General features: G+C 37.4%; 2 protein-coding genes across 3 annotated transcripts; one reads left to right on the top strand and one right to left on the bottom strand.

Annotated features, from left to right (window-relative positions):
* The first annotated feature begins 4686 nt into the window (after positions 1-4686).
* On the top strand, positions 4687-10059 carry LOC141592185 (zinc finger protein JACKDAW-like). Of its 2 annotated transcripts, none has more exons than XM_074412775.1 (4): positions 4687-5376; positions 6302-6698; positions 7710-7969; positions 8763-10059. In XM_074412775.1, exons 1-4 carry the CDS (start codon positions 5184-5186, stop codon positions 9590-9592), a joined length of 1680 nt encoding a protein of 559 aa, XP_074268876.1. In that variant the 5' UTR covers positions 4687-5183; the 3' UTR covers positions 9593-10059. The 2 variants fall into 2 exon arrangements, with proteins under 2 accessions (XP_074268876.1, XP_074268877.1); XM_074412776.1 differs by having other exon boundaries at positions 4780-5367.
* A 23490-nt stretch (positions 10060-33549) lies between these two features.
* On the bottom strand, positions 33550-36588 carry LOC141590117 (uncharacterized). The gene is made up of 5 exons (XM_074410728.1): positions 35820-36588; positions 35501-35724; positions 34168-35273; positions 33939-33996; positions 33550-33747 (listed from the first exon to the last, which is right to left on the bottom strand). Exons 1-5 carry the CDS (start codon positions 36586-36588, stop codon positions 33550-33552), a joined length of 2355 nt encoding a protein of 784 aa, XP_074266829.1.
* Positions 36589-72089: the final 35501 nt, after the last annotated feature.

Here is a 72089-nt window from a genome sequence, read left to right as displayed (position 1 = left end):
TTGGTTTATATATGGATACGGGAGCAACATATCATATGACGTCAGATGCTGGCAAACTCTCTTCTTATACTAATTCGAGCGTTCAAAATTCTATTTTAGTTAGAAATGGCTATTTTATACCGATGAATGGTACTCGACACACTACCCTTCCTAAACCGTCTCCACCCATCGTCATTAACAATGTCGTACATGCTCCAAAAATTGTCAAAAACATTGTATCAGTTAGAAAGTTCACTACTAACAACTCCGTTTCTGTCGAATTTGACCCTTACGAACCACAACAAAGTCGAGTCTCCTGCAACCTTTGCTGCTATTTAGTCTTCCTTGTGGCATGATCGTCCTGGCCATCCTGGAGTCCCTATTTCTAATTCTCTTCGTTTTAATAAACTGATCAATTGTACTCCTGTTTCTCGGAAAACAATTTGTCATTCTTGCTCCTTGGGTAAACATCGACGACAACCTTTTGTTCCTTCTAATTCAAGAACTTTTTCGCCGTTCGACATTGTTCACACTGATCTTTGGACCTCACCCGTCCCTAGTTCTAGTGGTCACCATTATTATTTATTGCTTTTAGACGATTACACAAATAATTTATGGACCTTTCCTATTACCAAAAAATCCGAAGTCTATAAAATATTTGTTAATTTCGCAATTATATAAAAACGCAATTTGAATGTGATATTAAGACTTTACAATGTGACAACGGAAAAGAATTTTACAACGGTCCCCTTTGGGAATTTTGTGCGCAACACGGTTTTTCTTTCAGATTTTCATGTCCGGCAACGAAAAATTCGTTCTATTAACAACATCATCCGCACTTTACTTCATCACGCTTCAATTCCTTTGTCGTTTTGGCATCATGCTCTTCCAATGGCTACCTATTTGTCCAACATTTTACCTAGCAAAATATTATCCTTAGAGTCTCCGGTTAATATGTTATACCATAAGCAACCTTCTTATGCTCATATACGTGTTTTTGGGTACTTGTGTTATCCCTTGATACCGTCCACCTCAATTAATAAACTCCAAGCTCGATCGACACCATGTGTTTTTCTTGGTTTCTCGTCAAACCACCGCGGGTATAAATGTTTTGACATGAAAACTAATAAAATGATCCTTAGTCGCCATGTGCTATTTGATGAAACACAATTACCGTTCGCCAAATTGCACACCCCTACCTCTCGCGTCTATCATTGTTTAGATAGTGATCCATCTCCATATATGGTCTGTCATGTCACACATCACCCGCTACCCCAAGACAACACCTCTATCGATGCTGTCAACACCTCTCCTAGCTCTCCTACACCCACGACCTCCCCTCAGCCCTCCCAAACGCCCCTGCCTCCCCTGACTCTCCTGCTTGATCTCCTACTTACTCGTCACCATAACCACAAATAACACAACCATAAGCCTGTTCATCAATTGACCATCCTTTTCCGATAGCCTCTAAAGCCGTGACACGCGGGGACCATGGAATTCGTAAGCCTAAACCTATATTTAATCTAAATACTATCGTCGTTGCTTCACCTCTTCCTCGTAACCCCGTGTCCGCACTTAAAGACTATAATTGAAAAATGGCTATGGATGATGAATTTAACGCTTTAATTAGTAATAAGACTTGGGAGCATGTCCCGCGTGTCCGGCTAATATGAATGTTATTCGCTCTATGTGGATTTTTAGACATAAGTTTAAATCTGACGGTTCTTTTGAAAGGCATAAAGCTCGTCTTCTAGGTGACGGAAAAACTTAGCAGGCCGGTGTGGATTGTGGAGATAGTTTCAGTCCGGTTATGAAACAGGCAACAAATCGCACGGTTCTATCACTCGCCATTTCGCATAATTGGTCCATTCGTCAATTGGATGTAAATAATGCGTTTCTTCATGGCGAATTTAAAAAAAACGTGTACATGTATCAATCCCTTGGTTATCTTGACAAACGTTTTCCTGATCATGTGTGTCTCCTCCAGAAATCGCTCTATGGCCTCAAGCAAGCCCCGCGGGTGTGGTACACAACTACACATGGTTTGCAGTTTTTGTGAAGTCCATCGAGTTTGCCCATACTAAATGTGATCTAATATAAAATAACCACGAGTTTTACCAAATTGATGTAAAACTAGTACAATTTTTATTGTTAGTTTTAATTTAATGAAAATGCAGCAGAATTAAAGTATTATTTTTGGTTTTTTATATGTGAATAACGAAAATAACAAGATATGAAGTGAATTGCTCGCCTTCCTCGCAAGAAATTAGAAACAACACACAACTAACACTCAACCTCGCAAGGAAGAATGGTAACTATGTCACCCTCGCAAGAATGAAATAATAATCTTATAACTCGCAAGCTATAAAACACACAAGTATAAAACTTGAATTAATTATCTCATTCGATTTTGATTGAATAAATCTTATAACAAAGACCCTTATTTATAGTGCTCACTATTACCATAAACTAACAAGACAATAATTTGGAAATAAAACAACAACTACCTTAACTAGGATTAGGAAAGTAATTGTTAGAAAATTAAAACAACTTGACTCGAATTAGAAAACTAATAATTTAGACTCGATTTAGGAAACTAACTTAAGATCGATTCCAATTGAACTTTCATCTTGTAGTCACGTCAGTTTTGTCACCCATGTAAGAATTGGACAGCTCAACTTAAAACGACCATATTTCCTTCGTTACTTAACCAAATAAAGCGTGTGATCACTCGTTGGAAAGCTAGCATCATGTACTTTCATCTCCAACCAAAATCACAACAAAAATATCCATATTTTCGGAGATATTGAACTTTTAATTCAAATGAACGAATCTAAAAGATAAGAGTGACTTGAACTTGTATTTTGAACTTATACCCATGTCCCTCATGTATCATCATCATTCGTTCTTCATTTACCGCGACGCGAAAGGTAACACAACTTTACTTTTATTATATGCCGATGACATCTTATTGGTTTGCTCCTCGATACAGCTACGAGATTTTCTAATCACTCGTCTTGGAACTGAGTTTGCTATGAAAGATCTTGGACCCATCAGCTACTTCCTTGGCATTCAAGCTACTCGACATTCCACAGGTTTGTTTCTTTCACAGGAAAGTATGCTGGCGAGGTCCTTGAAAGGGCGGGTATGAGCTCGTGTAAGTCTTCTCCTACCCCTGTCGACACAAAGCCTAAACTCAGCTCCTATCCGAGTGTCCTATTTGATGATCTGACGCTATATATAAGTTTAGCTGGTGCTCTCTAGTATCTTACATTTACACGTCCCAATATCTCATATGTTGTGCAACAAATCTGCTTCTTTATGCATAATCCAATGTTGTCATGAATGCTTTAAAACGCATTCTTCGCTACATAAAAGGCACCATTCAACACGTTCTTTGGTAAGGTACGTCTTCTCTCACAAGTCTTACTACGTATACCGATGTTGATTGGGCCTGTCCTGACACTCGACGATCAACCAGTGGGTACTGCGTCTTTTTAGGAGACAATTTAGTTTCTTGGGCATCTAAAAGACAACCCACTATTTCTCGTTCGAGTGCTGAGGCTGAATATCGAGGTGTAGCCAATGTTGTTTCAGAGTCATGTTGGTTACGTAACTTGTTAATGGAGCTTCATCATCCGTTGCACAAAGCTACTTTGGTTTACTGCGACAATATTAGTGCCATATATCTCGCAGGTAATCCCGTCCAGCACCAATGCACGAATAGTATATTGAGCTTGATATTCACTTTGTTCGTGAGAAAGTTTCTTGTGCTGACGTTCGCGTACATCACATCCCATCTCGTTCTCAGGTGGCTGACATCTTCACTAAGGGTCTTCCGTTCGTCCTTTTTGATGATTTTCGAGCCAGTCTCAACACTCGTCCTCTTCCCGTTTCGACTGCGGGGTGTGTTAGAATATGGAATATTTCGATAGAATATTTTGTATATTTCTTATATGATTTAGTTCTTTATTTAGTTTAACTAATTAAGATAGAATCCCTTATAATTAGGCTAGGTTATCGATCTCTCATCTTGTACATATATCGATTGATTTTGTCAATATTATTCAAGCATCATATTCCTTCAATTTGTAGGTACACTGTACTAGACCTGGTCATAGACTTGGTCATGGGCCTGATTATATCCAGGTCCAGCTTGGGCTAGGTCGGGCCAGCTCCTTTAGCCAGCCCGTCTGGAGGTACAAGTTGTAGAGGGTGAGCTAAAGATATCTTGGCTCAAACCCAGCCTGAGAAACATATTTTTTTTTTATCATTTTTGAACCGTCTTAGCGAGCTGAGATAAATTTTCCAAGCCATAGAACCGACCAGCTCAAAGTACAAACTGCACGCGGGTTAGCAAAAAGGTGGTCTGACAACACGAGTGGATCAGGCGAGGTCGTGCTTTTGGCCAGCTCTACACTATTACATCATAAAACAATTGAATATCCTGTAAATACCTCATTTCTAAATCTTCCGCGTACCACACAGTGATGATTGGGCGGCATGTTTGGTACACGGAACGATTTATGACGGCCCATGTCCACATACCCCCGTAGTTGTTAATAGTAAAAAAAAATTAACTAAAAATTTCAAATTTTTCATCGCTAAAACGGACCCTACCCGTCCATAGGGTCCGTTCTTGTTTATCCCCGTTCGGCCCCTGGTGGTGACCCGTCATTAATTTAAAACTATAGTATGTGGCTGACCGACTTTTAGGCCACTTGTGTATAAGAGAGAAGAAGACGACGACATCTAAATAGAGAGAAAATATATACTACTCTACTCAACCTTTTATCATTTAGCTTTGATGGTAGTATTATTTTTTGGTGTTTTCCTTAAGAAGAAGATCAAAACAAAACACTCAGAAGAGTTTCATCATTTTGCTTGGTTAGTTTAGAGAAAGTATCAAAACTATATAGTATAAATAAATAAAGTATGCATTTTTGCTTGGGTTTTGTTGTTCTTTTGGTATAATCCGAGGATTAGAACAGTATACAACCAAAACAAAAACATACCCATTTTAATTCTTTGCTTATTAACTTCTATCTTCTGTTTGTTTCTCAACAAAATTTATACTAGTACTCTTTCTTGTTGCTTTCCTTTCTCATCATATAACTATATTTTTCTTTTTAAGTTTTGGTGTAATATTTTCTTGGAAGCTAGTTGTTTTGAGGAGTTGATATATACCACCAGACATCAAAACAATGAATTTTCAAGGTGAGATTGGAGATGGGTTTTCTATGCCTTCATTAATCAGAGGATTCTCTCATCATCATCAACAACAACAACAAGAAGTCGTCAACCCGAACCCTAACCCTAACCCTAAAACGACCGTCAATGGCAATAATAATAACCCTGCCGCATCAAGGAAGAAGAGAAATCTACCAGGTACACCAGGCAAGTAACTATGATGTATTGCCTTCTTAGAGTTATGTTTTTTTTTTAAAAAAAAAAAAACATTTCTAGAATAAAACAGTCTTAGATACTATGAAACGATCCATTTCTTTAAAAAATCAATCATTTATTGTTATCAATTAAAGAGTGAGTTTTATATAAGTAGAACATCTTACACAATAATTACGGTTTTTTTTTAAGTGAACCAGAAAATTGTTCAAAAGTCTACTATCATGGTGAATCTCAAACAAAAAGTTACTTTTTAGTTAGTGGAAATATATTTGTCGATGACTTTCTATGTATTCATTTCCAATAAAGTTGAAGTTTAGGATATCTAGGATTTATAGTTGACAAATTAAAGTCTTCTAAGCTAGCTAGGCTTCAATCTTTGCTTAAATTAAGCTCTTGATGCTAATGTTTCAAGGTGTACTAATGTATATTGTGCTAATTTCAAAGGGATTATTGTGTTCATTGTTTTTTGTTCATACTTTATCAAAAAGAACTAATTGGCTTCAAATTTGAAGTGTTTTACTAGGAAAAGCTTGATATATATATTTGGTTCAAACGAGTGAATTAGCTATGTTGTGGTTAAGAATCAAACCCCAATCTCACGGTTAGAGAAAGAGAGTTCTTACCACTTGACCGTACTATGAAGATGTCTAAATCATAATCAAACAAGTGGATGATTTAAAATTTTAGCCAAGACAACAGCCATATATGATAGGTTTTCAAATTTTATTTATGAAAATATTTAGCAATTTTCTTATGTGTTACCAAACACAATATCTCTTGCTTGTTGTCGCCTTTATTTCGCTCCGTTTTTTGTATATTTGAAACTTTTAATCTATGGAATACATATAAGAAGTTTTCTGTGTTTTTTTTTGTGAAATTCATCATTTAATCTAATTATCTCGAGAAAAACCATCAGATCCAGATGCAGAAGTCATTGCACTATCGCCAAAGGCGCTCATGGCGACAAATCGATTCATATGCGAGATATGCAACAAGGGATTTCAAAGAGATCAAAATCTTCAACTCCATAGAAGAGGTCACAACTTGCCATGGAAGCTTAAACAAAGAAGCAACAAAGAAGTGAAGAAAAAAGTATACATTTGCCCTGAAAAGACATGTGTACATCATGACCCATCTAGAGCTCTTGGTGATCTAACAGGAATTAAGAAACATTTTAGTAGAAAACATGGAGAAAAAAAGTGGAAATGTGATAAATGTTCCAAAAAATATGCAGTCCAGTCTGATTGGAAAGCTCATTCTAAGACTTGTGGTACTAGAGAGTACAAATGTGACTGTGGCACACTTTTTTCAAGGTATTTTAATTAATTTTATTCTCTTTTCATTTTTGGTTTTATTTTTTGTTTTGGTGCATTTAATGTGAGGAATGTTATAAATGATGTTTAGAAGAAATTTCAGAAAAGTGAATCTTATGTTTGCATTTAATATTGATATAGATAGATTCACATATACTAAATTCCCACATAAATTCTTAATTATTTACAACCACTGCAAATAAGAATAATTTCTAAAACCATTCAAATTAACATCTTTTTTTGGGTGATGGTGCATAGTAGTACTCATTTGTTGTAACTTATAATGGTTGTTACATTTTAACTCGTTATATTTTGCCTTGCTTGCTAGTTTGTCCAGACTTCAGATAGATAGTTACATTTTTATTTTGGATGTCACTTGGTTACTTACATAGTTACAATTACACCCTACTGGTCTACCCCACTTAGACCAATATACCCATGGATCCAATTTGTAGTCTTCTTAAAAATGTTCCAATTGAGATTTGAACTCAATCAACTGAGAGTTATATTAGATTATCGATTTTCTAACCTGTATTGTAAGGACACTTTAAGAGTCTAAACTAAAAAAGAGTCGGAGGGTTATATAACGAAAAATGTTAAAAGTTTCAAGTCATATACATATACCATATTTAGGGAAATGTTCTTATTACTTTTCTTTTTAAATAGGTTTTTTTTTTTTTGGAAGAAGGGAGCATTATATAAACTTTTTTAAATTAGGTTTTTACGGTGCAATTAGGACACACGTTAGAAAAATCATAATACAATTTAACTCTCCCTTGTTTGAATCCAATGCGATCTCAATTCGGACATTTTACAAGATTATTGAAAGGATATTGTTTCGTGATAGCCTACTTTACGAATACAACAAATTAAATAATTGTGCATTAATGTGCAAAATATAACATACATATACTAGATGATATTTTTTGTAGTAAAAAAAGAAAGAAAAATATAGGAAATGATTTTGAATTTGTTGTCACTAATTGATTATTTTTATTTTCATTTTTGTAGGAAAGATAGTTTCATCACTCATAGAGCATTCTGCGATGCATTAGCTGAAGAAAGTGTAAGGCTCACAACAGTTTCAACGCCAAGCCTAAGTTTCAAGAGTGATTGCATGGACAATAGTTCTGGAATTAATATTCAATCTGGGTTTAATCATGGATTAGTGAGTCAAGGATTACAAGATCAAGGTGTTGGGATTTCTTCCTTCAGTTCACTCTTTCGCCCCGATTTCAATAGCATGGCCGGTGGAAACCCTCTTAATGCAGGTTTGTCACCTCGACTTTAATCTTACTATTTCGAAGATATTGTTTTCAACATACTCCGTATATGATAGAGAATGTAGGGTTTATTCACCAAAAGTTTAATCAATTAGTGGCAAAAGGGTTGAAAATTCTTTGGGGTATCAGTATCAGTTAGTGAGTGGCACAAGGGTTGAAAATTGAAGGTTTGTTCCAAGACTAATCAGGAGTCAACTATGTAATACGGAGTATAAATGATTATAATGAAGTCCCTCATAATGTCTTTGACTCTTTTGGGTGATCCCTTTGATAGTTCTAAACCAATATGAATCCTCGTCATTTCATTCATTTTCTATTTTCTCGATCTCAATTAAGGTCAAAATTTCTTCTCCGGAAGATCCAACTGTCAGTTGTTTAATAATATGATTTACTGAATAATAGGTCAATTGTTGTCCTTTTGTTTTGGTACAAAGATCAAGGAATGAGAAATGAATCAATTACTAAATGACAAGTTGAACAAATTGAGTATGAATGATCAAATTGTTCATCAAGTTCATTCTTAAAATAGAAAGGACAACAATTCATTGAGACACCCTAATATGAAAAAGGACAACAAATGACTGTAACAGAAGGGAGTAATTTATATTGTTCCGTTAGAGAGAATGGGTTAGAACATAAAGTCATGCAATTGTCTTTCTCCTCCATTTGAATGCGGTTCAGGTTCGTTGTTGAATTTAACATCATGCAATTGTGTTTTATGTATATATATACTGTATACTACATAAACATACGAACTAACTTGGAATGCTTGTACATACAGGTTTGCCAGATATGGTGCAAATGGCAACAGCCAATCCTTTCGGATCATCACCAATTCCGAACTTCATTATGAACAATAATCAATTCGCACATTTAAATAGAAGTTCGACAACACCATCGACATCAACACCGGCAAGTCTATCATTATCTTCTTTTGCAACAGGGCTAAAACATGAAGGTGGACATATCACATCCAACATGGTTGAAACCCTAGGCTCTATGTTTTCACATGACCATACTAACCAAAACAACCAATCTTCCCCTTCATCGAATCCATTGACTCCCATGTCAGCCACTGCTCTCCTACAAAAGGCGGCTCAAATGGGCTCTACTAGGAGCAATTCACCCTTCTTAGGAACATCCCTTGGTGTAATCACAAGCACGTCTAACCTCAATAATAATAATGCTAGTGATAAAAACAAGAGTGGTGTACAACAAGTTGTCCAACCTCGAAGAGTTCAAGAAGATTCATCGACCACCCTAACTTCAACTACTAGGGGACCTGGTAGTGGTTCTGGTTCTGGTTCTGGTTCTGGTGCTGGTGGTAGTGGTGCTGGTGTTGGACTTTCAGGATGCTCTAATATGGCATCTTTAGCTACACCCGTGAGGGATATCAATCAGTTGATGATGCAATGTGGAGCAATGTCGCAAAATGACTTGAATCAACACATGATCCGTCCTAGCTCGAATATGATCGAGAATGACCTAACTCGGGATTTCCTTGGCATTGCTTCCGGAGATGAAAGTGATCGTCAACTTTTACCCCAAGAGCTTGCCAATTTTGCATCTATGAGCTCAAACATGGTACTGAACCATTTCAGTAACAAGTGATTTGGTAACGGTACGTGTATATTTGTGATCTTCTTCATATATGCTATTGGTTGAGTGAGCATGCATGACACTGGAAGTGATTTACTGAATATCAACTGCACTCGCAACTTGGTGAACTCGTGTACTACCTAGCCGGAGTATTATCATGTGTAGTAAAAATATCGAAACTCTCATGGCTATTTAGTCATTCTCAGGCACTGACGGAGGGAGACGGGCAAGAAGAGGTATTGTGCTAAACAAAAACGTCTAAGTTATCAAATCGTTGCTCATACTCCGTAATAATTAAGAAAATCTGTGAAATTCATAAGCCAATTTTGCTAGATTATGTAAAATTGTATTTATCGTTTGAGGGAGGCGATAGACGACGGATGAGAATGATTTGGATTCATGCACGTTGATACGTAGCTGTTGGTGTTATGTTTGTGTATTATTTTTTATATTGCTTTTTTGAAATTTGGCGTTAATTACTCCCTTATATAAACCACTTTTCTAAAATAACTCCCTTATGAAAACTTTTTAATAATTTACTCCCATAAAATGTTCTCAGGTCAAAAATTGCACCCAAATTGACACTCCGGTGAAAGATTCCGTCAATTTTTGAATTTTCTGATTTTAAGTCTATTTTTTGGACGAAAATGCCCTTACACATGTTTTTATTAGTTCTTCCCTCTCCCTTATACTTCAACCACCCCCAACCATCATCACAACACCACCACCTTCAAATCACTGGCGCGCCGCTTTGTCAGACCTTACTCGCCTTGCCCCTTCTTCCCATCGTCTCCTTCACAGTAAACCCAGAAAGAAAAAAAACCGGAAAATGGAAAATGTTACCTAACCACAAGAGAAAAAAATAAATAAATTGAGATATGGTAATTATGAATTTGGGAAAATCAAATCCAGTCGGGATGTATAAGTGCCTGGATAAGGAAATTTGGGAAAATCATATCCAATCAGTTTAGTATGAGATAAAGAAATTTGGGAAAAAAATTGAATTGAGTTAAATTGTTGATGCTGCAATCGGGTTTCGGGTTTCGGATGGTTTAATTGGTGATGGAGGTTGGATAGTGCGACGGAAACGATCGAGTTGCTGCTCTTAGGTGAAGTGAATTATGAGCACGGTGGTGGTGGTGGATCTGGGTTCGCGAAACGGAGCTAGGGAGGTTGTGTATAGTGGAATTAATGGTGAACGAGTTTGAGAACGAAAATGGCGGTTGAAGCTTTGATAATGGTGATAATGGTAAATGGATGGGGATAATGAGGGATTTAAATGGTAAACGATTTGTAAATTGAATTTTTGGGGAGCTTGGTTGTCAATCCAACGAAGTAGCAGGGGAGCAAGGGGCAATAAATTTGATAGGGAAGAAGATGAAGTATCAGGGGAGCAAGGAAGAAGATATGAACATAAGGGTAAAACGGTCATAAAAAAAGACTTTTCACCGGATTCTCAATTTGGGTGCAATTTTTGACCTGAGAACATTTTATGGGAGTAAATTATTAAAAAGTTTTCATAAGGGAGTTATTTTAGAAAAGTGGTTTATATAAGGGAGTAATTGTTAATTTACTCTAAATTATTTACGAGGTACGTAGTACTACTACTTTACAGCCTTGAAAACTTTGCTGTCTTTGTTTATGGAAAATGTTCCCATTTGCTTAGGGAGTACAAATCGTAAACAAAGGCACAGAAAACAACGAGATTCGTTGACTGTTTGTCAAACAAACGCGGCTCATCTTGTCAACGGTATTTGTTGGCAAATTATGTGATGTTTTTCTTGACTAGATTAGAGGATTTGTTTTCTCTCTTAACCTCTATTTTGCCATATACTCAATACAATTTATGCATAAATTTATAATCGTTAAATATTATATAATTTGGACCGTTAAAAGAAGTAGATTTCAATTCTTTAGAAAATGGAGAGAATCTCCACGCTAAGGTAATATAAGTTTCGTACTGTTTTTTCCTATTGTCACATTACACATGGTATCCCTATTATCACTATTTTAATATTTTTACGGATTTTTCCCATGGTATTCCTATGGTTTGTCACTTTGTCCATGATACCCATCTTTTTACGAATGTGTCTACGGTATTTCTGAGGTTCAATATTTGTGTTAATGGTACCCTTGTTAGGGTTATGCACGTTATATTAAAGTAGCGAAGTTTGATTAAGGCCAAACTAAATTTGGCGGAAAAATAAGTTTCTTAAAAATTTTATTAAAAAAAATATTTTTTGCACCAAATACTCCTAAGGTTTGACAGCAATAGATACCAACACCAAATTAATACCTTTTATAATGATGAAAATACATTTGATGTTGATGAATAATCAACAATAAATTAGATATGATGATGAAGCTACCTTTGATGTTGATGATAAGATATGATAATGAATATATATATGTAAGAGATTAATTTGTTTAGGATCAAAATGAAGTTGAATTAAGGAGGAATGTTGTTGGCTGTGAGCAAAGATTGTTAATGGAGAGTACCCAGGAAGTTTTGTTTAGTGTTTTTGGTTTGTGTTTTTGATAAGGAGTATAAGTTATTGGGATAGGTGATTAGGAAGTATAATAGTCATTAGATGCAGCTTTGCTGCTCAAGTAGGATAATAACGGAAGTTGTAAGTTTTAACGACAGAGGCACACTAGGCATGCAAATTGCACCTCAGGGGTACCTTCGACACATTCCTAAAAAGAGGGGTATTATGGACAAAATGACAAACTTCAAGGGTACCATATTAAATATCATCGACACTTTTACTAATTATCTTTGACCATTAACACACGTTTCCAACATTATTGCCCCCCATTTAACTCTCATCTCTCTCCCTCTCTCTCTTTCTCTCTCTAAAATCTTTTAAACAAAACAAAGACTGTCTTTTTTTTTTTGAAAAAAATCGTAATTTAATTTACGTCGACACTTTTTGAAAAAAATCGAAATTTAATTTACTCGCTACCGCGGATCCGTCTAATCCAACCCTAAACCCTTTCCCTTTCTATTGTCATTTGAGCGAGAAGAAAACCTAAAGACACCCTAGAGTAGCAGAGCGAACCTTTTTTGGGGACGAGATTTAAAATAGGGGCCCGGGTATCCTAAAACGGGACGGGAAAGGGTTTAGGGTTGGATTAGGAGGATCGCTACGGCGGGTCCACCTAATCCAACCCTAAACCCTTTCCCTTCCTATTCTCATTTGAACGAGAAGAAAACCCAAAGACACCCTAGAGGGGCAGAGTGAACCCTTTTTGTGGACGGGATTTAAAATAGGGACCCTACCGCGGGCCCGCCTAATCTAACCCTAAACCCTTTCCCTTTCTATTGTCATTTGAACGAGAAGAAAACCTAAAGATACCCTAAAGGGGCAGAGTGAACCCTTTTTGTGGACGGGATTTAAAACAAGGGCCCGAATATCCTAAAACGGGATAGGAAAGGGTTTAGGGTTGGATTAGGCGGATCGCTACCGCAGGTCTGCCTAATCTAACCCTAAACCCTTTCCCTTCCTATTGTCATTCGAACGAGAAGAAAACTTAAAGATACCCTAGAGGTGTAGAGTGAACCCTTTTTGGGACGGGATTTAAAATAGGGGCCCGGGTATCCTAAAACGGAATGGGAAAGGGTTTAGGGTTGGATTAGGCGGATCGCAACCGCGGGTCTGTCTAATCCAACCCTAAACCCTTTCCCTTGTTATTGTCATTCGAACAAGAAGAAAACATAAAGACACTCTAGAGAGGTAGAGTGAACCCTTTTTGGGGATAGGATTTAAAACAGGGTCTCGGGTATCCTAAAACGGGACGGGAAAATTTTTAGGTTGCAGTCTGCCTAATCCTAACCTAAACACTTTCCCTTGCTATTGTTATTCGAACAGAAAAACCTAAAGACACCCTAGAGGGGGCAGAGTGAACCCTTTTTGGGGACGGGATTTAAGATAAGGGCACGGGTATCCTAAAACGGGACGGGAAAGTGTTTAGTGTTGCGATCTGCCTAATCCAACCCTAAACACTTTCCCTTGCTTTTTTTATTCGAACAGGAAAACCTAAAGACACCTTAGAGGGGGCAGAGTGAACCCTTTTTGGGGACCGGATTTAAAATAGGGGCTCGGGTATCCTAAAACGGAATGGGAAAGGGTTTAGGACCGCGGGTCCGCTTAATCCAACCCTAAACCCTTTACCTTGCTATTGTCATTCGAACAAGAAGAAAACCTAACGACACTCTAGAGGGGTAGAGTGAACCCTTTTTGGGGAAAAGATTTAAAACAGGGCCCGGGTATCCTAAAACGGGACGGAAAAGTGTTTAGGGTTTAATTAGGCGGACCGCGGGGCCGCCTAATCCAACCCTAAATCCTTTCCCTTCTTATTGTCATTCGAACGAGAAGAAAACCTAAAGACACCCTAGAGGGGGAAAGTGAACCCTTTTTGGGGACGAGATTTAAAAAAGGGGACCGCGTATCCTAAAACGGACGGGAAATGGTTTAGGGTTGGATTAGGCGGATCGCTACCGCGGGTCCGCCTAATTCAACCCTAAACCCTTTCCCTTGCTATTGTCATTCGAACAAGAAAAGAAAAACTAAAGACACTCTGGAGGGTTAGAGTGAACCCTTTTTGAGGACGGGATTTAAAACAGGGGCCCGGGTATCCTAAAACGGGACGGAAAGTGTTTAGGGTTAAATTGGACGGAACGCTACCGCGGGTCCGCCTAATCCAATCCTAAATCCTTTCCCTTCTTATTGTCATTCGAACGAGAAGAAAACCAAGAGACACCGTAGAGGGGCAAAGTGAATCCTTTTTAGGGACGGGATTTAAAATAGAGGCCCGGGTATTATAAAACGGACGGGAAATGGTTTAGGGTTATACTACCGCGGGTCCGCCTAATCCAACCCTAAACCCTTTCCCTTGCTATTGTCATTTGAACAAGATGAAAACCTATAGACACGCTAGAGAGAAGAGTGAACCCTTTTTGGGGACGGGATCTAAAATAGGAGCCCAGGTATCCTATAACAGAACGGGAAAGGGTTTAAGGTTGGATTAGGCGGATTGCTACCGCGGGTCCGCCTAACCCAACCCTAAAACCTTTCCCTTCCTATTGTTATTCGAACAAGAAGAAAACCAAATGACACCCTAGAGGGGTAGAGTGAACCCTTTTTGGGGACGGGATTTAAAACAGGGTCCCGGGTATCCTAAAACGGGACAGGAAAGGGTTTAGGGTTAGATTAGGCGGACCCGCTCCGCGGGTCTGCCTAATACAACCCTAAATCCTTTCCCTTTCTATTGTCATTCGAACGAGAATAAAACCTAAAGACATCCTAGAGGGGCAGAGTGAACCCTTTTTGGGGACGAGATTTAAAATACGGGCCCGGGTATCCTAAAACGGAACGGGAAAAGGTTTAGGGTTTGATTAAGTGGATCAATACCGCGGGTCCGCGTAATCCAACCCTAAACCCTTTCCCTTCCTATTGTCATTCGAACGAGAAGAAAACCTAAAGACACCCTAGAGGGGCAAAGTGAACCCTTTTTGGGGACGAGATTTAAAATAGGGGCCCGGGTATCCTAAAACGGATTCGGAAATGGTTTAGGGTTGGATTACCGCGGGTCTGCCTAATCCTACCCTAAACCCTTTCCTTTGCTATTGTCATTTGAACGAGAAGAAAACCTAAAGACACCCTAGAGGGGAAGAGTGAACCCTTTTTGGGGACGAGATCTAATATAGGGGTCCGGGTATCCTAAAACAGAACGGGTAAGGGTTTAAGGTTGGATTAGGCGCAACATTGTCAGGATCGGGATTCTACTTTGGATCGATGGGGAGGGTAGGATCGAATCGAATCGGTCGAATCGAATCGTAGAATCGCAAGATTCTACAAACTCACTAAATATAATTTTTTATTTGGTAAAAAAATATAATTGAAAATCAAAACACTTATTTATTAATATTTATTCATAAAATATTGGTAATTAATGATTTTAGTATCATTGTATGAACAACTTATGTGAAATTTGGGTTTTACGGTGTCGTTATATAAAATTATATATTAATTTTTTTTATTATGGAATCGGATCGTAGGATCGTAAAATCGTAGGATCGTATTATGATTCCATCTCTAGAAATTTTCAAATTAATAGGATCGTAAGATTCTACAACTATGATAGAATCGTAGGATCTAGGATCGGTCAAGCATTTTTGGATCGTAAAATCGTAGAATCGTTGGATCGAATCGCGATTCTGACAACAATGATTAGGCGGACCGCTACCTCGGGTCCGCCTAATCCAACCCTAAATCCTTTCCCTTCCTATTGTCATTCGAACGAGAAGAAAACCTAAAGATACCCTAGAGGGGCAGAGTGAACCTTTTTTGGGGACGAGATTTAAAATAGGGGCCCGAGTATCCTAACGGGACGGGAAATGGTTTAGAGTTAGACTAGGCGGACCGCTACCGCGGGTCCGATTAATCCAACCATAAACCCTAAACCCTTTCCCTTGCTATTCTTATTCGAACAGGAAAACCTAAAGACACCCTAGAGGGGGCAGAGTGAACCCTTTTTGGGGACGGGATTTAAAATAGGGACCCGGGTATCCTAAAACAGAACGGGAAAGGGTTTAGGTTTGGATTAGGCGGACTCACGGTAGCGGTCCAGCTAATCCAACCCTAAACTCTTTCCCTTCATATTGTCATTCGAACAAGAAGAAAACCTAAAGACACCCTAGAGTAGTAGAGTGAACCCTTTTTGGGGACTGGATTTAAAACAGGGGCCCGGGTATCCTACAACGGGCCGGGAAAGGGTTTAGGGTTGAATTAGGCGGATCGCTACCGTGGGTCCGCCTAATCCAACCCTAAACCCTTTCCCTTGCTATTGTCATTCGAACAAGAAGAAACCTAAAGATACTCTAGAGGGGTAGAGTGAACCCTTTTTGGGGACGAGATTTAAAACAGGGGCCCGAGTATCCTAAAACGGGACGGGAAAGTGTTTAGGGTTGCGATCTGCCTATTCCAACCCTAAACACTTTCTCTTGCTTTTTTTATTCGAACAGGAAAACCTAAAGACACCCTAGAGGGGGCAGAGTGAATTCTTTTTGGGGACGGGATTTAAAATAGGGGTCCGGGTATCCTAAAACCGAACGGGAATGGGTTTAGGGTTGGATTAGGCGGACCGCTACCGCACGTCCGCCTAATCCAACCCTAAACCCTTTCCATTGCTATTGTCATTCGGAAGAAGAAAACCTAAAGACACTCTAGAGGGGTAGAGTGAACCCTTTTTGGGGACGGGATTTAAAATAGGGGTCCGGGTATCCTAAAACGGGACAGAAAAGGGTTTAGGGTTGGATTAGGCGGATCGTTACCGCAGGTCCGCCTAATCCAACCCTAAACCCTTTCCCTTCCTATTGTCATTCGAATGAGAAGAAACCTAAAGACACCCTAGAGGGGCAGAGTGAACTCTTTTTTGGGACGAGATTTAAAACAGGGGCCCAGGAATCCTAATACGAGGCGGGAAAGGGTTTATGGTTTGATTAGGCAGAGCGCTACGGTGGGTCCGCCTAATCCAACCCTAAACCCTTTCCCTTCCTATTTTTATTCGAACGAGAAGAAAACCTAAAGACACCGTAGAGGGGCAGAGTGAACCCTTTTTGGGGACGGGATTTAAATCAAGGGCCCTAGTATCCTAATACGGGACGGGAAAGGGTTTAGGGTTGGATTAGGCGGACCGCTACCGCGGATCCGCCTAATCCAACCCTAAACCCTTTCCCTTCCTATTGTCATTCGAAAGGGAGGGAAACCACAAGGCATGGTTGGTTAATGCATATGGATTGCTTTTTGATGCATCTACAAGGCTACTTGATTCATTCGTAAGGGTATTGCACCCCAAACCATCACCATTAATATTGGAACAAACGACATGGACTAGAAATATTTAAAAGGGACAAGAAAAGGTAAACCCTCACCATTGTTGTTACCAGAAAGCATATCTGGTGTTACTTGCTCGGTAACTTTTGGTTGTATACGCGGACTCTGTCGATGCGGAGGAATTTTTTCTGGTTCTGCAGCTGTAGTACTTGGTCTGGGAGGCTTATTTGTCAAAGTAAGTAGCGTTAAGAAGGCAGCTTATTTCATGCATATACAAAGTTATTTAATGCACTTAGATTGTCTTTTGATGCATCTACAAGGTTGTTCCATGAATCCAGAAACTTCATGTAATTATGAAACAATGAAAGCTCGATGAATAACAAAATAAGGAAAAGAAACTTTATTAATAAACCATATCATCCATACATGACAAAGTTTTACAATATCCAAAATAAAAAAAAGCCGACTACATAATTATACAAGGGTGGCTTAATACATGGAATTATAAAAGAGTACTACAAAATACTGAAAATAGAGCAACTTTAACACCTGAGCGGTTAATGGCCTGAATACACAGACATCAAAATGCCATAAAGTGGTACAAACTTGAGCAGTTGAGTTATATATCGAGGAAAAAACTGAAAAAAGGGAAAGTTGCCCGAGTTGTTAACTCTGTTGAAATGGCAACTGCTATGTCACGTGCTGGAGATGGCGTAGCTAAAGCATGAAGCAACTCATTCACATGTGCGCATTTAGCATCATCAAGAGCGTTAAGGTGTTCTCTTTGAAAAGAATTTTTCTCTTGTTGATGATGCAGGAGCAGTTTAGCTGCCAAATCTTCAGTCATAAAGCATTTGCATCTTTTATAAATTATTCTAGGATCCCTACGAATAATTCTTACACCATTGATATCATTGGTCTGTAGAGAAAGGCAATATGCATGTTAAATGCGAGGTGCACTTGGGTGTATGATGAAAAGCTGAGACCAATTCCTACAGACCAACGCCATATTTGCCTTATCTTCGTAACAATTTACTCGGTTAAATATGTTAGTCATTAGATATTGATTATTGAAAACATCATCAAGTTGGGTGATGCGAGTCCGTTTCGTGTTCACAATTAAAGAAGTGGTCGTTGGGTCACGGTCGAATCAAAACACAATTTATAACTTCACAAACAACTCTACAATTAGTAAAGAGGCAAGTAAAGGTCGGATCCCAAGGGACGGGAGTTGAAATGAGATTTCTATTGAAACTAGTGGTGTCTTAGGGGTGTCACAAATTGGGTTGATGTAGAAGGTCACTAAACTAAAATAGCAATGAAAATAAACAAGCAAGATGAATTAAAGGAGTGTAAACAAATGATTAAAGGCACTAGGGTGTCATGGGATCATAGGGGAATCATGGGAATTGATCATACAAACATGTTCTCAAATTATAAGCAAGCAATTATTGTTGTGAAGGATTGAGTTGGGTTATATCTTACAATCCTAGGAAAGTTTGGGTCCCGGAGCCGAATCGATTAGATTGTACAACACCTACAAGTCGACTTAATCTTCCCTACTCAACAACATGCATGGTCTAATGAGAGTCGAGTTGGGTTATGTCTTACAAGTCTCATTGAAAAGATAGAAGATGATAGTAAATGCAAGGATTCATAGGCTTAGCATTTCATCAAATATAACATGTGCATGAGTTGAGATCAAAACAAGCAAGCAAATAAAACATGAAAGCATATTAATTTAAGCATGAATCATTCCCCATGTTGGTTTCCCTTAATCACCCATTAACCCTAGCTAAGAGACTACTCACTCATTATCATGTTGATCATGCTAGCAAGGTTGTCAATCATACCAACAATATAAAACATGATGAATAAATGAAAGTAATTAACAATAATTAAAAAGGGATTAAGAGATTATACCTACTAATGATTCCAATAATAAAGCAAAGATAAAAGAAGTACTTGAATGCTTGATTGAGAGGTTGTCAATCTCCCAATAATAACCCAAATAATCTTCAATTACCCAAAATAAAGGATGAACAAAAGAGAGATTAAGGAAATAAAACTTGTATTAGAACTTGATTAATTGTAGATTACAAAACTAAAGAGAGATTTGATTGATATTAACTACTCTAATTATTGATAAGAAGAACATGCTCCTCTAATTAGACTAATGGGGTATTTATAGTGGAAATTAGGGAGGATGCATTAGGGTTAACTAAGGGCTAAACTAGTAATTACACTTTTTAGATTGAGCAAGGAGGACCCGGTATTTTTCGACAGAAGGGCTTCTTTCTTTGTAGCTTGGAGAAGAGGAAATCGTGTCTTTGTCTTTGGAATCGGGCGGAATAAGGTCGGGACGGGCGGAATCTGGTGTTGGAATCCGAGCGGATTCAAGGGAATCCGGTCGGATTGTGGAGGTGGAATCCGAGCGGATTAGAGCAAAGCCGCACGGATTGTGCAGTCAATGGACGGACGGATTGGTGACAATCCGCTCGGATTGTCACTCAAAGAACATATCTTCTTCTTTTCTTCCCTTTTCTTCATAAATTCCTTGGGGATTTCCTTGGGGACTCAAGGATCCTTTCTCAACATTGCTCTTCTACTATAATATGTACAAATGCCTTCTAATCTTGTCTCTCCTTGATGCTTGGTCATTGAATTCGATCAATTTAGTCTCGTTTTGCCATGAAAATGCAAGATTCTTACTCCTTTCCTACCAAGGGATCAAAATCTCAAAGAATATGCAAAACAAAAAACTAAAGATAAGAAATGACCCAAATATGCACTAAAAAGCATGGGAACAAGGCTAATTCGGGGGCTAAATATGCGCTAATTATGGTCACATCAAATATCCCCAAACTGAACCTTTGCTCGTCCCGAGTAAAGAGGTGACAAAGACTAGGACCAATACTAACCTATCCTAATAATATAGCCGATATGAGACAATTAGCGGGTCTCACTCCGCCCCTTCAACTCACAACAAGACAACCATGAGGTAGGATGCCTTCTTGCAAGGCAAGGTGGGTCTTGCCAAAATGGCGACACATCCAAACATTAAGCACACAAAATCACATAATGGATGCATCTACAAAAAGAATAGCCACTCCCTCATCAGGTGGCGGAGGCACTAAAGAGGAACAAATTTAAGAGCATGTAATCCTTCACAAATACTAGTTCAACAAATTACTAAGGCTAAGAGGATGGCACTAAATCACCTCCAAATGGTGTTAAACTAGACTACTTTCGTCCTCAATTTCCAAATGCTTTCGTCAAGAGCGATCGGATGGTGGTGGAATGATGATCCCTATGATGCTAGTAGCATATGACATGACAAGTCTCGAATTCTCTACAAAAGTAAAGGTCATGGATCGTCCCAAGCTCGACCAAGTGGCTTGACAAAAAGGCTTTTGGGGATGAAATGCTCAAATCTTTATACACAACGGGTGGATATGACTAGTATTCAAAATTGTCCTCATTTCACTTTCACATTTCAAAAATTTAAGATGGGGTTTGTCCTTAGGGCTAGTATCCTTTGCTTTCGCCAATCGCTTATTAGGCAACCGGTTAACCTCTAGACAATAGCTTTTCGGGGTGATAGTCACTCTGTCTCTGGGCGGCCGAATTCACAACCGTATGGGGGCCCAATTCAATGGATCCCGCACCAAAGCACATCGAAGTGGTACGCCTCCATCAAAACAACTTAAATTTCTCAACTTTCAACAATTCATAACATTTGAGGTTTCCTTGGCATTACATTACTTCCACATGACAAAATTTCTTTGAAATGAGCACTTAAAGCTTATTGATAGAAAATATTTTTGGGTTGCCTTACCACAAGGTCAAACAAGGTCACCTAGACAAGTTAACTAAGTCCACATCAAATCACGGGGTTGGATATGTGACTCACATGCAAACCCTCGACTAGGCTTTGGGTCATGGGTCAAAAGACACTAGTATGACACTATCTAGGGTGTTTTACAACCATTCTAGTAGGCAAAGTCTTAAGTTGAACAAGTATTTGTAATGGCTTAGTTGCTCTTGTCAAAGTTCCTAAATAGGCATTTTTCAAAACATTTCTAACATGCAACTACATGCCATGATGCAACTAATATAAACATCCTAATGCAAGTAATTCTATTAACTAATATGACATATAAACTAAATGCAACTCCTAGGTTCACATTGTTATACCGCATCAATCAAAATAAAGCCACATAGTCATTAACATAAAGAGGAAAAAGGAGATTGGAAAGATCATACCATGCGGTCTTCATGATCCTCATGTCTCGGATGTGGCGTAGTCAATCAATGTGAATAAGGATAGAACAAATACAATATATACAAGACAATATATACAAGACTACAAAAGGAAATAAAACATGTTTTTGGGTTTTCAATTTTCAAATTTTTATGATTTTTGAAATTTTTCATTTTTTTTGGATTTTTGAATAAGAGTTAAATATTAGAATTCCCATCCCCACACTAATATGGGCATTGTCCTCAATGGCCAAAATGATGGAAATTATGCAAAGATGATGCATGATTTCTACACTAAATGCAATCTACACTAAGCTACACTACATGATGCATGGTTTTTGTTATGACGGAGAGGATAATTTAGATTACCTCCCGTTGTGTATGCATTAACTTCCCCAAACCGAGTGAGACACTATTGCTAATGTCCAAGGATGGGTGTAGTTCATGCACACACTATGCAATGCATGAAACTAATTTGTCATTTTGGATTTTGAAAATGGGAACAATAAAATGAGAACACCTCAATGGTACCGAGGTGTGAGTCCTCTATGGTGCTAGGACTACTCCAACAATGATCAAAATTAATGAAAATACAAGGTAACAAGACACAAACTTCTTTTCATGAAACATTGAAAAATAAAGAGGAGGGATAAGAAAACTTCACTTGAACTTAGGTTGGTGCTTCTTGCCCGCTCCACCTAGTGATGAAGTAGTCTTCTAGACATCGGCATCATCTCCATCTATATCGCTATCCCAAATATCCTTTGAAGCATCACTCAAACTTGGGTCCATGAATTCGTCTTCCTCACTCTCAAGCTTCACCATGTCACCTCCACAAGAATTGCCACTCTCCTCCTCTTGGCGACCGTTCGCCCCTTCATTAGCCTTCTCCGAGTTGGGGAAGAGCAAATCCATTTGAGCCCATGAGGGGAAAGCTCCTTCCTCACTAATCCGTCCTTTTCGAACCATCTCATGGTATTGGGGGTAAAGCGCATAGTAAGTGTCCACGGAGGTCTCGTATTGACGGTAGTGTAAATCTTGCAAAATTCCCATGACAAAGTCGTCACGGGGGAGGATGAAGGGATTTGGATGGTTATATGGTTGGTAGGGAAAGGGGTAGGAAGGCACTTTTATCTTCTCATTTTGGGTTTGTTGTTCTTGTTGTTTTGGTGGTGGATTTTGGGGTGGTGGTGCTTGCTTTGTTTGACTTGGGATGAGGTAAGAGGGCATTGGGGACAAGTTTCCTATTCTTGGGGAGATCCGTGGTAGATCGGTCATTGGGAGATAAATCGGATCGCTTCCTTTTGTCAACCACTTTATCCGCTTATCGACCCCCTCAAGGGTTATCCAATGGTGTTAGACGAGAAGGAGATCTTCATTAATTCTCGTGCCCCCCGTAAGTGGAGTGTACTCATTGTTCTCATTGAACCTTGGGTTGAAGTGCTTTGCAAGTCTAGTTATGAGTCCTCCATTCACTATGTGCTTCATTCCATCATCGTCCCCATTTCTAAACTTTGCCCATTTCTCTAGCAAAACTAGAGGTGCATTGAAGTGATACCCATCTCTCCCTTGAATGTTGAGGTATGATTCCATAAACACAAGGTCTAATTGGTTCACGATGGCCGGATCTCGGCGGGCAAAGAGAGTACCCGAAAGAAATCGATATGTAAGCCTCAAGATCGGGTTTTGGATATGAAAAGCAAGACATTCCTTGGTAAGAATGAAATCCCGGCCCGTCATGGCCCTCCACAAAGGTGCAACACTATACTTTTTGGGTTTCGATGTTCGGGTAGGCGAAACATCAAGTCCAAACACATTTGCGAATTCTACAAGGGTCATCATCCTAGAAACATTCTCCAACCTAAACTCTATGCATATCACTTTGTTCAAGGTTGTAATCTTCAAAAAGCTCAAGAATTCAAGCACAAGGGACCGATAGGTTGGTTCATACATGCGAAAAAGGGTTGAAAGACCAAAAACCTCAAAGAGAGCTTCCACTTGGTGAAAAATCCCAAGTTTTCTCAAGGTAGCATGACATAAAAATTTAGTGGGAAGAATATTCTTACTTAGAAGCCGGTGGAAGACTAATCTCTGCACATCGTTGAGGAATTCCACATTTGAGAAATCATCAAGCCTTGTGAGATCTACAATCTCTTCATGTTCCCTTCTAATGGTGTTGAGATGGGAGGTAGAAGAACTTCCCATCATCCTTGGTCTTCTTGCACTCCTAAAATAAAATCTCCTTGGTGCCATGCTTGATTCTTTTGTTGGGTTTTTTTGATTTGTGAAAGGGTAAGGATGTTCCTTGTTGATTGAGTGTTGGAAACCCTAGGAAATTGGGGCTTTTTGATTTTGTGGGTAAAAGGAGTGATTTGGATATGTATGGGAGTCATAAGGAGGTGGGTTTTATAGTGCAATTGGAAGGAGTAGTGATGTGTCACTGTATGTGTGGTGGGGTGTATTTTAATTAGGAAAAAGTCAGGTCAAAACACCATGAGAAGACGAGCGGATTCGAGCTGAAGACGCTCGGATTCGTGCTCCTCGGGACGGGCGGATTCTGGGCAATACGCCCGGATTCTGTCACAGCGAGAATTTCCAAAATTTGACGCTTCAGAGACGGGCGTCCCAAGCATGAGACGCTCGGATTCTTTTATGATGGGACGGGCGTCTTCTTACGAAGACGGACGGATTCTGCTACAGAGATTTTCTTTGAAATGCACAGGTAGAAAGACGGGCGTCTTTCTTCAAATCCGGCCGGATTCTATGGGACGGGCGTTTTTCCTCGTTGGACGCTCGGATTCAACCTCAGTCCAAAAATCTTCAAATTTTCAGCGTAGCTGGACGGACGGTTTCTCCTCTAAACGCCCGGATTCCAGCAAGACGGCCGGATTCCCGGGAATCCGCACGGATTCAGGCTGCGAGTTTTGACTTCTTCTCCTCTCTTTGATGCGTCCCCACACTTGAGAATTTGTTCCTTCCTTCATTCAAAATTCATTAGTAACCCTCCCTTACTTACGCTCATGAAAAGAGTTCATGCTTTTATTAAAACAAATGCAATAAATACAAGTTAGAGGGTTAGTATATTTACAAGTGGTGGTTTAGGGAGGACTCCACCAAACTCTCCCTTAGATGGTCCTTTCAAGGGGGAGGAGGCCCGAGGTAGGTAGCCTCGACCTCTCCAACAAACGCTCCTTCATAGTATGGCTTCAACCTTTGACCATTTACCTTGAACTTGCTTCCATCTTCCGCCTTGAGTTCAAAATCTCCATATTTTCCAACTTCGGTTATCACATAGGGACCCATCCATCTAGAGTTCAATTTTCCCGGAAAGAGTCGGTAGCGGGAATTGAATAGAATGACTTTGTCTCCCTTGTGCAAGGCCTTTTGTCTAATTCTTTTATCATGAAGCAATTTTGTTCTTTCTTTGTAAATCTTTTTATTCTCATAGGATTGTAGTCGGAATTCCTCCAACTCTTGGATTTGAATCATCCTCCTTTGACCGCTCAATTTGAGATCAAGATTAAGTGCTCGGATTGCCCAATAAGCTTTGTACTCCAATTCGATTGGCAAATGACATGCTTTTCCATAGACAAGCTTGTAGGGGGAGGCTCCAATGGGAGTCTTATAGGCCGTCCTATAAGCCCAAAGAGCATCATCAAGCTTTGTGCTCCAATCTTTCCGAGTCTTGTTCACAACTTTTTCAAGGATTTGCTTGATCTCTCTATTTAAAATTTCCACTTGACCGCTTGTTTGAGGATGATATCCCAAGCCGGTTCGATGTTGAACACCATATTTGGTCAAAAGGGATGCAAGCTTCTTCTCATGGAAATGCGTTCCTCCATCACTAATGATCGCTCTAGGAACTCCAAATCTTGGGAAAATTATCTTCTTGAAAAGCTTGGTGACCGTTTTTGCATCATCATTTGGGGTGGCGATTGCCTCCACCCACTTTGAAACATAATCTACGGCCACAAGGATGTACTTATTCCCATTGGATGTCATAAAGGGCCCTTGGTAGTCGATTCCCCAAACATCGAAGATCTCTACCTCTAGAATGCCCCTTTGTGACATTTTGTTCCTCCAAGATATATTCCCCGTTCTTTGCCATGCATCGCAATGAATGATGAATTCTCTTGTATCTTGAAACATTGTAGGCCAATAGAAGCCCGATTGGAGAATTTTTGCAACGGTTCTCCTTGCTCCATGGTGCCCACCGTAGGGTGATGAATGACATCCTTCCAAGATTCCTTGGATTTCCCATTGAGGGATGCATCTCCGGTAGAGCCCATCACTACACTCCTTGTAGAGGTTTGGATCATCCCAAAAGTACCTTCTTCACTTCGAATAGGAATCTCTTCCTTTGGTTGTGGTTCAAATTTGGAGGGAGCACTTTTCCAACAATATAGTTAGCATAATCGGCAAACCATGGGGTGATGTGCCTTTCAAGTTGTGTTTGAATAGCCATCAAAATATCGTCGGGAAATGAGTCATTGATCGGGGTTTCTCCATTTTCATCATGAAACCGGATCCTTGACAAGTGATCCGCCACTACATTCTCGGCTCCTTTCTTGTCTCTTATTTCCAAGTCAAATTCTTGAAGAAGAAAAATCCATCTCAACAATCTTGGTTTTGCCTCCTTCTTTATCAAGAGATGTCGGAGAGCACGGTGATCCGAAAATACAATCACCTTGGATCCAAGCAAGTAGGAACGGAATTTATCCAAAGCATAAACAATGGCAAGAAGCTCCTTTTCGGTTGTATCATAATTCACTTGGGAGGGGTCGAGGGTCTTGCTTATGTAATAGATGGCGTGAAGAGCTCTCCCTACCCGTTGGCCAAGAACCGCTCCAACGGCGTAGTTGCTAGCGTCACACATAATCTCGAAAGGTAACTCCCAATTCGGGGGTTGAATGATTGGTGCCGAGATTAATGCTTCTTTGATTCTATTAAAAGCTTCAACACACTCGTCAGTAAATTGGAATTGGGCATATTTAAGCAAAAGTTGAGTGAGGGGTCTTGCTATTTTCGAAAAATCCTTTATGAAACGACGATAAAAACCCGCGTGACCGAGAAAACTTCTCACCCCTCTAACATTCACGGGAGGTGGGAGTTTCTCTATCACCTCAACTTTAGCTTTATCTACCTCGATGCCCTTTTCCGAAATCAAATGACCTAAGACAATTCCTTTATTGACCATGAAGTGACACTTTTCCCAATTTAAAACAAGGCTAACATCTTCACACTTTTGCAACACAAGAGAAAGATTATGCAAACATGAGTCGAAGTCCTTTCCATAAACACTAAAATCATCCATAAAAACTTCCATTATGGTCTCTAGGTAATCGGAGAAGACACTCATCATGCATCTTTGGAAGGTGGCGGGGGCATTACATAATCCAAAAGGCATCCTCCTATATGCAAAAGTGCCATAAGGGCATGTGAAGGTGGTCTTATGTTGGTCATCCGGGTGTATAGGGATTTGGAAGAATCCCGAATACCCGTCAAGGTAACAAAAGAATTTGTTGGAGGCTAACCTCTCAAGCATTTGGTCAATGAATGGTAAGGGGAAGTGATCTTTTCTTGTTGCGGAGTTTAATTTCCGGTAGTCAATGCACATACGCCAACCGGTGATCATTCTTGTGGGTATTAATTCATTCTTTTCATTTGTCACTACCGTGGTACCTCCTTTCTTAGGTACCACTTGGACGGGGCTAACCCACAAAGAATCCGATATGGGATATATGATTCCCGCATCAAGTAGTTTCATGACTTATCCTTTGACAACTTCTTGCATGTGGGGGTTCAATCTTCTTTGGGGTTGAATGGTAGGTCTATGGTCTTCCTCTAGATGAATTCTATGCATGCAAAAGTTGGGACTTATCCCCTTAAGGTCATCTAGACTATAACCTATAGCCTTCTCATGTTGTTTCAACACATTAAGCAACTTTCCCAATTGGTCATCATCAAGTCTATCATTAACTATCATGGGTTTGGTCTTTGATTCATCAAGGTAAGCATATTTCAAATTTGGGGGAAGGGGTTTCAAAGTAGGAGTTTGTACCTTACTTTCCTCCTTTGGAGTTTCATTGAGAATTTGCTCCATCTCCATTAGACATTCCATTCTCATAGCATACTCAACTTCACTTTCATCAACCTCATCATATTCAAATCCCCATGATGGGTTCCTCTTGCTCTTGAGTTTGTAAAATATCCTCTAGGATGGATTGCTCATCCTCTATGGGTTGACATGCTTCCACTAGAATATTATGCACTAATTCGGATTGTGCACGAGTAAGTTCCTTGTTAGCTAGAGCGGCCTCAAAGAGATCCACCTCCAACTCCCAATACATGCTCTTAGCCTCACTTGCTTCCAAGGCTTCCAATGCTTGCATGGGATCCTTGAAGTAAGGGATACTCAAGTGGTCCTCTACAAAACAATCTATGAAATCCATCTCGCAAAATATCAAACAACTTGAAAACGATTAGAGCAAACCTTGAGGAGTTTTATTTCCCCAAGGCGAAGAAAGACACAACTAATAACAATAAAAAGAAATCTAAATCAAACAAACACCGTCCCCGGCAACGACGCCATTTTTGATGCGAGTCCGTTTCGTGTTCACAATTAAAGATGTGGTCGTTGGGTCACGGTCGAATCAAAACACAATTTATAACTTCACAAACAACTCTACAATTAGTAAAGAGGCAAGTAAAGGTCGGATCCCAAGGACGGGAGTTGAAATGAGATTTCTATTGAAACTAGTGGTGTCTTAGGGGTGTCACAAATTGGGTTGATGTAGAAGGTCACTAAACTAAAATAACAATGAAAATAAACAAGCAAGATGAATTAAAAGGGTGTAAACAAATGATTAAAGGCACTAGGGTGTCATGGGATCATAGGGGAATCATGGGAATTGATCATACAAACATGTTCTCAAATTATAAGCAAGCAATTATTGTTATGATGGATTGAGTTGGGTTATATCTTACAATCCTAGGAAAGTTTGGGTCACGGAGCCGAATCGATTAGATTGTACAACACCTACAAGTCGACTTAATCTTCCCTACTCAACAACATGCATGGTCTAATGAGACTCGAGTTGGGTTATGTCTTACAAGTCTCATTGAAAAGATAGAAGATGATAGTAAATGCAAGGATTCATAGGCTTAGCATTTCATCAAATATAACATGTGCATGAGTTGAGATCAAAACAAGCAAGCAAATAAAACATGAAAGCATATTAATTTAAGCATGAATCATTCCCCATGTTGGTTTCCCTTAATCACCCATTAACCCTAGCTAAGAGACTACTCACTCATTATCATGTTGATCATGCTAGCAAGGTTGTCAATCATACCAACAATATAAAACATGATGAATAAATGAAAGTAATTAACAATAATTAAAAAGGGATTAAGAGATTATACCTACTAATGATTCCAATAATAAAGCAAAGATAAAAGAAGTACTTGAATGCTTGATTGAGAGGTTGTCAATCTCCCAATAATAACCCAAATAATCTTCAATTACCCAAAATAAAGGATGAACAAAAGAGAGATTAAGGAAATAAAACTTGTATTAGAACTTGATTAATTGTTGATTACAAAACTAAAGAGAGATTTGATTGATATTAACTACTCTAATTATTGATAAGAAGAACATGCTCCTCTAATTAGACTAATGGGGTATTTATAGTGGAAATTAGGGAGGATGCATTAGGGTTAACTAAGGGCTAAACTAGTAATTACACTTTTAGATTGAGCAAGGAGGACCCGGTATTTTTCGAGAGAAGGGCTTCTTTCTTTGTAGCTTGGAGAAGAGGAAATCGTGCTGTGCTGGAATCCGGGCGGAATAAGGTCGGGACGGGCGGAATCTGGTGTTGGAATCCGAGCGGATTCAAGGGAATCCGGTCGGATTGTGGAGGTGGAATCCGAGCGGATTAGAGCAAAGCCGCACGGATTGTGCAGCTGCGGGACGGACGGATTGGTGACAATCCGCTCGGATTGTCACTTAGCAACATATCTTCTTCTTTTCTTCCCTTTTCTTCATAAATTCCTTGGGGATTTCCTTGGGGACTCAAGGATCCTTTCTCAACATTGCTCTTCTACTATAATATGTACAAAGGCCTTCTAATCTTGTCTCTCCTTGATGCTTGGTCATTGAATTCGATCAATTTAGTCTCGTTTTGCCATGAAAATGCAAGATTCTTACTCCTTTCCTACCAAGAGATCAAAATATCAAAGAATATGCAAAACAAAGAACTAAAGATAAGAAATGACCCAAATATGCACTAAAAAGCATGGAAACAAGGCTAATTCGGGGGCTAAATATGCGCTAATTATGGTCACATCATTGGGCTTGATAACAATTGTCAGTGAGCTGAACTTTGACTAAGGGAGCAAATGACAAACTCATAGCCTCTTTTTTTTTCTTACGTAATTCTCGGTAAAAAGTGCTTTATCTTTTGCAGCAATATTGACAACCCACCCCATGCACCAATTGACCATACTTGGTTTTGTATAAGTAATTGACCAGTAAGAGAATGACCTACAAGCATCACAAATTGAACTCTCGAATAAAAAAAGCAGAAATAGAAACTAGCAAGGAAAAGAGTACAAGCATTCCGTCATTTGAAATATCACATTAAGCATGCAGAAAAATACTAAGATAAATTCAGGAAATATCGCATTAAGCATGCAGTACAGGTATTACATACAAGGTTAGAGAGAGCATTAAAATGTAGTCTATCATTATTGTGGGGTAAGGGATAAAACACAAAAACAGACAAAGCTATGCAAATTTTCTTACTCAACGTACTTTGGTCAACAACATCATTTATGCTTGAATTTGTTGGGTTTGGTGGGAAATAATCTTTCACTGATCTACCTCCTTTTATTTGTGTTTTTTTACTGGTATTTTTTTCTTCCTTGCAATAGTTTTTCGCCTCATATCTGTGAATGCATTGACTGATGTTAACACGGGTGAAAATAGAAATTTCGGCCAATGCAAAATCGAGATCATTAAAATGTAAACAAAATATGCAGATTTTCCGAGTCAAAGGCCCTCTACTAATTAAGCATTGGCACCTTATTGACAATGGACTAACTGCTAATTTTAAAGTGACGCCTTGTTTGATGCAGACAGAACCTTATTTGATGTACATTGAACCCTATTTCATGCACATTGGACCTTATTTCATGCATGTACAAAGGACGAGTATCCTAAAACCTAAGCCTACTTGGCTAAAAAATGGTGAAAACATCAAGCAACTACCAGCTGGACTATTGTTTCAGATCCGAGCAATATAGATAATTAAAAACCAAAAGACCCTCACACATCCGCAAATTCAATTATAAAAAATTACTTGAACAAGCAATCAGAACAAAAATGCATAACTCACTAAACTATAAGCAACATATAAACTATGAATTTCTATGCAAATGAGTTCAATGCACAGTCTTGACGCTTGACACAATCTGATGTTGTTGCAGTAAAACTTGAAAAATGTACAAATTTGATTCTAAATAAATTCAATGCGAATTGGTGACACAATCAGATTATCATGCTAGACACTCGGAAATTCTAATCGGTAGAACCTAAACCTATAGTAAACATCCGAAATCATCAAGCAAATTGACAAATCTTAGCAATATAAATCATTAATAATCCAGAGATCATCTAAATTCCACATTTTCGAAACGTAGAGCAAAAACTCGAACATGCAGTCGAAAATAAGACTAGAAATCTAAGAATTCGTCATAGAATAACAATGATTGACCTTAATTAGGGAAATTACTGCAAATTAGGGTTAATAGCTGGATAGCAATTGATGAATGTCGGGGAAATTGATGAATGTCGGGTGAAAAATACATGCATGATAAAATTAGAGTACAATCGCCATTAATTTGAGAAGCATATTACCTTAATTTGTAGGAATGAGATTGATAAATCTCGCGAAAATGCTGGTGATGAATGGATTGGACCGTAATTTGAGAAGCAGATGATCGGAGACGATGAAGGTAGGAGAGAGATGATCGGAGACGATGCTCGGAGAAGACGATCGGAAAAGGCGACGGAGATGATGATGGTCGAAGAGAGAGAGAGAAGAATATGAGTGGGAAAGTGAAAATGGGGAAATGATTGAAATTGAAGGGTTTGGGGGCTGAGTAGCGTAAAATTATTATTATTATTATTATTATTTTTTTGCAGAAAAGCAAGGATCTATATATCATCAAAATAGGAGTGAAAGTACAAGACCCTATCCATCTTTTCTACAAGGGAGACCAGAGTAGCCCCCCAAAGTAAAACAAAGAAACCAAAATAGAAAAACCAATACAAAGAAGCCTAAAACCCCTAAGCAGCACGATTACAAACCACAAACTTAATTTGAGTGCAAAGAAAATCAGCGGTATGATGCAAGCCCTTGAAGATCCTTCCATTCCTCTCTTTCCAAATGTAGTAAAGAGTAGCCAGTAGGCCAATTCTTTTCCATCGCTAGCCATGCCCTTGCCGGGGACACGACTCATGAACCAACCGATAACTTGACTCCAAAGAAGTGAAAGAGCAAACCCGCAACCAGGAGGCAATGCTAGACTGGAGACTGGCAAAGAAAAAGAGCATTGGAAAAATAAGTGTCCCAGGACTCTCATTCGATAGCGACAAAGCACACACCTATTCACCAGATAGAGCCCCCTCCGAATTAGATTATCCACAGTGAGGCGACTTATTCCTCATTACCATCATCCCGAGAAAAGCATGCTTAGGAACACGGGTATTATGATGAACCAAAGGTGCCCCTGACTAACAGATTTGCAGTGTCTAAGCATAGAATGCATCCGCCCAATATGAAAAGTAGAGCCAGAACAAGCATCTATCCAGTCAACAGTGAGCTAATTGAACCAACCTTAGAGATCAATAAGTCTTTCATTTTGACAACATTATTCCAAATTTGGAATGACCGATAATGGTAGTAGTAGTAGCCGAGAGATCCCCTCCTTTAAGAACATAGTGATGAATCCATTTTGACCAAATCGAGAGGTCTATCGAAGTTTCCAAACCCATTTCATCATCGTGCCCAGTTCCAGCTAAGAATCTCCTTTATACCAATACCTCCTTCAGATTTTGGATTACAAAGGGATTTCCAATCGAGAAAACATGCCTCCTAGTGCCATCCTCTATCCCCCATAAGAAATCCTTGCAGAGCTTATTAATTTTTTTAATAACACCCTTAGGAAGCAGAACACTAGCCCCCCAAAAGTTATGCATCCCAAAAATGACTGAGTTGATGAGAATGGCTTTACCGCATAACTCGGGGAGTTGTTAGTCCAATGAGAAATTTTATTTTTAATCTTCTCCAACAGTGGTGGTACATAGCATTAGAAATCCTTGAGTTAAAGAGGGCAAGCCCAGATAACGAAAAGGAAACTCCCCTTCACTCGAACCGGTGGCGACCAAAAATGAGAGATCGACTTCAGAGGCCACCCCCAAAATAGAGACTAGTTTTAGCGAGGTTAGCTTGAAGTCCGGATAGTAAATCAAAGCGATCAAGACATTGAGCCACAAAGAAGCAAAGGAAGGGAGATCACCCCTTGTGAAGACCAGCAAGTCATCAGCAAAGACAAGATGAGTCAAGTTCAGTTGGACACATTTAGGATGGTAGGAAAACCCATCATACCTTGGCAACCTCCGAGTAGCCCGGACAACACCTCCATACAAATGACAAAGTGTAAGGGGAGAGAGGATCTCCCTGTCTTAATCCTTTCTTCCCAGAAAAGAAGCCCTCCACACCTCCATTGATACTAAGGGAATAATAAGGTGGAGTAAACAAAGCCATTATCCATTCCACAAATTTAGGGGGAAACCAAAAAGCTTTAAGGCACTATGGAGAAAATCCCAACTAACGAGTAATCAAAGGCTTTCCTAATATCCACCTTAAGTAAACACCTAGGAGTGAGATAGGCTCTACCATACTTAGATGCTAGCTCATAAGCCATCATAGAGTTGTCAGAAAGATCCCTGTTAGCTATAAAGGCAGCTTGCTCAGGGCCAATAATGTGAGGCAGCACACCCTGCAATCTAGTGGCCAAAATCTTACTGACCACTTTATAGAAAGTAGTACAGCAAGCAATGGGTCCAAGTCTTTAATCGAGGAGGGAGTGTCCATTTTAGGAACCAGAACAGAAGAGTAGAAGTAGCAGATTTAGGGAGCTTGCTATGTTGAAAGAAATCATGCGGCCTCCTTAAAATCATGCCCCACCACCTCCCATGCATCTAAGAAAAAGCCAGTAGGGTATCCATCAGTACCAGGACTCTTGTTCCTATCAATAGATTTCAGAGCATCAAGAATTTCTCTAGCCTGAACAGGTGTGACTAGCCCAGGATGAGAGGCCTGGGGGAGAAGGCCATGATGGAAGAGCTCGGGGGAAGAGGGGCAACAGAGGAAGAAGAGCCAAGTAAGTTCGATAGTAGGAAACAAACCAGCAGCCTACATCCGATAGTCCAGTCCTCGTTTCCCATTCTCATCCAAAATACTCCCAATAGTGTTTCTAGCCTTTCTAGCTGCAATCTTATTATAGAAAAATTTAGTACAGCCATCACCCAACTTGACATCATTGACTTTAGCCCTTTGCACCAAATCCTGCATTTCAGCACGTTTAATTTGGGAGTACTCCACCTGGAGCTGCTTCTCATGGAGCAACAGCTGAGTATCCAAAGGAGATAGCTGGAGCTGCTCCTGACAGGAGAGCAAAGCAGCTTTAGCAGATTTCACCCTGGCAGTCAAACCACTGAAAGAGGAAAGATGAAGCTCCCTTAGAGGTTTTTTCAATCCCTTAAGCTTGAAAAAAAGAGAAGCTATTTTCCCTCCAACATTGACCTGGGTCCAATTACTCCTCACAAGACTCATAAACTGAGGGGAGAGAGCCCAACAGTTCATGAACTTGAAATTCCTCCTAACAGTCCTACAATGATCTTGAATGACAACCATACCAGGAGAGTGGTCAGAGACCCCTGCTGTAAGGAAAGAAGCACTAGATCCTACAGCAGTGACCCAATGCGAATTTGTGAGAGTTCTATCCAGTTTAGCCCACCTTAGCCCATCCCCCTGCTTATTATTCCAAGTGAAGTGACACCCAGTAGCAGGATGATCCACAAGACCACAAGTGTCCAAGCATGAACCAAACTCCTTCATATCAACCATGTGAAGGTGAGCACTGCCAAGTCTTTCCTCCACATTGAGAACCACATTAAAATCTCCCATACAGACCCAAGGGTGGGAGACTGTTTTAGAGATATCAGACAGCAATTGCCAGAGATATTGCCTCTCCAATCTAGTATTAAAAGCATACACAAAAGTCACCTCATAGCTCATTTGAGAAGCATGATGCAACAAGAGACAGTGTATATGCTGGGCAGAGTGGGAAAGGACAGTGAGCATAACCACAGTAAACCTCCAAAGAACCCAAATACAACCATTACTATGAGAGGCAGTATTGTGCACCAAATGAAAACCAGAAAAAGAAGACCTATAGATATCCATAAGAGCTTTAGATTTGACGTGAGTCTCAAGAATAGCTCCACAATCTACTTTATTCTCCTGCAAGAAGTGTAGAACTTCTTGCTGCTTAAGGGGGTCATTGAGCCCCCTTATGTTCCAAGAAGAGAGAATCATGAGGAGGGAGAACCCCCTGGCTCCACCAAGATACCCTCCTCTTGCTGAGAGAAGTCATTCTCCTCAGACAAGGTAGTTGCCACTAGGTCATGCTCGGATGGTTCCATTGGATTCTATTTTGAATAAAGATATCATCCTCAGCATTGAATTACCACAGGGTCAGGCTCAACAGGTTCCAGAATAGGTTCATTTTGTAAATGGGCAAACCTATTAGAGAGGTTAATAGCCACAGTTTTCTTAGGTGATGTAGCAGGTTTAGATTTTGAGGATCCTGATGTGGATAGTTTCCCAGCAGAGGGGGTAGCAATAGAGGCCACCTGAACCTGAGTTGGGACCACTGGTTTAGGCCTGTACACTGGTTTAGGCTTAGGATTAGCTATATTGCATCTTTCCTTTGAATGGCCCACCTTCTTACACACGGTGCAAAAATGGGGAACCCACTCATACTCCACCTTCTCGCAAAGAACATACCACGATAAGGAGAGTTTATCTGGATAGCCTTAGGCAACTCCTTAGACAGGTCCACATCCACCAGAATTCGTGCAAAGGCAAGCTTACTCTTGTGTGTAGTATGCTCGTCTGCACAAATTGGGTTACCCACAGCACTAGCGACCTTACTCAAGGCAGACTTAGACCAAAAGCAAGGGTCAAGACTGGGGAAAAGGACCCAGACAGGAACATGAGTAATGTTAAGCTCATCTATCACTGTAGGGCTCCAGGGTTTGAACACCAAAGGAAATCCATTAACATTCCAAGTATCAGAACGGATTTTCTGCATATCCTCCACACTTGCAAAGCGAAAATAATACCACCCCTTTGAGAAATACATAATCTCAGGAGTAGTAATATGGGTCCAGTATTTAGAGACTAGGGTTTCAATTTGAACCAAAGTTGATTGCTTTCCTAGAACAGTCCCAACCAAAGTAGTTTGCCAATACTCCACTTCCTTCACAATGTCCTCCTCGTCAATGATAACTGGGGAATTCGCCTCAGAAGGGACATAAGAGAGATTCATACCTTTTGAGGAATTCTTCAACACCTGAGAATAAGACTTCTTAGGGACTTCCTTAGAAGGGATCGGTTCAGCCGTAGTCTTCTCCGAAGATGAATCCTCAGGAGTGGGGTCAGCGGAAGAAGGATCCACAACAGGGGTTGAAGTAGACGTTGAGGCAGCCGATTGAGAAATAGAACCAGAAGAAAGAGATGTCACAGTAGAGCCAATGGGTTGAGGAGGACCCATTGCTCTCGGCGGCCGGCCCCTGGCCATGGGCGGCGAGTTCCAGCAAGCTGGATTGCTACGCAAGAAATCGTCGCTAAAGAGAGGATTTGTAGAGAGAGAAATAAGAGAGAGAGCCGGATATTACTATTATTATTATTATTATTATTATTATTATTATTATTATTATTATTATTATTATTATTATTATTATTATTATTATTATTATTATTATTATTATTATTATTATTATTATTATTATTATTATTATTATTATTATTATTATTATTATTATTATTATTATTATTATTATTATTATTATTATTATTATTATTATTATTATTATTAGTGGTTCTCATGGTTCTCATCATCCTAGTGGTTCTCATATGATCCCGAATATATATATATATATATATATATATATATATATATATATATATATATATATATATATATATATATATATATATATATATATATATATATATATATAGAGAGAGAGTGGTTCTTATAAGGTCCTCTTATCATATAAGGCCCTAAGTCCTTATAAGGGCCTTTGGATGGAAGGGATGGAGGGATGAGATTACATCTCAATGGAGGGCTACAAATCTCCCTCCCTAATCTCCTTCCCTAATTGTGTATAACTCTACCTAATTGTGTACAACTCTTCCACCATTCTAATCTCCCAACTCACTTCCTCATTCACTCATCCTCTCTCATTTCTCACATTCACTCTTTCTCTCTCATTTTCTCCCACCCTCTCTAAACAAAAAAAAAACCCAAACTGAAACTAAAAAAAAAACCAAACAAAAACAAAAAAAAAAAAAAACCAAAAAAACCACCCTTCCACCACCATTCACCACCACCATACCGTCCTCCCTCCTGCCACGAACCACCCCACAACCGCACAACCAACAACCACGAACCACCCCATACCGTCCTCCCTCCTGCCACGAACCGGCCACGACCAGATCCCGACCTCCCTGCCGCCACACGCCGCCCTCCTTCGGCCTTCCCCTTGCCTCCCTATCCCGACCTCCCTCCGAACAATGACCCCGCAACACACCAGATCCCGACCTCCCTGCCGCCACACGCTCTCCTTCGGCCTTCCTCTTCCTTTCCTTCTTTTTTTTTCGATCATTGTTTTCTTGATTTTCGATTTTGTTTATATTTTGTTGGTTTGTTTTTTTCGGTTTCTCAGATCTCTTCCATTTTTTTTTTTTTTTTTTTTTTTTTTTTTTTTGGTGTTTATTGTCAGTGATCTGTTTTTGTATGGGTTTTTATTTTTTTTTGTTTAGTTATTTTTATTATTATTTGAGATTTGGTATTAATTTTGTGTGGTGTTGTTTTTTTTAGATCTATTGGTTTTTTTGTGTTTTTGTCATATTTACTTTATTTTGTAATTGTTATTTGGTTTTTAATTTTTGTTGGTTATTAATTTTTTTGTTGGTTATACACATAAAACATTAAAGTTATACTATGTATGGCTAAAGTTATACACTTAAAACATTAGAGTTATACACACGATATTTAAATTTGGTTTTTTTTTATTGTTATTTGGTTTATTTCAGATTTCGGGTTGGGTTGGGTTGTTGGTTTTTTGGTTTTATTATTGTTATTTGGTTTTTTGTTTTTGTTATTATGAGTTTTTTGGTTTTTGTTATTATTTTTTTTGTTTTTGATTTTTCATATTTATTGTTTGATTTTTTTACTATTTACGACTAAAGTTATACATTTTATGACTAAAGTTATACATTTTATGACCAAAGTTATACATTTTATGACCAAAGTTATACAAAAAAAGACTAAAGTTATACAAAAATTGGACTAAAGTTATACAAAAAATTGACTAGAGTTATACAAACTGTGACTAGAGTTATACATTATATGACTAGAGTTATACGTATGTTTTGATTTTATTTTTTTTATTGTTTGGTTTTTTTACTATTTACGACTAAAGTTATACATTTTATGACTAAAGTTATACATTTTATGACAAGTTATACTCTTATGGAATAAAGTTATACAATTTTGGACTAAAATTACACAAATTTGGACTAAAGTTATACAATTTTGATGAAGTTATACAAAAATAGATAGAGTTATACAAAAATGCACCAAAGTTATACAAAAAATGGACTAAAGTTATAAAAAAAAATTGGACTAAAGTTATACAAAAATTGGACTAAAGTTATACTAAAATGAACCAAAGTTATACAAAAATGAACCAAAGTTATACAAAAATAGACCAGAGTTATACAAAAATGCTCCAAAGTTATACAAAAAATGGACTAAAGTTATACAAAAATTGGACTAAAGTTCTACAAAAATTGGACTAAAGTTATACAAAAATGCACTGCAGTTATACAAACATGCACCAAAGTTGTACAAAAATGCACTGTAGTTATACAAACATGCACCAAAGTCCATTTTTGTATAACTTTAGTCCATTTTTTGTATAACTTTGATCCATTTTTGTATAACTCTGGTGCATTTTTGTATAACTCTGGTGCATTTTTGTATAACTTTAGTCCATTTTTTGTATAACTTTGGTGCATTTTTTGTATAACTATGGTGCATTTTTGTATAACTCCTCGTTCATTTTTGTATAACTTTGGTCCATTTTTGTATAACTTTAATCCATATTTGTATAACTTTAATCCATTTTTGTATAACTTTGGTCCATTTTTGTATAACTTTGATTTTTTTTTGTATAACTTTGGTCTATTTTTGTATAACTTCAGTCTTTTTTTGTATAACTTTAGTCCATATTTGTATAACTTTAGTCCATATTTGTATAACTTTGGTCCATTCTTGTATAACTTTGGTTCATTTTTGTATAACTCTGGTTCATTTTTGTATAACTTTAGTCCAATTTTTTGTATAACTTTGGTGCATTTTTGTATAACTTTGGTCATAAAATGTATAACTTTAGTCGTAAATAGTTAAAAAATCAAACAATAAATATGAAAAATATGAAAAAAAAAAAAATAATAACAAAAACCAAAAAAACTCATAATAACAAAAACAAAAAACCAAATAACAATAATAAAACCAAAAAACCCAACAACCCAACCAAACCCGAAATCTAAAATAAACCAAATAACAAGATTTAAAACCCGAAATCTTAAAAAAAAGTATAACAAGAAGAGATTTGAGAAAATGAATAAAAAAGGAGAAGTAACAAAATAAAAGAAAATAAAAGACAACAACAAAAAATGAATGGAAAAAACAACTCAAAACATGAAAATAAAGACCAAACGAAAAAAAAAAAAAAAAACCGAGGAAAAAAAAAAAAAAAAAAGGTGGCGGCGGTGCGGTGGCGGTGTGGTGGCGGCGGTGGTGGGCGGTGAGTTGGTGTCGGGTGGGATAGTGGTGGGTGGTGGTGAATGAGGAAGAGAAGAATGAATGATTTATTTGGGTTTTTTGATTTAATTGGATTTTTTGGGTTTTTTGATTTAATTGGATTTTTTGGGTTTTATTTATTTATTTGGGTTTTGGGTTTTTTATTTATTTGGATTTTTTGGGTTTTTATTTTTTGGGGTTTTAGAGAGAAGATGAGTTGTGTGAAATATGAGAGAAGTGGATGAGAGGAAAAGAAGTTATAGTGAATTAGTGATTAATTAGAAGGATTAGTGAAGGAGGAGAGAATGAGTGATATTAGTACATAAACACACTTTTGGAGGTTGATCTTGGCCATCCATCTCCCTCCATCCAATGGCTCACAATAGGACTTATGGACTCAAATATATAGAGGACCTTAGTTGATCCTTCCTCTATATATATATATATATATATATATATATATATATATATATATATATATATATATATATATATATATATATATATATATATATATATATATATATATATATATATAGAGAGAGAGAGAGAGAGAGAGAGAGAGAGAGAGAGAGAGAGAGAAGGGTTCTTATAAGGCCTTCATACCTTATAAGGCCCTAAGTCTTTATAAGAGCCCTTGGATGAAGGGATTGAAGGGATGAGATGAGGAGAGAGGGCGTGGTTTTTAGAGAAAAAAAAAAGGAAAATGGTGATTGTGTGAGAGAGGACCACTTTCTTTGTTAATGTCTTGCCTCCATATCAAATCCCGCGGACAATAGTAATAAACAAAGCCTCCTAAATCATTTTGCTTGCTTCCCTCCTCTTTTCACCATTCAAAACCTCTCAACAAGCAAAACCCATAAAAATCATCAAAAAAAATGAATAATTTGCAAATCCATTATAAATCATCAAAAAGAGAAAAGAAATTTCATTCCCTTTGTTTAACTACATCATCTTTCCGTATAAAATTCATTCGCTTTGTTGAAAATAAATAATTTGTCATTGTTCATCACAAAAAGACGATCAAAATGACGATCGGGGTTCGTGAAATCGATTATATGCATTGAAGTTGCCGTCGATGGTGAGTTCGAATGTTCATTATTGTAGGTTATAGTTATTTAATTTGTGTTCATTATTCTTAATACTGTTGTACTTTCATTGTGTTCATCATATTTGTTCTTTCATTTTGGTAGCTTGTTGTTGATCGAAAAAAATGATGGAAATTTAAAAGCTTGATCAAGTACGAATTATAACTTCAGTGGGTTTTAGTAAAACTCTGACCCAAATATGTATAACTTCAATAATACAGTGTACACATGCAGTTCTTATATTCATCGTGTTATAACTCGGAGGTTTTTGTAAAACTCTTTGACAATTTTCTGATTTGTGGCTAGAGTTATACATTGTGCGTAATTCAAACCCTAAATTGTGCGTAAAAATCTTACTAAAGAACCAATTTTGATATAGTTATACAAAGTTTGTGGCTAGAGTTATACATTGTATCATTAGAGTTATTGATTGTGTATAGAGTTATACATTGTATGATTACGATTATACACGTTTTGTACAGGAGTTATACAACACATCACTGCAGTTATCCATATATAGGTAAGAGTTATACAAGTTGTACAACACATCACATTCTGGATCTACAGTAATACACTCTACAATGTATAACTCTAGGCATATAATGTATAACTCGTAGCATATAATGTATAACTCTTAGCATATCTGATGTGTTTGGAGTTATACATTATATGCTTAGAGTTATACATTGTGTAGCTAGAGTTATACATCGTATGACTAGAGTTATACAATTTGTTCATAGAGTTATACATTAAATGCATAGAGTTATACAGACTGTGTCTAGAGTTATACATTGTATGATTAGAATTATACGATCTGTGTCTAGAGTTATACATTGTATGATTAGAGTTATCTGAGTTTGTGTATAGAGTTATACAAATTGTGTACAACGATTATACATTACAGTGAAGTACGATTATCCATATATAGGTAAGAGTTATACAAATTGTATGACTAGAGTTATACATTCGGAACTACGATATTACAATCTACAATGTATAACTCTAGGCATATAATGTATAACTCTTAGAATATAATGTATAACTCTTAGCATATCTGTTGTGTTTGGAGTTATACATTCTATGCCTAGAGTTATACATTATATGCCTAGAGTTATACATTAAATGGCTGCAGATTATACATTACGTGCCCGAGTTATACATGTTATTTGCATGTGTTTTTCTCCGTCATTGTTTTTTTCTGTAATTATTTTTCGCTTAGTTTGTCTGCGTTTGTTAGTAAAACAAATTAAATAAAATAAAACAAAGAAGATGATGGAGAGGATAGTAAAACAAATCCAACATTTAACATACATGAACTTAATTAATACATATAGATACATAAACATAATGCATTGCTAAAAATACAGATCTTAGATGTTCATATAGGGATGCATTCTCTTCTATGATATTCATCCTCTCCTCCTTTGCTATTTGGAGGTTTCGTTCATGAGATGCAATATCTCCTAATAGTCATTATCTGCGGCTCTAACATGGCCATTTTTTTGGCGTCCTTGAGTGCGATCGAGCGTCCTCAAGGTAGCTCTGTACCTCCTCTCGATGTCCAAAGAACCGGCGTATGAAACTCTTGTTGTACTCGGTCATAATGCATGTATTACGAATGGTATCATTCATTGTTGTTGAAGGAAGTTTGGAGTTTATTATTAGGTTTTAAAGATTTAGGGTTTGGAGTTTAGGGTGGAGATAGGGATATAATGGACTGGTTATTGAGATAGTGGAATGAATTTATAATTAGTAATGTGTCCTTTGAGTTGTTTTTTAATTAATATGTTTGGGGTTTGATGCTTAAATTAATACGAATTTTGTTTAGGAAGTTGTGCCATATCCCTGCTTCAAAATCTTATAACCCTTCCCATTCCATATATTGTGCCGTTTCATTAAATGTATAACTCTTAGAATATAAAGTATGACTAGATTTATGCATTATATACCTAGAGTTATACATTATTTGCTAAGAGTTATACATTGTGTAGAATGAGTTATACATCTTACAGTCTCTGCCTAGAGTTATACATTGTGTATCTAGAGTTATACATCGTATGACTAGAGTTATACAGACTGTGCCTAGAGTTATACATTGAATGACTAGAATTATAAATACTCTAACTAGAGTTATACATTATCTGACTACAGTTATACATTATGTGCCCAGAGTTATACATTGTATGACTAGAGTTATACAAACTGTGACTAGAGTTATACATTGTATGACTAGAGTTATACAAATATCTACCTAGAGTTATACGAGTGTGACTATAGTTATACATGATATGGTAAGAGTTATACATTGTGTAGAATGAGTTATAAATCTTACAGTCTCTGCCTAGAGTTATACATTGTGTAGCTAGAGTTATACATCCTATGACTAGAGTTATACAGTTGTGCCTAGAGTTATACATTGTGACTAGAGTTATACATTGAATGACTAGAATTATAAATACTGTGACTAGAGTTATACATTATCGACTACGATTATACATTACGTGCTGAGGAGAGTTAGACACAGTGCGACTAGGGTTATACATTAAATGACTAGAGTTATACATTGTATGACTAGAGTTATACATCCTGTGACTAGAGTTATACATTGTATGACTAGAGTTATACAGTATCTACCTAGAGTTATACAGAGTGTGATTATAGTTATACATGATATGGTAAGAGTTATACATTGTGTAGAATGAGTTATAAATCTTACAGTCTCTGCCTAGAGTTATACATTGTGTAGCTAGAGTTATACATCCTATGACTAGAGTTATACAGACTGTGCCTAGAGTTATACATTGTGACTAGAGTTATACATTGTATGACTAGAGTTATACATCCTGTGACTAGAGTTATACATTGTATGACTAGAGTTATACATTATCTACCTAGAGTTATACAGAGTGTGACTATAGTTATACATGATATGGTAAGAGTTATACATTATATACCCAAAGTTATACAGTCTGTGCCCAGAGGTATACAGTCTGTGCATAGAGTTATACAGTATATGTGTAAAGTTATGTATTTCTTAATCATTTCATGGATGTTTGATTCTACTCAGATGGTCGCAAGGCAGCGAAAACTGAGTATTGTAAGCATTTGGCAGCGGAGTTTACACCTTGTGTAGGGCAACAATTTTTTGAAATCGACGAGGCAGTGACATTCTATAAAGTTTATGCATTGGCGACCGGGTTTGATGTTCGGAAGTACTCGACGAAAAAATGGCGCGACGGTGAAATCAAGACAAAGTTGCTGGTTTGCAACAGAGAGGGATTCACATATGTCCCAAAACGAGAGGCAGTAATTAAAAAAAATGAGACAGGGATTAAGGAAGAAGGAATGCAATGGGGAAAAAGAACTGCGAACCAGAGGAAATATACAGTCAAGAGGGTAGGGTGTAAAGCACATGTCAGGCTATTTATGAAGAATGGAGTACTAGTAATTGACCGATTCCACATGGGGCATAATCACGAGCTTGTATCGAGTGAGGATCGTCAGTTTCAAAAGATGTCGCGGAACATAGAAGATTTTCACAAGTACTTGATAATGTACAACTCAAGGGTTAGTTTACTATTAAACAAACATCCACTAATTGAATGGCAAACTTCTAAAGTTATTCACCGAGATGATAGAGTTATGTAAACCTAAAAGTTATAAATAATAAGAAGTTGCATAATCAATCAATGGAGTTATGCATATGTTTCAAGAAGTAATAAGAATAGCTGAAAGAGTTATAGTTGAGGAATTCTTGGTTATTAATCAAAGCACTGAGATAAGGATTTGTTGTCCACCTGAGTTGAGGATAGGAGCAACTAGGACGTACAACATGTGTAAGGAGTTCGTAAACGGGTTCGAGAACATTGGTGCATCCTTAACTGATTTTAAGAACTTCCACCGAGATGTGAAGTGCTTCATCCATAAACGGGACGGTCAATTGTTCATTGACCGGTTCAAGAATATGGCACAAAATAGGCAGGGGTTTTATTTTGATTATGAAGTTGACAAGGATAATGACCTTGAAGCGCAATATGGGTTTGTGAGAACCGCTAGAAGGAACTACTCCGTTTTTGGAGATGCAGTGTCGTACGACCCAACATACTCAACAAACAAGTACGATATGATTTTCACGCCATTCACTGGCATAGATCACCATAAGCGATCAGTGACATTCTGTGGGGCATTGATTGCCCATGAAGACCATGAATCCTTCCAGTGGGTTTTCAATAGGTTTTTGAATGCTATGGGAGGAAAGGAACCCAAGTACATTATCACAGATCGGTGTCGGGCATTATTAAGGCCGTACCCCTTGCCTTCAAGACTGCACGACACCGATTTTGCATGTGGCATATAATGAACAAGGTGCCATCAAAGGTCGGGGTGACAAGGGAGGATTATAAGGAGTTCGTTCAGAAATTGAACAACATTATATGGGACGACAACATAGAAGCAGACGACTTTGACGCTAGGTGGGCAGAAATAATGGAAGCGCATGGTCTTCTGAACGAAGAGTGGTTTACAGAAGCGTACGATAAAAGGAGCCAATGGGTGATGGCACATTGCAGGGACTTGAACATGGGTGGTGTAATGAGGACAACCCAGAGATCGAGAGAGCGATAATAGTTTTTTAAGAAGTTCGAGCAGAAGTCAGGTACGTTAGTGGAGTTTTGGATGCGTTTTGAAAGCGCTATGGACCATCAATGGCATACGCAGAAGAGACTTGACCATGAAAACCGACACTCAACACCGGAAACGGGGACGCATTTACCCATAGAGGAATATGCGTCAAATGTTTATACCCGGGAGGTTTTCAAGGAATTCCAACTAGAGGTCATTTGCTCAATCGATACATGTAAGAGTGTCGGCTATCTTTGACGTCGATGGAGTTGAAGTGGTATCGTAAAGGATTCAATCGAGACAGAAAAGTTTCAACGTAGAGTACAACCAGGTAACAACATTTTGGCATCAACTTTATGTGGTAGTTGGCTGAAGTTGCTAGATATAGTGCCAAAGTTACATTGTCTGAACATAGAAGTTATACAATTGTTCGGTGAACTGATTATCTCTTTGTATAAATCGACAACATTTTGAATAACTTAAGTTTTCGAATGTATAACTTTTCTTATTATATGCATAACTCTACTTTGAGAATGTATAACTCTTGTTGCCATATGTATAACTCTACTTTAAGAATAACATTAGAAGTTATTCAATTTTTCACCGAACTGTTGTCATTTGTAGTATAACTCTGATTACATTTTGAATAACTTTAGCTTTCAGTATGTATAACTCTTGTTGCCATATGTATAACTCTACTTTCAGAATAACATTAGAATTTATTCAATTTTTCACTGAACTGACTATTTGTAGTATAACTCGATTAGAGTTTGAATAACTTTAGCTTTCAGAATGTATAACTCTTGTTGCCATATGTATAACTCTACGTGATAATGTTTAACTCTTATTATTATATGTATAAGACTACTAACGGCATAATTTAATTGGATTACGGGGACACAAGGCTACAGTGTAGCTGTATGATGTTTGAAAGGATGGGATTTATTGCCGACATATAGTATTGATTTTGTCGGCTAACGGCATGAAGACAATTCCAGTTGATTACGTTTCTACAAGATGGAGAAAGGATGCATTGCAATTGATTATCGAGAATGTGATGGTGAACAAATGGAAACAAATAGTAGTAGCGATGCAAAAGAAGTTGCGATGGTGAAGTTGTGGTCAGAAGTTCATGCAACCATTGGTTTACTTCGTGGCACGAGTGAGACTGAAGTTGTGAACTTAAGCTCGTTAATTAGAGAGTTCAATGAGAAACTTTTACCGTACAAGAAGGATTTAACAAAGTAGCAAGAATTTGAGCAAATCCTTGGTTGCTCGGCCAGTGACGAGGTAACGATACTTCCACCAAAACAATCAAAAAACAAAGGCAGCGGTAAAAGAATGGTGTCAGCTAAGGCTAAAGCCATTGCCTTGGCTTCTAAGCCAAAGCGCATGTGTAATAACTGTAAACAAATGGCACACCACGATAAACGGAACTGCCCTAACCCATTTCTACGAGCATCCACCGTCTTCACCAGCATCTGAAGGAGTAGAAGAAGAAGAAGAAGAGGAAGAGGAAGAAGAAGAAGAAGAAGAAGAAGAAGAAGAAGAAGAAGAAGAAGAAGAAGAAGAAGAAGAAGAAGACGAAGACAACGAAGAATAGAGAAACATAACATCTTTGTAGTAGTAGGCGGTAGAAAAATACCTCCGTCTCAACAAATTATTTACAATCTTTTTTTCTTTAAAAATCGGTGAGACGGAAGGGGTATTTAATAGCTAGCTTTTGTCTATTTTGAAGGGGATTACACCTTCCAGTTGTATAACTTGGTAATATGTTGTGTGAAATTTCAAGCTAATGTTGTATAACTCTTTTACATTATTTTGATGACTTCGGTTCATGGCAACATATCCAATATTTAAAAGTGGTTTTAAGAACAATTATAATTCCGGTGGCTTTAAGTAAAACTCTTACCTATATATGGATAAGCGTACTTCAGAATGTATAACTCTTGTACCAAATTTGTATAACTCTTGTTATTTTTTGAAAAACTCATAACTGTCTAATAAAATTTTCCTTTTACATAACTGTAGTCATATGTTGTATAACTCTTGTACACAGTTTGTAGAACTCTTGATGTTTTTTGTATAACTCTTAGCTGTCTAATAAATTTTGCCTTTTTTTCATAGCTGAGACATGTGTTGTATAACTCTGTACATAATTTGTATAACTTTACTTCATAGAGTGTATAACTCTAACACTTATCTGTAAAACTTGGATTTTCATTATGACTGACCAAGATGATATAGTAACAATATATTCCAAAAAGTTGTCTAAGTTGTTAAGGAGTTTCTTGACAACATACTAGAGTTGCAAAAAAAAGAAATCTGAGAATCAAAGGAAATACATTCTATTTTTCGCAGGTTTTTATCTCCTCTCTCTCGTTGCTTTCCGTCTGGCTTCTACTTGCTTCAGGATCTGTAATTTCTCGCCAATGAAACCATTGACCTTGGACAGAACTCCTTCCCTGATGATGTTCATGTCGGCTAGAGAAGCGTCGCGCCAAGCTGGATCACCAAATATCGACGGTTCACCTTCCTCTCAAGATCAACGTGACGAAAACTTTCACCCTCATACATTAACATGTGCATCATGGCGAACAAGCCAGACTCGGTGTCGTTTATCGTTTGCTGATGCCAGGCAAACTGGATCTGACGGAACTGGAACGTCGGTATGTCTTTCCCTCTGTTCTTCTCGTTGTCCCTAGACTCCACGTAGTCGCTCATGAGGCTCGCCTGGCAGAAACAAGACTTTTTAGTTGAACATAATTACAAATTACTTCCACTTACAATAACGTGACATGCTTTGCATATCTCCGATTGCCCCGGACTTGAATAGTACTTATTGTCCAGAAGATCAATCGTCCTAGAATTAAAGTTGATACACACACATGCATAATGGGCTTCAATCTTAATGGGTACGAAGATTAAATCAGCCTTCAAGCTGAAATCATCCCACTGATCGGTTCGGAAGACGTCCCACGTATTGTACAACCTATCGGTGTCCGGTGTTTGTTGGACAGGGTTTCGTACAAGGCTCAAGATTATTTCCTGTTCAAGTAGCAGTATATGTGTGAGGATACCAGTGGAGTTATAGGGGTTGTGCATTGGAGTTGCACAGTAACTCTTATAGCATAATGAAAAATGCCTAAGTTCATACTGGTTGTTAATAACTACTCAAAACGAAATGTTTAACTCTAGGGAGGGTATGTATAACTTTAGACTTATTTTCCACTGTGAAAGTTTTAAAGAGGGTATGTGCAACTCTTATAACATATTAAAGGATTGATTAGGACCATACCATATGACGGATACTGAAGAAAGACGAATGAAAAATCGCGCAATCATGTGCCTCCAATCGATTAAGCAACAAGGAGCAACACTCAATCACTTTTTCATCCATTGGCGTCTCAGGGAGCATAGACAACATTTGCAACCTATTAATTGTTCCGTGCTGGCCATAACTCACAAGTGGTTCTTTGTAGTTCGGACGGTGTTAATCGAGGCTATAACGTATACTAAATGGGAAGGTAATCGCTATTAAAATGACGCATCACTTCAGCGATGAAACGTATAAGCTCGAGTTTAGGAGTGTGTAACTCCATTAACGATATATATAACTTCGGTGATGAAACATATAACTCCATGTATTACTCTAGGTATAACTCTAGGCCTCTAATGTATAACTCCAAAGCATATATTGTACAACTCAAAGCATATCTTTGTAAAACTCTACGCAAAATAATGTAGTATTCCGGTAAACCAATGTGTCTATATTGATAAAACTTAATATGATAAAACGTTAGGATTTAGATGACTTACTCATTTGGAAATTTGTAGTCATCAAGGAAAACGTAATCAACCACTTGTTTGCGATACACCAGGATATCCCTAATTAATGCCTTGTTCATCTTGACATCTTGGAGACCCTTTGTAAGGTCGGCGTACGGTTCCCGCAATATGTGGTGCAACCAAGGCCATCGCCCTTACCTCGGGAGCGGCTATTAACGGTGAGAGGGCCCGACTAGACGGCGTCCCGGCCCGGGGCTACTTTGGAAGGTGGAGTCGATAGGTTGAACGACTTTAGAGCAAGGTCGTTTAGAAGAAGCTGTTCTCTCCGGCGATTCCAACACCTCTCTTCCTTCCACTTGTGTTGCCGGCTATCCTCTGTTTATCACGCACCTCCTCCATTTCACGGTCTTTAAGCTCCTTAAAAGCTGTTACCCTGGATAACACATCTTCCCTGTCCAAGTTAATGTCACTGAGGACAAGGGTTACAGCAATTTCCGCTCGCACGAGGTCATTGCTTTCCTTAGTCCCTAAGGTACAGTCGAATGGCTCTCCACGGTACAACAACATATGAACCATGACGTACAGACCACAGTCATTGTCGGTATGTCTGTTCCTGCCGAGTTGAATTTAATGTTGACAAAAGGAAACCCTTCAACTTTCTTCCCTTTGTCGAGCCCTTTGTAGGCCATATACTTTCCCATTGCATCAGCCTGGCGGAAGTTAGGCAAGGCGTTTAAAAGGGGAAGCCAATTAACAAAACAAATGGAGCTGATAATTAATCTAGTCACCAGTTTTATAAGACTTACAGTAATACGCGCAATCCCTCCGTATGGTAATTTCAGAAGATCCTCATCGTAAGAACGATTATCAATTTACTCGATCTGCTCAGAGAGGAAATTTATGCAAATGCAAGAGTAATGATCTTCATCGCCTGTGCTTACCGGGACGAAAACCTACAAACATGCACCAAAAATCTAAGAGTTATAAAACATAATTAGCATATTAGAGGCGTACATATTGTGCGTAGTTGGAATTATACATTCAATGGTTAGAGTTATACATTATATGTGTAGAGTTGTACATTCAATTTCTAGAGTTATACAGTATATTCTTGCAGTTGTACATTATGTGCAGTAAGCAGATGTCTGGAGTTATACATTATACTGTATATGCTTAAAGTTATACATTATATGCCTAGAGTTATGGAGTGAAGTTAGCCACTCATCAAAACTCGAGCATATCTTTGTATAACTCTAGACAAATAATGTATAACTTCAGTCTTAGAACGTATAACTCTAGTCATTCTGAAAGCTAGAGTTATATAATGTATAACTCTTGCCATATGATGTACAACTCTAAGCATATACTGAAAGCTAGAGTTATATAATGTATAACTCTAGCCATATACTGTATAACTCTAGACAAATAATGTATAACTTCCGTTCTAGAACGTATAACTCTAGTCATTCCGAAAGCTAGAGTTATATAATGTATAACTCTTGCCATATGATGTACAACTCTAAGCATATACTGAAAGCTAGAGTTATATAATGTATAACTCTAGCCATATCTTTGTATAACTCTAGACAAATAATGTATAACTTCAGTCCTAGAACGTATAACTATAGTCATTAAGAAAGCTAGAGTTATATAATGTATAACTCTTGCCATAGGATGTACAACTCTAAGCATATCTTGTTAAACTCTAGGAAAATAATGTAGTATTCCAGTATGTAAATGTCTCTATATTGATATACGAGCTCACCATATCGGAGTCCAGTTGGAATGGACTAGAACACGACTCTTGCCACATGTCCCACGAGGCACAAAAGCCTTCAGAATTATCAACAACCAAGTTTTCTTCCTGCCTTGCCAAATTGCAATTGCTAGGTCCTATAAAAATGATAGACGGGGTTGGCAGCTTGTATCACAAGTTACGTACAGTTTGTCACAAAATAACTTGCGGAGTTCGAGCACACTTACAGCGTGACCTAGGCCAAAGAAACAGCGTGAACTTGAAACATTTGCGCAATGTTCGCGTGTGTAAGCTGATTGAGTAGTACAGACCGGCGATCGATGACGTTGGCCAAAATCGAGCCCCGGGCATCAACGACCGGAGATCAATACGCGTTATGCGGTTTGGACGGGGATATGTGACCAATTGTTCCCTACAAAGGATTAGAAAAATTGAGACACGCAGCAAGGGAAAAGATTCATGGGGCTGTTTGTTGTCGTATTGAAATATAGGTAAAACTTATCTTCTACTTACACTTTCTTATGGTCGTGGAATTGATCGAAGACATAATCCATTACATCCTTCCTCACCCGAACACCGTCTGAAACGTTCCTTGTTAAATCGCAACCACTTTGTGAGCATACGTCTTTGGTCGGGTTCGGGTGCCCGCAATCGTGAGAACACCCTAGGTTCTCGGTACAATGTCCATACACGGAAGGGGGCAGTTGAATGCGTAAGAAAGGATAGTGGATCATGTCACATCGCGGCACATAAATAGGGGGGGGAGTGGTGCAACCGGCTCAACCCTAGCACCATCGATTTCAACTACCAAACCTTCTTTGGCAGCACCAATCGTTCGCTCCTCAACCCCGGCAAATGCCTCATTCACATCTGCCGTGCTCATGAAAGTCAGCGGGATTTGATTTCCACTCCATTCCGTTGAAGGATTCCCCGGGGTGATCTCCGCACCATCGACAACATCTACGTTTACACCCCCATTGTTAGAATGTTGTTCAACATTCTCAATTACATCCTTTTAACGAGTGGCTGAATGAAAAATAATAAAATTAAACACCAAACGTATAAGTACGGCGATAAAATGTATAATGTGAGCATAGAATGTATATCTCTACGGCCATAAAATGTATAGCTGTAAGCATATACACTATAATGTATAACTCCGGGAATAACTCCGGGTATAACTCTAGATATACCTCCAGCTATCTAAGGTATAACTACAAAGCATATATTGTATAACTCTAGTCATATACTGTATAACTGTAGTCATAAACTGGTTAAGAGTTGTACCAACCGGCCGTTGCGGTGGCACTACGATTCAAGGCCTCAACATAAGTTCAACAAAGTTATACTTTATCAACTTAGAGTTATACACGACCAATAAAAAAAAACGATTGTATAAAAATTATTTAGCGCAAATTAACAAACTTACCTCGCCACCAGGACCACTCCCGTCACTGGAAGTCCACATAAAGCTTCCTTCATTTCATGAGTGGAAAACATACACTCCATCAATTCTTGTGTCTCCAAACCCAATTACGGGGACCGTAGATTTTTCCATCTCCTTATCGACGGTTTTTATTGTCGACAATCTTTCAACATTTTCTTGCAATCCCTCCCCATGAACTTGCTCATGCACCTCATCACCTACCACGGGCCGAGATTCAGCATCCTCGACGGTCCGTCGGCCAACCTACAATGTCTGCTTTGCTCTTTCATGGTCAATGTCGACAATCTTCCAACATTTTCAGCATACATGTTCAATTCCTCCCCATGAACGTGCTCATACCCCTCATCACCTGCCCAGAGGCGAACCTCATCGTCCTTTGACCGTCCGTAAGTTTGGTCAATTTCCTCCTCGGTGTAACTCGCCTCCAACAACACGGTTCTCGACAGTTGGGACGGGGGTGCACAAAACTTGATCCTCTAACCCTGGGCTAGCAGGTGACAACGGCTTAGAAACTCGTATCACCTCCCACTTCCTCTATAATCTTTGACCAAGAAAGCGCAAGCGATTTCGTTGGCGTGTCGGCTTTGACGGACTCTCGACGCGGCTCAACACGGGGTTACCACCCCCTGCCACCCCATCATTGGCGAGACTAGACAGAACTTCACTTATTTGACGCGTAGATGCATCGATTCCGTCAGATTTTTTGGGGGGCTCGGTAACTACCTCTCCAAATGCAGGAGCGTTACCAACAGAAACCTTGACCTTTCGCAACTGCATTTGCCTTCGGCGACATACTTTTGAATCTTTTCACCCTCAAAGAATTCTTGAGAGGCTTGACTAGGATTTAGGCCCGTCGGATCACTAGTTCTGACTTTGATCCTTGCGGTTGCATCTGCGTACCATGAATAGAACACAATAGCGTTCCTTTGCATTTGTAGATAAAGCTCGTGAGTACACTGCATTCAAGAAGTATAGTAAGTTAGTTATATTATAATAGATGGGTACGTTCATTTGAAACAGAATCCATCTGCGAGAAATATATAATAGTTTGCACTTACATCGACGACCCTAGCTTTCAATTCTGGTCATCCTCGACACTGCTTTGGTAGTTCTATCTCGAATGAACTTCTTCTCGGAAGTTGAGCGGGAAAGAGGGGGTGGGGGCTGATAGCAACATGATAGTTTGGGTTCACGCGGGTCGCCGATGCCGCTCTTGTCCACACTCCTTCCATAAGGGGTCTTGAAGGCACCTCGGATACCTGGTCTTAGACAAGGTTAAAGTACCCAATCCCCCTTGACCCACCTCAAATTTTACCCTCTCTACAAGCGAAGTTTCATCCCAATGCTTAATCAAAGGAAGATCGTGGCGGCACGGCTTACCCTTGTAATCATATCGCTGAAAGTAGCTTATCATGAGGAACGGGATACACCCGTTCAACATTGTTACCCCCTTTTTACAGTCTGACCCCGCTTTCACCATCATGTCCAAAATATAAGAGCACCGGTCAAAATGCGGGATGGCTTTAGGATCTTCTCTGACCCTTAACGACTTCCAATCTATCCCATTTGTTTGGGGTGGGTGCGAGAATGAAGACATACAGAACAAAACAAATAGGCGGCAAAATTGATCGTCCGCCTCCTCGTACTCCAGAAGTTGCTTGTAAACTTTCCCTAAGGGTATTGCACTATTCCCTTTGGTCACCTCGTATGCTTCCCGCCATTTGTCCTTCAGCTCCTTATTCTCGGGATCGTTGGACCCCTTCTGCGAGCTCACAGGCACCAAAAGGAGAGGGTTGGGTCCGAAAGGTAACAAGAAACAGTCATGCACGTCATGCTTACTGATCATAAACTCCTTCTTCCGCGAAGCCCTGAACACATATGACCCGTCAGAGAAGGACTCCAAGAACAGGCGAACGTGTGCAAGTGGGAAGCTGCTAATCTTGAGCTCCAAAAGGCCACCAAACCCAATTTTCTTAACAGCGGACACCTGATCCTCATTAAGCTTTTCAATGAGAGAGACAAGTCTTTGAGGTCGACACGAAACCGTGATTTCATGCACCCTCTTTACCCTTGGCTTGACCTCAACCATCTGGGGAAAAGCAAGGACAACACACAAAATTAGACATCTTTTGTAGTTGCAATTAGAGATATTTGGAACAAAGAAATAGACATACTGTGAATTAAAGTAATACAATAGATAGTCAGAGTTATACAAAATATAAGTAAAGTTATACATTCTGATAATAGAGTTAATCAGAAAATATCAAGAGTTATACATTCTGACAACAAAAGTTATTCAAAATGAAATCAGAGTTATACAACAAATGACAACAGTTATAAAAAGGTCAAACTTTGAACCTGGGAATCAGCTCCCTTCTCAGTACTTGGTGCATCATCCATCTAGCCAGGTGACAAAAAAAGGGATTGATTAACGATACGAGTTATACATATACATATAATATAATAGGTGACAAACAAAAGAAGAGATAATCGGAGAGTTATACGAATAACGATACAGTTTGACCTATTATTAAAATGTATAACTTCAAGTATATCTTTGTATAACTCTAGGCATATCTTTGCATAACTCTAGGCAAATATTGTATAACTCAGTTATACATTATGACAAACAGAAGTTATTCAACAAATGACTGCAATAGAATGTATAACTCTAGCAATAGAAAGTATAACTCTGGCCATGTAATGTATAACTCTAGCCATACAATGTATAACTCTGGCCATATATTGTATAACTCCGATTATACATTATGACAATGGCAGGTTATTCAACATGTAATCGAGTTATACAACAAATGACTGCAATAGAATGTATAACTCTAGCAATATAAAGTATAACTCCGGCCATATAATGTATAACTCTGGCCATACAATGTATAACTGTAAGTATATACAGTATAACTCTAGAAATATAAAGTATAACTCTGGCAATATAAAGTATAACTCTGGCCAAATAATGTATAACTTTGGCCATACAATGTATAACTGTAAGCATATACAGTATAATCTATAACTCCAGGAATAACTCCAGGTATAACTCTAGGTATAACTCCAGGCATCTAATGTATAACTCCAAAGTATAAATTGTATAACTCTAGCTATACATTGTATAAATTCAGGTATAAATAGTATAACTGTAGGCATATATTGTATAACTCTATGCATGGAAACTAATTAGAAGTATAGTTATACATATAACAATTAGAGTTTGACATTATGAAAAAGGAGTTGGTCACAGAATCAAAAGAGCTATACATCTAGAACCCAGAGTTATACATCTAGATACCAGAGTTATACATATTGCGTACTAAAGTTATACATCTAGTAACCAGAGTTTTACATTAAGTAACCAGAGTTATACACATTGAGTACTAAAGTTATACATCTAGTAAGCAGAGTTAGATATCTAGTAACGTATAAATCAAAATCAAAACTTTTAACCTGGATATCAACTCCCGTGTCAATACTTTCTACAACATCCATCTGTAGATGACAAACAATTGGGATTAGAGTTATACAGATATTTAATTGAAGTTACACATCATTTTATAAGAGTTATACAAACAAGACGAGATTTTTTACCTTGATTGATTTCTTGGAAGATTTCTTGGCATTTTTCTTGGCAAAAACCATTGTTAATTATCAAATGACCTCGAATTTGATCTGCACAACCATAATTAACAATTGGACAAATCAACATCAGCAAACCCATAATTGAAGATTGAAAAATCAAATGAACTCTTTTTATGATAGTTTAACAAAGGCAATAATTAACAAAAAACAAACTACAAATCACTAAATAAGGAATGGAAAAAATACCTTATAAAAAAATGGAGACAGGCGAGTTTGCAGTCGAGTTGGAATTAATTTGTAGTGATGAAAATGGCGTTGGTTAGGATGGAGTTAATTGGTAGTGATGAAAATGGAGTTATCAGAATTGTGAAGAAAGAAAAGGAAGACGAAATGACAGGAAATAGAGGGAAAAATACCCGCAAGTTATTTTGAATTGTCTAGAAAATGAGGAGGAAATGATCATAGCGATGGACAAACAGTGTAGCATGCATGGGTTAGTGGGTAAGAGGAGAGAGGTAAATCAAAAATATTAGTTTAATGGGGTTTAGTGGGGTTTGACTGCGAAATCGTGGCCATTCGTTTGATTGATCCAACCGTCCACATTAGGACTTATGGACTTAATATATCTAAGGACCTTAGTTGATCTCTTATATATATATATATATATATATATATATATATATATATATGATCATATAAATCCACCATTTTAGGTTGAGTCCATGAGTCCCCATCTAATTAAGCCATTGAATCTCAAAAAATGAATGGTTGAGATTAAAATATAAAAAACACACAATTCAAACTCCTTATGCATAATTAATTGTTTGTCTCTCATACACCAATTTCCCATAAACTAGTTAATTCTTTTTCTTATATTTTCATTCTTCCTCTCATTTTTATTTCATTTGCAAACCAAATTAAAAATTTCATTTCCGCATAAAATGAAATCCACTTCATAAAAAGTTTCGTAAATCTTCATTCGGACTCTGATTAAGACGAAATAAAGCCTAAATTTATTATTTTTTCGAGCCCGTTGCAATGGTGATATTTTTATATACCATTGAGGTTTCAAAATATTCATTATAGATCGGTTGTGCTCGGAATATAATGGTTTGTGTTTGTTTCTTGTTAATTTGTATTGGATTTTGTTGAAATCGTTACTTAGGTATTTAAAATGGTTTGATAATTTGAAATATAGTGATTTGTATGATTTTTTTTGATGAATTATATCTACATTTTTTAATTATTAATTGTAGTTTTTTTTATGAAGATGGAGATGATGATGATGATGATGATAAGTCATTGGCGATATTGATTGATGATGATGAAGATGTTGATGAGTCTTTGGTGTTATAGATTGACGATGAAGATGTGAGATTTAGATTGATTTATTTGGATTGATGATTGTTGATGAAGGTTGTAACTTCAATTATATTGTGTGTAACTTTATTCTTATAAGGGTGTAATTTCAAGTATATAGTGTGTAACTTCAGTTGTATATATCGTGTAACTTTAGTTTTGTAAGGGAGTAACTTTAGTACTTTACGGGTGTAACTTTAATCTTTTACGAGTGTCACTTTAATCTTGTACGGTCATTTTGTATATACAAATTTGAATATTTCTAATTTGAATGTTTGTAATTTTTGCACAAGTTATGTAACTTTAATGCTTCATGAGTGTAACTTTAGTGCTTTATAATTATAACTTTAATTTTTCACGTGTGTAACTTTAATATTTTAGCGTCATTTTGTATATAAAATTTTTAATTTATTAATTTGAATGTTTGTAATTTTAGCATAAGTTTATGTAACTTTATGGGAAACATATCATCCTCCATCTGATTCTAATTGGAATTGGAGGAACATTTGCAAGATCAAAGATAGGTTAGCTGGAGGTTATCAGGGTAACTGCTGGGTTGCATCTACTGGTGGTTACTCTATTAATGCTGGATACCAATGGTTACAGGCTGTGCACCCACCTGTCCCATGGTATCATGATGTATGGGATACTTAGTTCTCCCTAAGCAAGCTTTGGTTGGTTGGCTTATTCATAGGAATGCTTTAAATACAAGATCCAAATTGTATAAGCTAGGCCTGAGTTCTACTGATACTTGTGTCATTTGTGAGATGGGGGAGGAGACACATGATGACCTATTCTGGGATTGTGTCTACGCTTCAAAAATTATAGCAGGATTAGAAAATTGGCTGCAGCTGAAGCTCAATGACCAATCTGTTTCTTATTCCAAGTTGCAGAAGAGAGTTTGCAGGGTAGTTAAGATTGCAGTTCTGTATGCTATCTGGTTGGAAAGAAACTCTGCTCGTCTGGAGTTAACTATTTGCAGGCCTGAAAAATTGATTCAACAGGTTCAAAAACAAGTGCATGGGAGGCTAGTGGAGAAACTAAGAAATTGTACTATGCCTAGTGATTGTGGTTGGCTAAGTACCATAAATATTAGGTGTTCATTTTGTACTTAGCTTAAATGGAGGTTGGTTTTCTTGTAGAATGATTTTGATGTAATCGTTTTTTAATACAAAAGCTCACATTTTACCAAAAAAAAGTGTAAATATAGTGCTTTGCGAGTATAACTTTTATCCTTGACGGTTGTTACTTTAGTCCTTTAAGGTTATTTTGTATATATAAAATTTGAATTTGTGTAACTTTATCACATGTATATCTAATTTGAATTGTTGAAGGTGTAACTTTAATAGGTGGGGTGTAACTTTAATAAAGTAAGTGTGTAACTTTAGTCCGTCCCACCACCCTTGCCTCTTAATTCGGAATCCAATTAATTATATGAGTAAATTAATTAATTAGGTTCAAGTAAAAAATAGTATAATTTCAAGTGGACATGGTGTAACTTCAAGCAAAAGAGATAATTTCAAGCAAATAGGGTGTAACTTCCGAGTAATTAGCAGTACTCAAAATTTCGAAAACTCAATGGTATTCGAAAATATTACCATTGCGTCGGGCTAAAAAAATTAAGAAATCTAGGATTTTGTTTCGCCTTAATCGGAGTCCGGATGAAGATTTACGAAGTCTTTTACGAACCCGCTTTTATTTTACCCGGGTATGAAATTTCGTTTTTTAAATCTAATATTTTGCTAATTGAAATATAAATGATAGTAAATTAATTTAATAAATTAGTTGATAGGAAAGAGAAAGTAATTGATTAGAAAACTTGGTAATTGAAATCATGGGAGACAAAGCATTAATTGCATGTTAGGTGGGCGTTTTTTTGTTTTAATCTCAACTATTCATCTTGTAAGATCAAATGATAGAGATGTGGACTTATGGACTCAACCAATTTTGTGGATTCACCTAAACCTTATATATATATATATATATGTATATATATATATATGTATATATATATGTATATGTATATATATATATATATATATATATATATATATATATATATATATATATATATATATATATATATATATATATATATATAGGATCATATGGGTTGGGTCATATTGGGTGAGTAACCCCTCTAAATCTCAACCATTCATCTAAAATAAAATGGATGGCTGAGATTTAATGTTACACATTGTGTATAACACATGTTACTCACCAAAAGATTGCAGTTTCTCTTATTTTTCTTTTTCATTTTTCACTATAACTTTCTCTCTCTTCCTCTTTTCCCTCTACTGTACTCCCTCTACTACGATCTTCACTTCATTTCTTCGTCCTTGCTCATCGTTTCTTCGTTTTTTCGTGCTCAAGTCTACTTCATCTTCAATTTCGTCTCATCGGGTAATGAATTCCTTCTTCTGTACTATTTTTTTCGTTGATTTTGTTCAATTTCATATTTTTATCTATTTGTTTTTTGCTTGAATTTCTTGTTTTTGTGGGTGTATTCTTCAATTTATCCGATCATTTTCATTATGTAGTTCAATTTGTTGTGTTTTTCTTGTTAAATTACATTTCCTATTGTTTTCGCATAATTCCAGGGTTTCATAATTTTATTTTTGCATTTTTGAATTTTGATGTTGTTCTTTTCTGGTGATTTCGTTGTGCATTTTGATGAAGATAATGTGTTTGTTTTGACATTATTCTGTTATTGTAATATATTGATGTAGTTATTGTAATATATCGATTTAGTTATTCTATATTATTTAGTGAATCGTTGATTAGTATTTTAAAGTCAACTTTAGTCAAGTCCGATTATTGTAAGAATGAAAATTCGGTTATTCTATATTCTTAAAAATGCAATTGTTATAACGTTACATGACGTTTATTGTATTACTTTAACCTAGTTATTGTATTATGAAAAATCAGTTATTGTATCTGGCAGTGACTTATTGGGTTTTGTGTACTTTAGTTGTTCTATATATGAGGTTCTTATTGATTCAGTTGTTGTAAGGTTATATGTCGATTATTATATTGCTTTAACTTAGTTAATGTATTATGAAAACTCGGTTATTGTATCTGGTGGCGACTTATTGTTTGTTTGTGTACATTAGTTGTTGTCATAAATACGTTATTCTGACCATTTGTTTATTCTTTTACTCAGTTATCAGAAAGATGGGTCCTAAACGTAACAGAGAGCCTGAAGTTGGTAATATAGCTGATTTCAACGGATTGAAAACAATTTTTCCAAGAAAGGCGGTCAATAGGGTTCGCAAAACTCCAAGAGTGAACATGTGAGTATATCGCCCCATCCATCATTTTGAATTTCTGTTTAATTCTTATTTGTGTATTCTTGTTAAACTATATAATAACGAGACATTGTCTTCACCCCGCTGTCCTTAGGGAAGCACTACTTTTGTGTTTGTGTGAACTTTATGAACAAGACGATTGATGTGCTGGACCATACGTTGCATGATCATTAGGAAAAATATGATTTCTACAGACTTGTAAAGATTGTACTACGTCTTCTAAATCCTAACTCTTGCATGACAGTCTAGTTATTATATAGTCTAACATGGGTTATTATATAGTTTAACATGGGTTATTTCATTCAGAATAGCAATGAATTCCAAAGTAGAACTTGGTCAGTGATTCTAATGTCAAAACACAGTTATTGTATTGTTTTAACCCAGTTATTGTATTGTTTTATGTAATTATGATTTGCCTTTTTGTTTGTCCATGTTGTAGGTTGACTGTTTTTCTTATTTTACAAAAGAAGGGGTCCTCATCAACACATTTACATTTGTTAATGTTGATTTTGAATGAAAATAGATGATATGAACGATAAGGAATCGGGATTTTTTTATCATGTTTCACATGCTCACATATGAAGGGAAGCACGTTAAGGATATGACATGAGTTAAGAAGAAAGGTGAGAGGCTTCCTATATGGATTGAGATTGTGGCTATTATGATAATGTTAGATGTCATTGAGACAAGAGCGTCTCTTTTGGAACAAGTGACAATTTTGAGGAAGAACATAGTGGATGTAGAGAAAGAACTTTTAAAAAATAGAAGAGCGGGCACGAAAAGGTTTAAAACAACGGTTTTAAAAGGTGCTCGGCGAAAGAAATGAGTGCTTTCTTTTGCATTTGTAGATGGAATGATGGATAATGTAATGTTGGATCATGAGAAATAACTGTTTTTGTAATACCTAGAAACAGTTATTGTATTCAACTTCTTAACTTGATCATTTATTTTAATTGATACAACAATTTATCGTCTTCAATTTTGAGTTATATTATTGGCAGCTTATATTGATTGGTAATTTTTGATGCACTTGGAAACGATCAGTTTGTGTAGCTAACACACGGGCAATGCTGTATACATACACCTCCTCCCGCCTGTTCAGTTATAAGACAAAATCTAAGACAAATTACAGAGTTATTGTAAAGTATAATCTTGGTTATTGTAATTCAGAATAGTGGTTGTTGTATTAAGTTATTATGTGAAAAGAACAAATGCAGTTATTGTATATTGTTCAACTCAAATTGCAAAATCTATGACAAATTACACGTTTATTGTAAAGTATAATTTTGGTTATTGAAAAGCTCTGAAACGATTATTGTAATAGTGTACGATATTCAATGAACAAAAACAACAATGAAATTAAACATTGATTCCAAATTCTCAGAAACTATAGTAAAGTAATTATCCTATCATCAATCTTAGTGTAATGTAAATCATTATTCATATTCCGATTTCATCTTCATCCTCTTCTATTCAGCGCCTTATTCATCCCCCATTTCATCATCTTCTTCCTCTTCCTCTTCATCTTCTTCCTCCAAAGCCTGCTCAACAAATCGCTTTAGACAGTTTCTTTTGTCATGGTGTGCCATTTGTTTACAGTTATTACATAGCCTCTCCGGTTTGCTTGCCTTTTCAATTGCCTTATCCTTGTTTGATTCCAGTCTCTTCCCACTTCCTTTGTTTTTTTCCAATCTTTTGCAATCCTTCTTTGTTGCATTAGTATTACTTATTTCAATGCCAGAAAAAATAAAAGCATTGAACATATCTTAGATTCTATAAATAACAGTACACTCTCTGATACAAGAATTATTTTAAAACTGTAATGTAGTTATTGTATTATACTAATCAGGTTATTCTATCAGAAAATAAGAACTTATATACTAAAATTGGTAGTCAAGTCCACCACAATGCACACACAGTTATTATAATATAATATTAAAGTTACTTCATTATTAACTAGTAGTTATTATAAGGATATATGTCAGATCCTATAAAAATAATCTTTATGATGGAAAAACACAATCTCTGTTGCATCAGTTATTTTAATACTGTGATACAATTATTGCAATACCCGTCCTTTTAGATACCCGTTGACCATCGTTGACTGACCTTAGACACCTATCTAGACCTTCGGAAACCTGACGAGTTAACCTTGTGACGTAGTAACCCTTTTAGTTCTGGTAACTCGATCTAGCGGAGGCTACTCGATCGAGTAGCTTAGTCACTCGATCGAGTAGAGGCCACTCGATCGAGTAAGTTGTTCACTCGATCGAGTAACGGGAGTTCAGCAGGGAAATATAAATCGTGATATTGTGAAACCCAAATCATTTCTTTTCCGTTCCTCCTGACCTAATGCCGTCATATCCTTTCTCCTTCACCATGGTTCATCTTTTTAGAGAATTTGAGAGTGAAGACACCTTGGGGACGTGAAGCGTGATTCGGGTAGCGGTCTTGTCGCCGGAATGCTATGTATAGGTATGTTCTCATCATCATCGTCATCTTCCTTTGTTTCGTTTGTATTTGTGACAGTAGTAATAAATGGTCTTAATGCTTGTTATAGGTGATTGTGATGATTGCTTGTCATCTTATGGTCATGTACGGAATCCCTGCAATTTGCTAGCGGTAGGTTTTCCTACTCAGTACTTTTGGTTGTATAGTATATTGTTATAGAACCTGGTTGTGTTAGGTGTTATGATTGGTAGTGTGAATTGGTTGTGTTTGGTTGTTGTTTGTTTGTCTGTGGTTCGCGAGGCGTGGCCTCGACTGAGTGGGGTCACTTTCGGGAGTACCTTCATACCCTTGATTCGCCCTCTGTGGAACCCGCCACGGGAGGGGATGTGCACGTTAAGGAACATGGGTTTTCGCTCGGGATAGATGAGCGGGGATTTGGTGGGTACGACTGCGGTCCGCTACCGGCGGCATGGATTACTGGTTGCGATTGGTAATCTGGCAGGACTGGACCTTCGGGTAGTCAGAGCAGTGTGGATGATTGGAGATGGTGATGTGTGTATGTTTGTTGTGTCTGTTTTGTGTGTTCCTTCAGTTACTGACCTTGTGTGGTATTGTTAAGTTTTCTTCTTATGTTGTGTCTGCCGTGATCCAATATGGTGAGCAATCGGTCTTAGCAGGTTGATATCTGGATCATAGCTAGGCGTTTGGAGGGACGAGTCTACCACGAGTCATGGCAGAGATAGTTTCACATAGTTGATAGATATCATGAGTTGTATCTTTTATTTTGTTTAATAACTTGTAAATAAATGTAATAGTACTTCTATCGACATTTGATTATTACTGTTCCTCGGGCATCAGTTGCCCTTATCTACTGGGGAAGGTCTTGTTAAAGCTGCTTGGTAGATGGGGGTGGTAGAAAGTGGTATCATAGCGACGATTTTGGAACCTGTAACTAATCAGCCTAATGAACGTAGTGAGTTTAATAAAATGAACTTGGTGTATGTATGTTGGGAGCCCCGACAGTTACTTGGTTTTGGGTGAGAAGGCACCCTCATTTCAAAATCCTGGCCCCAATATGCTTAAGCCAACCACTTCGTATGGGAAATTGAGTCGGGAATTGTATGTGTATAGTTGTGTATGGTTTGTAAAATAGATATGGTGTGTTTGAGCATGTGGTAATGTCTGGTGTGTGGAAGTAGTAGCGATAGATCGTGTAAGTGTTGTGAAACGTAGGAAGTGTGTGTATATATGGTGGGAGTAGTGGATGTGTTGATAGTTGCATACGAGCATCTGATAATGTGATGATAATAATGGGTTGTGAATCTTTATATGTGTTTTAGTTAGTATAGATTGGCATTTAATGCATTGGAATTTAATGGATGAATGTTGTTGCGTGCTCTTGTGAATAGGCATAGTTATGTGAGATATCTGGTGATTGTCGGACTACTGTGATATGTTACAACTTTGAGCACACATGAGTAGTAAGTGGTTACTATATTGCTAAATGGAATGTTTAATATAGTGCAATCACATGTTGAACGACTGAATTTGTATATGCGTAAGTGAACGTAGAATAGTATGTTGATTGTATATATATGTTCATGTGAGTGGAAACTAGAAGTAATGGAATTGTTTTGTATAGCGTTCGATATAGTATGGAGTAATATATGAAATGTTCAGATGAGTAATTGAGTTGCATATGAGTTAGTATTAATGGATTTTAATTGGATGAAATAATCAGTGACGAGTTTCAAATACACCTTGGACTCAGAACGAGTTGTTGTTTTGTAGGAACCGTTAACCGAACTCGTAACTTTTGACCTCGTTCCTAGCCTTATTCGACCGAGTACAAGTGCTTACACTACCGAGTAGACCTTACTTGATCTAGTTGTGGGGTTTATTAGATCGAAATCGTTGGGACTACCAGCGATAACTCGATCGAGTAGCTCCAACTCGATCGAGTAGAGGCCACTCGATCGAGTACCTGAGTTACTCGATCGAGTAAGTGCTACAGTACCCGTATTATATCGGGATTCCTATGCTTCCTCTAATTCATTCTTCTTCTTCTTATTTCGTCTCACTTCAAATCCTCTTTTCTCTCAAAAATCTTGGTGAAGTTTGTGCTTAATGCCCTTGTAATCTTTTTGTTAATTCGTTCAATCCCTTTGCAAATCATTCAAGGTAAGAATGCTACTCTTTCTCTTTGTTTTAATCAACTAGAAACATATAAAAGTGTTAGTTTTCTAAAAAATTCGATTTATACTCATGTATTTTTGTTTATAGTTGTTGTATTTTGGTAGAATTGCTTTAATTTTTTGATTATTGATGTTAGAAGTTGCAAAGTCAAACAAATTTGAGAGTATATATGGACCGAAATTTCTAGGGTTTGGGTGATAGGCTTATCGCACACCTATACAAAGATAATATGTATACCCTAGCAAAACAAATGAATGTAGTACGTAGGGTTCGAACCACAGAGAGACGGGAGTTGTTAATTAGTTGATATGGATTGAACTTTTATCTCGGTAGGTTAATGGTTGATTGATTGGTTTGGTTTGGTTTGATGTGATGATAAAACAATAATAAAGAAAATGTATAGGGAGGTCGGGTCACACATGCTAATTATGTAAAAGCTCATGTCAAGTTAGGAAGTTGATTTTACGATAAATGTTTAGGCTTAAAGACACCCACCTTACGATATTAGTGTCAACCATAGACCGGGTCCTAGAGAAACCCTCGTCCATGACTAGGTCGTCCTACTACACATGCTTTGTCTAATTCAATTCCGTGCCTCTCGACTTTTAGAATGAATGAAAAAACTTAATCAATGAATAAGGCCTTTAAACAAAGATTAAACGTGATGTTGCAAACATGTGATAGAAACAATTTATCAATATTAAATTAACCTCATTTTGACATTTATATATTACTTAATCATGCATGGTTTCCTTTACTCCTTAGACAAATGCAACTACTCTAACATTGTGAAAATATAAACTAAACTAATGCTAAATGAAATGATAAATAACATAATTAAAATAAAGATAGAATTACCTTGAATGGAAATGGACTAGAAATGGAAGAACAATACTTGTAATATAATTAACTTGTAAATGTAAATTGTTTTATAACTTGTAATATAAATAGGAAATGTAAATAACATAAAGTAAATCTAAACTAAACTAAACTAAGAGCTAATCTAAACTAACTACTAAATTTAGAGAGAATTATATGTAAAAGTGTGTAAGAATAGATGGTCTAAAGGTGTGTGATTAGCACCCCTTATATAGGAAATAAGAGAGCAAAGTTTGTAGAGGAATCAAAAATGGCATCCTAAGCACACTCTTAATTTTCTCTTCAATTCTTGGTTTAATGCTCAAGGTATCCAAAGTTGGTGCTTTAATGCCTTGTTTATGAGTGTGGTTAAGAGCATTATGGAGGACATCTTAAGTATTTTGGCATCCTAAGCTCTTCTTTAGCATCCAAATTTTCCACCACATTTTGGACTTGAATTCTTGGGCTTTGACTTGCACAATGACTATGCTTGCATTTTCATTTTGATCCAACACTTTCTTCATGCAAAATTCATGCACTTCCAACACTTAGTCCAATCTTGCTCTCATACTTAGTCTTGCTTCTAGTGTTAGAACATTTTATAGTAATTTATCTCATTTAGCTCATTTTCCTACAAAACACACTTGAACACACAATTGCACTAGAAACACAATATTACCTTAAAACACTTTGATAAGTTCTAAAATGATATGTAAAATCAAACTAATATAAGGGGTTAAAATGTATAGAAAATGCACTTATCAAACTCCCCCAAGCTAAGTCCTTGCTTGTCCTCAAGCAAGATCATCCCAACATTGCAAATCCCAAGTAGCTAACAAGCAATTGATTCAAATCCCGAAACAACATGGGCATAAGGATAAGCAAAATCATGGATGAGATTTACATGGCGGCGTAGCATGGATGACTTCAAGTAAACTTTTCGGCTCTTGCATGATCTTTTGACTTTCGGACTCTCACGATCCACTCATAACTCAATTTTGTGTAAAGGACATTTTTGTGAATAATCACTCAAGCTATCCTAGGCTCATGAGAATGTGCCCGCAATCTAATATGGTAATCAATTCAAAACTCTAAGACAAAACAACCAAATGCAAGCATGTAAAGAAGCCAAAGGTAAGAAGAAGGTAAATAAACATGGGCAAGAAAGGGGAACAAATGAGTTATGGTAATGTGGAGCTAAGTCAAGCTAGCAACTACCAAAATGTAAAGGTGCTCAATCCCAATTACAACCCAATTTGCAATTTAATCATAAGTAAACTCTCCAAAATATATGAATAATGTATGAGAATTTCTCACATCAACTTCTTCTTCTCTTTTTTCTTTTTCAATTCATACTTCTTTTTTTCATTTTCTTTCATGCTTTTTTTTTTCATTTCTTTTTCTCAACTTTTTTTTCTTTCTTGATTTTTTTCATTTCAATTCATCATCACTTTTTCTTCTTTTCTTTCTTGAACATTAAGACCAAGCTCACATGATTGTCCAAACTTTGAAACAAATCCCAATTGAGCACCCAAACAAGGACAAACAAAGCTACTAGCTCAACAAGGGTAGGCAATTTCAATGATGTAGCTAGGGATAAATTTTGTGAAGGGGTCAAAAAGGCTAAATTTATCATGTGAATGGCTCCAAAATGCTTTAACAAATGAATGCATGCTTAACAAGAGATGAAATAAAGACCATACTTGTGCGTTTTGATGTAACACACAACATAAGGAGACCTACACTCACCTAAGAGAGACCGGATATGGATGCATTGGTCTAAAGATGGCTCTACCTTACCATTTTGTGGCTTGCCAAAAGTCAAGATCAAGCTTACTTGGTCCAAAATCCATCTTCCACCTACAATGTCAAGACATCCCCATGCATGCTATATCCCGTCAAAAGTAGCGAATCAAGAGTTATCAAGCCAAAAATGGGACAAACAAGAGGGCATCAGTAGGACAAGCAAAGAATTAGAAGCAAAAATTCACACAAATTTTTCAAAAATTCTCACTAAATCTATACTAATTAAATGCAAACTAACTAATGTGCAAATTCAATCTCCCCCCAAGCTGAACATAACATTGTCCTCAATGTGCCAACAATTAAATTACTCAACTAAACCACAAAAATGGCTCAAAGCACAAAAACAAGAACGACAAGAGGTCATATTTAATGGGTTGCGAGAAATAAACTAGAATGCAAAACAAAGAAAACTTACTAGACTAACGAGCCTCCCCCAAGCTAGCATAAACATTGGGGGATTCCTCCACTTAGCATCGCATCGAAAAATGGGTCAAAATTCCGGTGGGTACTTTGTCCATGATGCTAATAGAGGTTTTCGGAGGTGATTTGATTGAGAAAGGAAGAAAAATAGAGAGAAGGAGTACCGACCTCTGCTTTTGAAGCATATAGAAAAGATTTAGCATATCCCGTATTTTATTAAAATGCGCAAAAAGGAAGAAAGTCACGACCCCGATCGGGGATGACCGTTGACTTTTTCTTTTTTTTTTAAATTTTTTTTTTCTTTTTTTTTGAAAAACAGAAATGATACGACCCCGAACGGGGTTACAACACGGGGTATTATGCTATCCTTCAAAAGGCCTCTTCTCCTCTTCAAACACCTACAAATCACAACTCAAAATAGCTAATTAGTCTAATATTTATTCCTAATGAAATTGCGTAAAAATTGAAATAAAACAAAAACAAACTAGTTTTTTTCTAATGAATCCTCCATCATCCACTAAAAAGCACGTCAATGCCCTTAGAAGTCTATCGTATATCTACGCATGAGCAACATGAAAACATATGTACGCAATTGATAAGATTAAAACATGAAAGAGCAAGGGTAAAAATTTATAAATCTTATCGATGGGCGCAAGAGAGACTTCAAATATTACCACCGTATCACTCCACTCGCCAGCAAGAGATGGAGCATCATGCTTAAGACCATAAAATAAATCGTTAGAGCACAAATTATAATCATATATGGTCTCAAATGGGTGGCATAAAGAATGAAAAAGGAGAGGGTCATTAAAAATAGGGGGTTCATCCCACTTAATTTCCATATCAAAATCGCTTAGCCCTCTATCTTTCTCGAATGGATCACCAACATCCTCTAAAAATGGATTGCCAAGTGGGTCAAAAGACTCGGGAGAAACCTCATTAGAATCGCAAGGAATCTCGACAAATTCATTAGTAGAAGGTGACTTATCTACTATGAGGTTAATGTCATCAACATGAGTCTCTACATTTTCTATTTGAATGACACTAGGGGAGATTTTAAAAGATAAAATCGGACCATCATCATCATCCAATAAATCAAAATCATTAGATTGAAAAGACTCACATTGGGGAGGTGAAAAAGCAAAAGGAGAGAAGATAGGCTCACGCCGTCTCGGTTTCTCTTGAGAATTTTTTCCCAAACGAGCCTGTAAAACTTTAAGCTCCTCTTCGATGCACCAATAATGGAATTGGCGTGCTAATTCCCGACATTCGGAAGCCATGAAATTTAAGAAATTCCAAAGTTCCGGCCCAGTCATGTTGTAGAGACTCCCATTACTCAATTTTAGAGCCAATCCACGGGTCTCGGAATCCATGCCGCCAAGCACGAAATGACCCAAGTAATCCCCATCAAAGACATGTCCAAAGGGGATGAGACTATCGCAAAAGTAGTAGAATCGGTCAAGATAGTCAGGAAAAGGCTCATCTTGGAGTTGTGGGATGAATTCGTAACTCATTATGTAAGGCCAATAGCTTTATTACCTACAAAAATAGGAACTAAAACTACAAGAAAATAGTGAGATGAATCTCAAGGAACAAGTGTTCCTCGAGACAAAATAAAAATATAAAATTCAACAACTAATTAGCAAACAAAACCGTCTCCCCGGCAACGGCGCCAAAATTTGATAGGCTTATCGCACACCTATACAAAGATAATATGTATACCCTATTAAAACAAATGAATGTAGTACGTAGGGGTCGAACCACAGAGAGACGGGAGTTGTTAATTAGTTGATATGGATTGAACTTTTATCTCGGTAGGTTAATGGTTGATTGATTGGTTTGGTTTGATGTGATGATAAAACAATAATAAAGAAAATGTCTAGGGAGGTCGGGTCACACATACTAATTATGTAAATGCTCATGTCAAGTTAGGAAGTTGATTTTACGATAAATGTTTAGGCTTAAAGACACCCACCTTACGATATTAGTGTCAACCATAGACCGGGTCCTAGAGAAACTCACGTCCATGACTAGGTCGTCCTACTACACATGCTTTGTCTAATTCAATCCCGTACCTCTCGACTTTTAGAATGAATGAACAAACTTAATCAATGAATAAGGCCTTTAAACAAAGATTAAACGTGATGTTGCAAACATGTGATAGAAACAATTTATCAATATTAACTTAACCCCATTTTGACATTTATATATTACTTAATCATGCATGGTTTCCTTTACTCCTTAGACAAATGCAACTACTCTAACATTGTGAAAATATAAACTAAACTAATGCTGAATGAAATGATAAATAACATAATTAAAATAAAGATAGAATTACCTTGAATGGAAATGGACTAGAAATGGAAGAACAATACTTGTAATATAATTAACTTGTAAATGTAAATTGTTTTATAACTTGTAATATAAATAGGAAATGTAAATAACATAAAGTAAATCTAAACTAAACTAAACTAAGAGCTAATCTAAACTAACTACTAAATTTAGAGAGAATTATATGTAAAAGTGTGTAAGAATATATGGTCTAAAGGTGTGTGATTAGCACCCATTATATAGGAAATAAGAGAGCAAAGTTTGTAGAGGAATCCAAAATGGCATCCTAAGCACACTCTTAATTTTCTCTTCAATTCTTGGTTTAATGCTCAAGGTATCCAAAGTTGGTGCTTTAATGCCTTGTTTATGAGTGTGGTTAAGAGCATTAAGGAGGGCATCTTAAGTATTTTGGCATCCTAAGCTCTTCTTTAGCATCCAAATTTTCCACCACATTTTGGACTTGAATTCTTGGGCTTTGACTTGCACAATGACTTTGCTTGCATTTTCATTTTGATCCAACACTTTCTTCATGCAAAATTCATGCACTTCCATCACTTAGTCCAATCTTGCTCTCATACTTAGCCTTGCTTCTAGTGTTAGCACATTTTATAGTAATTTAGCTCATTTAGCTCATTTTCCTACAAAACACACTTGAACACACAATTGCACTAGAAACACAATATTAGCTTAAAACACTTTGATAAGTGCTAAAATGATATGTAAAATCAAACTAATATAAGGGGTTAAAATGCATAGAAAATGCACTTATCATTGGGTTACAAATTGAGTTTTTGCTTGTCTTTTGAGTATGTCAGGGGGAAAATAGAGTAGAGTACGTTGTTGGTATCATATTTGGTGTTGATTTTGACTAATTTCACCCAAATTTTCGTGTTAAAACTACGTCTTAAAAGTGCCGCAAATTGAAATTTGCTCCAAATCTTTATGATAAGTATGTTTTTGTGAAGCTATTTTGAGGGATTAATACCCCAATTTTTCTGATTATTGTTAAAATTTTGTGTTTTGAAAGCCATGAGACCGTCTTTTATGAATTGTGGGAGTAACATGTTTTGGGAAGTTGTTGGTTGTTTTGTGAAACCTACTTTAAATTACTGTTTCTTTACTCATGAGTATACTCTGAAAAGTTCATTTTGTTCAAGTAA

The sequence above is a fragment of the Silene latifolia genome, chromosome 7 (assembly GCF_048544455.1).
Source record: "Silene latifolia isolate original U9 population chromosome 7, ASM4854445v1, whole genome shotgun sequence".
In the NCBI taxonomy this organism is placed as follows: domain Eukaryota; kingdom Viridiplantae; phylum Streptophyta; class Magnoliopsida; order Caryophyllales; family Caryophyllaceae; genus Silene; species Silene latifolia.
This window is presented reverse-complemented; position numbering and strand designations above follow the sequence as displayed.

Bases quoted from the DNA above. Each gene is read 5' to 3' on its own strand.
- LOC141592185 (XM_074412775.1), top strand. From the start codon at position 5,184: ATGAATTTTCAAGGTGAGATTGGAGATGGGTTTTCTATGCCTTCATTA. The intron at 6,699-7,709 runs GTATTTTAATTA...TCATTTTTGTAG, and splicing joins TGTGGCACACTTTTTTCAAG to GAAAGATAGTTTCATCACTC. The intron at 7,970-8,762 runs GTTTGTCACCTC...TTGTACATACAG, and splicing joins TGGAAACCCTCTTAATGCAG to GTTTGCCAGATATGGTGCAA.
- LOC141590117 (XM_074410728.1), bottom strand. From the start codon at position 36,588: ATGGGTCCTCCTCAACCCATTGGCTCTACTGTGACATCTCTTTCTTCT. The intron at 35,274-35,500 runs GTAATTCAATGC...CACTTCTTGCAG, and splicing joins CTGTTGAGCCTGACCCTGTG to GAGAATAAAGTAGATTGTGG. The intron at 33,748-33,938 runs GTGGTGGGGCAT...ACTAGATTGCAG, and splicing joins TTTTCTTAGATGCATGGGAG to GGTGTGCTGCCTCACATTAT.